Source organism: Onychomys torridus, chromosome 20 (genome assembly GCF_903995425.1).
Source record: "Onychomys torridus chromosome 20, mOncTor1.1, whole genome shotgun sequence".
Classification (NCBI taxonomy): domain Eukaryota; kingdom Metazoa; phylum Chordata; class Mammalia; order Rodentia; family Cricetidae; genus Onychomys; species Onychomys torridus.
In genome coordinates this window covers 17,939,710-18,011,798 of record NC_050462.1, presented here as the reverse complement: position 1 = coordinate 18,011,798, position 72,089 = coordinate 17,939,710, and the positions used below count along the sequence as shown (strand labels likewise).

Sequence of the window (72,089 nt, the reverse complement as noted above, 5' to 3'; positions counted from 1 at the left end):
ACACAGATGCTCTGGGAGTAATCAACACTTTTTGATTGGATACAAGACCCATTCCATGATCTGGAACCCATACCTGACTTGGTAAAGGGGCAAAGATCCTAAGATTAGATAGGTCTAAGGGCAAGCCTACTACTATTATTCTGCTAAAGCAACATAGCAATAACATGACTTCTAGTGACCTCTCACTATATTCATGGATCAGAGCATCAATCATTCTTCGTTGAAGCAACTGCTTCTTTCAGTAGCTGGTATTTAGCACAGAGCCCCACATTTGGACAATATGCAGAGAATGAGATTACAAAGCACTCAGGTCTACATGGGGTGTCTTTATCAAATCCCTCAAGCATCTACTGTGACAGCATGCATAAGACCTATACAAGTTCAAACCTGACAAAATCCCAGCAGAGAGGAGATGTGGACACAAAGCCCGATTCATAACCAAGAAGCTATTTTTCAATACATACTCTCTAGGGACAGGAAAATTTGTTTTATCCAATAGTGTCACTGGTATATCAACCACATTCCAGTTCAGGCCCTGTGCAAAGGAGTAGTTGACCAACACGGAATATATTCCGTGGTTTTTGGTGAGCTTTTGTTTTGTTTTGTTTTGCTTTTGACTTTTTTTTTAAACTTTTTTATTGATTCTTTGTGCCTTTCACATGATGCATCTAGATTCTATCCATTTCCCTGGTCTTTCATAATCGCTCTCTGCCTTTGCAAACTTTCCCTCAAAATATAGTAAAATTTAAGAAAAAAGGTTAAAAAAAATTAAGAAAAGAAAAAGAAAATCTTATTGTGGGAGTTGCAGTGTGACAGAGTATACCACTTAGGTGTTCATTGCAATGAGTCAGTAGTATGGTTCAAGGCCTCTGGTTTCTGCTACATTATCAATGCTGGACCCTCACAAGGACTCCTCTTGGATATCCTGTTGTTTCCCTGTGTCAGGGAGATTCTGCAGTTTCAGACCTGCAGGACCAGCTCCTTCACGTGTTCCAGCAGATCATAGATGAAGTGGATATTGGGGTGGGTCAACTTTTAGCCCTGGTTCTGGGTCTGAGTGGCTGTATGGTGGGTTAGCCTGACAGCTCTTGTTCATCCTCACCACTAGGGTGAGCTGTCCAGCACTGCCCTGGCAAGTTCACCCTATGAAGCAATCAGCAAGGGATGGGGCCGGTTCTCCTACTTTTAGCACCTCAGGGCCAGCTCATAAGCACCTACACCACCATGGCCAGCTCTACTGCTTTGCCAAGGTGAGGTGCAGGGCCTACATACTCATTTGCTGCAGCTAATGAGGGGAAGGGTTATCTTTCCTGCTCTCATGACCTCAGGACCAGCTCTCTCACCTACCATAGTCATCAGTCATCAAGGGGTAGGTTGGGGAGGGAATCATTTCCTTACCCACACCAACACATGGAAGACAAGGGGGATAAGACTAACTATCCCACTCTCATGCCCTCATGAACAGGATCAGCTCTATTGTGCTGCCCAGGCAAGATGCAGGACCTGCTCTCCTGAGTGTTGCAGCTGTTGAGGAGTAGGCCCAGTTCTTCTTTGTGTTGCAGACAATGAGATTGGGGGGTAACTCTGTGCAGCCCTATCCTCTTGGCCACCAGTGATAATAGGAGCCATGGACATCAACATGAACAGCAGCTACAGAAGGGCCACAGACCCAAACTTCACAGTAGCCCCTGGTGGCAAGTAGCCTGCTCCAAACTGCCATTACCTCTTTAGATCTGCCTCTCCACAGGACATGAACCATTCTGTCTGTCTGTCTGTCTCTCACACCCCACCATATATTTGCTCACCATGATAGTGCCCAAACGCCTGATGCTATAAGGCTCCTAGTTGGCCCATGTTTTTTTCTGGCTGCCCAGAGCAGGCTGCCCTGGGCAGGCATGTGGGTTTCCTTCTTCTGCTCAGTCATAATGGTCAGTTTGCTTTGATTTTCCTTTGGTGAAGGACAAGAAGAGAGTGTAGAGGAGGGAGAGTGAGCATGGCAAGGTAGGTAGGTAGATGATAGATAGATGATAGATAGATAGATAGATAGATAGATAGATAGATAGATAGATAGATGCTAGATAGATTGACAGATGATAGGTGATAGATAGATGATAATGAAATTGGATGGATAGGTTGATTGGGATCAGGGAAGAGTCTGAGGAAAAGAAAGAATCTGATCACAATGTACTGAGTAAAAACAATTTTTTAAATAAAATCATTTTTAGTGTTTAAAATTGGAAGAAAAATGTTCAAATTAAAGAATGCTGTTTTAAAAACATTGTTAAAACCCAGACTTGTCAACAAAGTGATATTTTAAGCAAAATTGTAGTAAATATTCACTGAACACTTCAAATTATAAACAGTCGCTTAACAAAACAAATAAACTATGTAACTCCATCTCTTTCCAGCCTTCTGAAATTATCATACTGAAGAATACTTGAGGTGGCATAGTTCATATTCTACTGCTCCTGAATAACCCACACCTTATTCTATGGTAGAAAGGATAAGAAAAGCATGTTTCCTCTACTGACATTCAGTCAATTTTCTTGCCTTTCAGGGCTTAAAATCTGTGTTAAAAGCTTAATAAAAATGTCTATAACTGAGTGATGATTTTGGTGAGTTTGAGTTAAAGGTACCATGATGAAGTAGTGTGAACATTTGATTTTCTTTACTCGGTGACTATTTAAATGGATTTTTAACTGCTGAATAGCTTTGAAAAAAAAATTGAGATTCTTCATTTTTGAGAACAAATTGCTCTTTCCCCACTTTAGCAGATGCTCACAGAACTGAAAAGCAAAGCCATCCAGATGAGCATTTAGCAGCAGAGGGAATTATTTTGTAATTATTGCAGACTTGCTATTTATTAAAATATGCAATTATACTTGAGAATGACTTTTTGAAAGCACTGCTGACATTATTATGGATAGGACTAACGGGGAAAGAACTCTGGGAAACTGAGAATTAAATTGTTCATCAACTTTCTTTCTCGAACGTGCTTACTTGCTGAGTAGCCTTCCTCCACTCTGTCTGCCTGCCAGGGATCGTAGCACCCATTTTACAGTGAGAAGCACTGTGGATAGAACAGGTGCAGTCACTTTTCCAAAGACATGCAGTCAGCAGAGCTGGTGCCCTCAGTGACGTTCTGACCCTGATAACCTTGTTTCACTATCATCAAACTCATCTCCAGTCTATATACACTACCCATAAAGACACACTGTTACAACACCTGCAGCACTAGAGAATCCTCTGAAGTAAAGTTTACAGATGACAGTTCCATCACCTAAGTGGTAGACATATGCAAGGCGAGTGGCACCTTTTGTGTGTTACCAAGCTGTTCTTCAGGCCTGCAAACAAGAATGTAAACACAGATGTGCACCAGAGAAAGAAAGTCTGCCCTATGTCAACCTGTCTGTTCCTTACACTTTCTGCTTGACAGTATTTACTGGAAAATGACCTTTTCCAGAAATATAACATGCCTTTCTTGGTGATAAGAAATTCAACATTTACAATGGTTGTTTCACTAATCATTTCAAGGAAAGTTACAACATTGGCATGGGACCACAGGATCTGGGTCTCCTCAGGTATTTTCAATAATTAATAATAATAGCACTAATTAGAATAAAAAAAAAACAAAAGTAAAAAGAAGCAAATGACAACTAAATCCCACACCCAATAAAATCAAAAAACAAAATGCCAGAAAACATCTGAATTGTTTTTGGATCCATTTACTTTTTTAAGTATATACTTGAAATTTACTGTATATAAAAAAGACATAAAGGTATTGAGATGACTGGGGACTTATGTCAGGTGGTGAGGTGCTTGCCTTGAATGCACAAAGCCCAAATTTGATCCTCAATGTGGCAGAGAACTGAGTGTGGTAGCACTGTCTATCTTGGGCCACAAAGCTGGTTTGAGGTCAGCCTTGGCTGCATAGAACCCTAACTCAATGAATGAATGAATGAATGGATTAGTAGGGACATAATTTTTGCTCTCAATAAAACTCCACATCTTTCATACAGGCTGTCCCCACCTAAGTGATGGAGCAGCCACCGTGGCCAATTATTTATGTTTCATCTGGTCTAGCTGGTCTCTTGGTGCCATATGATACCAAATAGGGGTCTGTTTGCTGTTATGTGTTTTTTAGTCTGCAGGACTACTAAACTTAAATGCTGAAAACAGGTAGAAGGTCTTTCTTTCCAAGTGGCCTCAGACTCAACCCCTGGGCTCGCAAGTAAGGTGTCTATAAACTTCTCATGAAAGTTCAAAGGCTTCAAGTGGAAATATTCCCAAGGTCAAATATAGAAATGTTAACCTTTGCCTCTATCCTTTGAAATATCTCTCTTACTCATAAATAAATGATTATTGGTTTATTTTCAAAATTTTAAGGTCCTTAAGAAACAGGAACATATGCCTTTTGATTCTGCTGTATTCTGGGTACTTATCAGAAGTACCTAGAACAGTGGTGATAAATATCCAGGGCACAAATGATTGAATGAAATCAATATAAAGACATTAACGATACAGTAATTTCTCTGTTGTAGTTTTTCTTTTGGTGCTTCAGTTCTATGTTTTGGAACATGGTTGGAAATAATAAATGGAAAAGTCAGCCAGGTGCAATGGAACATTCATTCAATCCCCAAACTTGGAAAGCTGATGCAGGTGAAAGTCTCTGTGATTTTGAGGATAGCCTGTTTTCATGTGGTGAGTTCGAGGAGAGACAGAGCTACAAAGTGAGACACTGTCTCAAAATATAAAATCAATCAATCAACCAATAAGAAAAAAAATTGGAAAACTCTGGAATGCTCCTCAGGGAGAAGTATTTCATAACTTCTTATGAAAAAAAAATGACTTCACACCTGGGATTTATAATCTTAGAAATAATCAGAAATGTATCCACTTTCAAATATTGGCAGCCATTGACAATAATTTTGACATGATACTTCTTCAACCTCTTAACTTGTGTAGAATCACAATGACCAGGACTTACCTTAAAAATGCAGTTCTATGTTATGATTTTGAAATCTCATAGTTGAAATGAGAAATGATTTTGGTGTTTCTAGCCCTCTGCACACTGTATTATTAATTATGGTGATGTATCACAAAGAGTCTATGCTTTTCCATTTGGAGTTCTCCTCCTCAAACACTTGAAGAGGGAAAAATTAACTTTCAACTTTTAATCTCTCAGTTCATTTCTACAGCATAAGAAAATTAAAGTTTCACACACAAACAATGGAGTCTTGTGCAGAATGCCCAAAGTAAAGTGGAGCTACAAAAGTAGTGGGAGATATAACTACTAATTGCCCTGTCACTATGGGTTGAATGAACCTCTTCTAAGTTTACCTTGGTAAACATGTAACTATTTTCAAAGCTATCTACTAAGCTTGGATTGTTTTAACAGTTCATTTTATTTATCCCTAAAGGTAAATTTGGAAGTAGGTACTAGCACCTGAATACTATGAATACTGTGACTCCAACAAGATTAACTGATTTCTCTGGAGTTAAAGATATATTTAGTGCACTGGGTCCCTCCCTGCCTTCTGATTGATACATTCAGATGTGGATTTTAACATGAAGATCCTCGGCATTTTGCTTTCTGTACCTGTACAGCCCTGAGTATCCAGTACTTGACCCATTGATTCTGGAAGCCCTCAATTATCTGGTACTCCAAAAGATAAAATACATTTCCTGGGGACAAGGCTCATATAAGTGCCTTTACAAAGTCTTGGAACAGAAGTTATATTCATCTGTATAGCATTTGTTAAAGCAGCTTTGGGTGGAAGATGAGGGTCCATAGAGAAGATGGGAAGATTAATAGTCAAATGACTTATTTTGGCATTTTAATTAGTAACAAAATACTCTGGTTTCTTGGATATCATCCTTGCCACAATTTGACAACTAAAGGTTCTTATTACTTTACAAACCTTGGATAACACTTATTTTAGTGACATTTTATGAGACTACCTTAGAAAATTCTGTACATAAAATCTGCCAAGAACTTTCAACAGACTCAATAAATACGGCAACAAATACTAGCCTTAGATAAAAGAACTAAATTTGAGCTGCTTCCCTGCAAAAAGAGATCACACCTTATATCTAATGAAGTTCACTGTCTGTTAAGATAAATGAAATACATTAGTACTCCCAGGGAAATATAACTGATCCACAAAATGATTCATGGACTGTAACTTAAACTTATCCAAACAGGAAAATCTGACTCATTCTCGGGAAAACAATACTTTCCAGGTATCAACCCTGAAAGGTCCCAGATGTTTCACTGAGTACACAAAGAGAGTTTTAAATGACGGAACAACAGTGCTCAGTCAGAGAAAGTTGGATCTCTTCACAATGAAAGGAAAAGCCAGGAATCTGTGCATCAGGCAAGACACTATAAAGGAGAACTAAATGAAAATTCCAGAACTTAATGATATTGTAGACAAACCCACGTAACAATTATTGAATGGGTAATTAGAAATCCAATAGTCACAATGATTGGTAAATAGAATAATTAAACATACCAAAGTAAAATTATTCTGAAGAAAATTGAATATTCATGGATTTGAAAAAATTATTTCCCAGAGGCTACAGAGGGCAACCACAGTGCATAAAAGACAGCCAGCTAAATGACTACTGATTTTCCAGCAGAAATTGAACTACAGGATACAAAAGAGAAAAAAAAAGTGTCAAGACTAGTTTCATGATAAGGTTTTGGATCAAGAAGCCTGTGTAGCCAATAAAATATTCTTTAGAAATTACATTAATCTTCTCAGGCTGCCATAACAATATGCCTCACATTGGATGCAATGAACAATAGACATTTATTTTTCATGGATCTGGAAGCTAGACTTTAAAGACCAATGGTTGAGCGCTGTTGGTCGGGGTGCTCAGTTGAAACTACAGGCAATTACCTCCTCATTGTGTTCTGACAAGGCCTCATATCCTGCAGGTGCTTGATGATGTCTCTTGTTATAAGGACACCAACTTTATTGGATGAAGAACCTACTCTTACAACCACATTTCACATGACTTACTTCATTTCTCAAAACACAGCCACATAAGGAGTCAAAGAGGCAAGACCTATGTTTGTGGGGGGCGTAAAGACTCAGCCATAAAATTAATGAAGACAGTGCAAAGTGTTCTTTCATAATAGTTATGTGGAAAATGTATCAGTTTGACACTATAAGAAATGCCTTCAGAGTTTGCTAAGAAGGATATCGCACATCAGAAAAGTCAATTCTATATTCTCCTGGAAGACTAAAGTGTATCAAATATAGCAAGTATCTGACAAAACACAGTTTTTTCTTTTATCTTCTTTTAAGGGAAAGTGCCAAATGCAAAAAATAAAAATGTTGTGCATAAATGAAATACACAAGGTAATTATAACATGAAGAATGTGGCCATGTAAGTGGGGTTATGTGTTTTTGTGTTCCCTATGTTTTGTTTGACTACTGAAAAAATCAGGGGCACTTTGTCGAAAAATTAGAAATATATTAACTTATGCAATGATTAGCTTTCTCTGACTAAAGTGTCCAAAATTGAACTAAACTCATTTCTGTCATTCCAGTGTATAATAAGTTCAGCATCGTCTCCCACCTGTAATATTTTATATCTTTTTCCCCCAAGAAGGTATATATCCATTCATGTGACCAGAAGTCTTTTGCCTGATTACTCTCAGATACACTTATTAGTTGTTCTAATCCTTCAAGTTGGTAGTACCTTTCTTCATCCCACCCACATCTGCTGACATCTTCCTGTGTGCCTGACTTTGCTCTACATTGTAAAACCAGCTTTATGGCCAATATGAAAATTAACATCTCTTGCCTCTTTGAACTTATAATCAAAATCTAAACCTTCCCTAAATCTTCAGACATATAATACTTTTTCTTTCATATATAGATATATTTTATTTTCATTATATCCATATCTCACTTTTCTTTCACAACTTCACAGATTTGTACACACACACACACACACACACACACACACACACACACACAACAGTCTACTTAGTGTTTCCCACATGCATATGGGTGTTATGTTATTCATTGTAGGATGGGCAATCTAACAAAGGCTCAACCACCAAGAACAGCTCACTTTCCCTTACCAATAAAGCTGTTGGTTGCCTGTAGCTTATCAGTTAGGTATGGGGTCATGTGAGCCTATGCCATTCTTGCTGAAATACAGACTAGTAGGTTGGAAACAGAGAGTACTAGGATAAACATTTCTGAAGCTGCTGGCTGACTTCATGGTAGTACTGTTGTGTCCTCTACACATTAGACAAGAACTATTTTGGTCTATTTTTTCTCCTGCACATATAGCTTTATAGCTCAAACAAAAGTAACACAGAGTTTTCTGCCTCTGGTTCACAACTAATTTTAAAACAAACTGTAAACAACCCAAGCAACAAAACTTCCATTAATGAAGAAGTTTAACAAAACAAGTTGATTTAACAGACCTGCCCCTGTACCCCTACAATGACCACATATACAGAAGGCACTGTTGTGGGCCCTGAAAATCCAACTAAAAGCAAATCTGACCTAACTTGTACCCCATGAAATATTAAAATAAATGTAGTAAACAAGAAAGTAAATACAAAGTCTTACTATGTATTATGAAGCACTTGGAGGTAATGCCACATGCTATCTTCCTAGAAAACATCGAACGGGCTCTCTACCAAGTCAGGTAGTTCCAAAAGTCATTTATATGAAACTTACTGTAGAACAGACATGGCTCTTGTTACTATACATGAATATTTGATCTAGTATGTGACTTATGTAAGGGATCCATTTAAGTCAATATTTGGGGGGGGGGAAGGATTTCCAGTTTAACAGATGGCAAGGAAGAACTGGGTGTGTTTGAGAAACTGAAGGCTCATGGCAAGGCAGGATCACACCGGACTTTGTGGGAGAGCAGTGGGAATGAGAGTTAGGGTCTCTAAGTGATGAGCACCTGATAGGGTAGGCAATACCAAGTGGTCAGTCCTGAAACACACACACGTCAACACCTCTGGAAGGACTCAGCAGGCTGCATGTGTATGTTGAATTGTTTATATGTGTATGTAACAACAGTGATTAAAGAAGAGGGCCATTGAACTTGGGAGGGAACGTGGTCAGACCTCTTGCAGATGAGAGAAGTGGGGGAAATGATGTAATAATATTGTAGTAGTAAAACATACAATTTGCCTAGACAGTCATTTTAAAACTGAGTCTGGGCACGTGGACTAAAAGAATGGACTAAAGGAAACAGGAGATAAATGGCAGTGGCTAGTGTAGGAACTACTGCTATGATCCAAAGAGTTGATAATGCTTCTTGGAACAGAGTGTGTATGGGGAAGTTTCAGACTGACAGATGCCCATTCTTCCTCTGAAGCATCACAGAAATGCTGTTTACTGCTGTCTTTGTACTATAAACCCACATTCCCATTTGAGACTCCTTGGTAGTGCACAATAAATCTCCCTCATCTCTGTTTTCCAGCTGAGTTCTCAGTGTTTCATCATTATATTTTATTTTGTATGTAGTAAGTAGCTAATGATTATTTGCAATAAATATATAAAGTTACAGTGTTCTCTGTGCACCTTCCTACTTTAATCTGTGGATATACACAATATATTTGGATATAATTTCATAAAAAATTAGTTGTGCTTCAAGATTTAGATTGTATAAGTTTTTTAAAAAGAAAAACTTGGCTTGATTTGTCTTTTCTTTTGTAGTACTGCCAAGGGTGTAGTTTATATCTCCTTTGAGCTAAACCAGTGAAAACAAAGATTAAAGCAATTTTTAACAGGGGGAATATATTTCTAACCATCTCATAACTAAAAAAAAAAAAAAAAAAAAAACAACTGATCCTATTAACTTTACTCTTTAAAGTGGGGTGGGTCCAGGGAAGAAATGATAGGGATCAAATGTAAAAACACAAATGAAATCAAAACAACTTGATTCATCCAAGATTCCAATCTTTCCATTGCAGCAAAGTTCTTGGAATATGATAAAACAAGAAGAAATGGAAGCTGCCATCAGAATCCCTTATTCTTTTGAGATAAAGCTGCTGCAGTTTGACACCAAAGTCCTAAAAGTGACATAAATCTTTTTGGGTTTTGAAAAGAAAAAAAAACATTTCAGGGAAACATTGCCTGAGGAAGACTTATGAATATGTCTACTACATCCATAGCAAGAAAACCCTACATAACATATTGAGGGAAGAGGAAGAGGAGAACAGCAGAGGTCGCAGCTAATCCTCTGTATCTTGCATGTGTTTCTTCTTTACTGATCATAACTTCCAATCACATTTTCTACCCACATGTCAGTAAGCCTATCATCAGTGCAGCAAGGTTACTTTATTCTCTATTCTATATGATAAATATTAGTTCATTGCGTGTACATACATCAATCCCAAATTACATAAACCTCATACCATTGCAGTGCATTCACATTTAATTTTATTCAAAAAGTGGAGCTTCAGCAAGCATGCAATTCACAGGAAATATTCATGAGATACCTAACCCTCTGAAGAGCACTCCAGAAAAAGACACACCATAAGGATGTGAGCTAACTCTTGGCTGAAGGGAACAGTCAGGAAGGAAATATTTATTAGATGCTGGTGTGAATGAATTTGGCCAGCAGCAGCTGAAACCAACTCCACAGAGGGAGATACATTGTTTCATCACAGTTTTGCTTCCATTGCCCATCATAATCCTTTGATCGCACCCATGAACACTGGGAAGCTTTGAGAGTAGCAACTTCTGGTAAAGTTAGTTACACCAAAATGACTTTCCTCCTTACTTTTTAGACATTGATTAGCAAACCTATTCTGGTTAGGTGGGCATCCTTTTTCATATTCAGTCTCAGAGCATGATTTCTCTCCATGTGTGGACCTGCTAAAGCTTTTGATGTTATTTGTAATATCTGTTGCACTCACATAATTGCCAAGTTTGAGTGACATTTCTCTCATCCAGATTTAGTAATGGACATTTGATATGTTTTGTTGAATAAATCAATGAGTTATGGCTTGGAACTCTTAGCAAGACAGATATATAGACTGATAATAAGTGATAGCTAGACAGATGATAGATAATAGATATAGTTTAAATAGAGATACATCTCCTCCAGAAGTTAATTTTTTACTGTAACTTTCATTATTATTTTGACTTTTGTTCTCTCTCTCTCTCTCTCTCACTCTCTCTCTCTCTTTCTCTCTCTCTTTCTGCATGTGTCTGTGTGCAAGTCTATGAGTGGGTATGTGTGTGAGTGTGATGCATTGTTGTAGGTAAGCATATGTCTTAGCACATGTATGGAGGTCAGAGGACAACTTTGTGGAGTGTCTTTGTTCCTTCCACCTTTATGTAGGTTCTGAAGATGAACTCACCTTGTCTGGCTTCCAAGAAAAGTGGCTTTGGCCTTTGAGTCATTTCAGTGGTCACCTAAAGTTTTCTTAATCATTTTTTCTATCTTATCGTTAACTATCAAGAGAACTTCTACAATAAGTTGAGGCAGAACTTACTGGGTTAGACATAGAAAACTTGGAGCTGCAAGTTAGACTGCACAAACTCCAAAACCTTTGTTCTAATGGAGCACCATGTTAAAAGTCTTTTAAACATCCATTCACTTGTTTGTTCATTTATTCATGTGGATGGGAGGGTGCAGATCCTGATGTGTATGGCTGTCAGAGGACTTGGAGATGTTATTTCTCTTTTTCTGTGAGTTGCTGGGATCAGACTGAGGTGGTCAGGGTTGGTGGCAAGTGCTGAGCTGTCTGCTGTCTTGCTGACCTTTAAGGTACAGAAAACATGATTCTCTCTCTACTTAAATGCTGTGAGGACATCCTTTGTATAGATTTGTGAAAGGATTATAGCAAATCAGAGAGGGGCAAGCTAGCAAAAACCTACAATACTCTGCTTATAAGCTTGATGGGTGATTGTGATACTCAGAAGACAGGATGATGGCAAGATAGGGAAATTAAGTTGATTTTAGACATAAAGGAAGATTCTGTGGGGAACTGGCCTATAGGACACCCTATTATATTGGGCAAAAACTGCATAAATTTTGTCCTTGTCATAAGACTTTGTAGGTAGCCCAAAGTCAAAGGTGATATTGCAGTTTGCTTGGTAAAGGAATTTCAATAATAGAAGCCTTCATGCACCAACACACATATTATGGACTACTCTTATCAGACTTAGCATGATAAACTGTAGAAAAAGAAAGCAGAGCAGAAATAAAATACTTGATTTTTGGTTAAAGAAAAGGAGTGTTTAAAGCCAAGTAGGTAACAATTGCTAAAGATAAAGGATTTGTCCTATGATCAACAAGAAATATTCTTGAAGGGTGTCTTCATAGGGATTTTATTTCTGTGAAGAGAGACAACTGACCATGGCAACATAATGGAAAACAATTAATTTAGGCTGGCTTAAAGTTCAGAAATTTAGTCCATTATCATCATGGCAAGAAGCATGGTGGCATATAGGCAGACATGGTGGTGGAGAAAGAGCTGACAGTTCTACATCTTGATCCACAGGCAGCAAAAGGAGACTGAACATAACTGGAGCGGATAAGACCTAAAGTCTGCCTCTGCATGACACAATTTCTCCAAAGATGTCACACTTACTCCAACAAGGCTACACATCTACTATTGTGCCCTTCCCTATGGACCTATAGAGGAGCATTTTCTTTCAAACCACCATAGAGGGTATTTTAATGACTGACAAGGTTACAATGAACTCAAAAAATTTAGAAATTCTGATTGGCAAATTTGTTTCAAGGACAACCCTCTCCAGTAACAGCTATAGTTTTCTAAAAAGAGAATTCTAGGTGTCTTTTTTTTTTCCCTTTAAGTTAGCATACACGACCAATGTTCTCAGGTAAACTGCAGTCATAGTGTCAAGAGACTCTGAAACATTTCAGGGTGTGGAAGATCTTGGCATTATTTAAGTGATATAGCAGGCATGCAAAATAAAAGAATTATTGGATCATGGAAACTTCTACTGAGAATTTATAGATGTTTGTACAAGGATAGGCATTGTACTTACTACAATGTTGTAGTACTAACACCAAACCCTGAAAACTGACTATGTAGAGCTATGATAGTTGTGGTGGTTTGCCTAGGTATGGCTTCTATACACTCATGTGCTTGAATGCCTGGTCCATAGGGAGTAGCATTATAGGAAGTGTAGCCTTGTTGGAATGAGTGTGGTCTTGTTGGAGGAGGTGTGTCACTGAGGTAGGGCTTTGAAGTTTCAGAAGCTCAAGCAAGGCCTAGTGTCTTAGTTTTTTTTCCTGCAGCCTATAGATTAAGATGTAGGACTCTCACCTCCTTCTTCAGCACCATTTCTACCTGCACACTGTCATACTTCCTGCTATGATAATATTGAACTAAACCTCTGAACTATAAGCCAACCCCAATTTAATGTCTTCCTTTATTAGAGTTGCCAAGGTCATGTTGACCCTTCATGGCAATAAGGCAGAAGTGAAGCTCAAGATATAGTCAACTTTCCAAGAAAACAAAGATGACAGGAAAGTAGAAGGTTTGGCTGAAGAAGCTGCAGACAGCATGCAAAGGAAAGAGTTACCTGATCCTCTGGGAGCCCACATCCCACCACTCTGATCCCCAGATGCTTAATACTGATGCAAAGACTTCATCAGTCTCTTCTTAGCCCAAACATGGTATCACTGGGAAGTTCTTCAGTCATTAATGTTCCTTAAAGAGGACAGTGGGAAATGAACTCCTAGAAGAAACACCAAGTTGAAAAAACACAGCAAGAATTTCTCCAAATTATATTGTATCATACATTATCAGGTAATATTCAAAATGCCCCAGATAATGTTTGTGAAAATATCAAGTATTTCTGTCTTAAGACGTATGTGCCAAATTAGAGCCTTTTATAAACTATATTTATATTACAATTCCAATTTTAGTGATTATTTTGTATAATGATTATTTCTTAGGTTACTTAAGAAGAAACATGCTTTTAAAGAATGTCTTGGATATCAACAAGCCCTGTGAGTTAGAAAGATGCAGCACTTATACCACAGGAAATAGAAGCACAGGGAGATTATCTAATTTGCCTAGGTTTTTAACCCTAATAGTCAGTGAAATATAAAAGAAATACCACTTGAAAGAAATAATTAGATTTATTATTATTATTATTATTATTATTATTATTATTACTATTACTATTACTATTATCAGCATCAGCTGCTGTGGATATCCCTCTGTATAAATAAAATGCTGTTTGGCCAGTGGACAGGTAGGAAGTATAGGCAGGACAAGAGAGAAGAGAATTCTGGGAGGTGGAAAGCAGGGGAGGAGAGAAGCTGCCAGCCGCTGCCATGAGAAGCAACATGTAAAGACACCGGTAAGCCACAAGCCACGTGGCAAAGTATAGATTAACAGAAATGGGTTAATTTAAGATAGAAGAAGTAGATAACAAGAAGCCTGTCACAGCCATACAGTTTGTAAACAATGTAAGTTTCTGTGTGTTTACTTGGTTGGGTCTGAGTGTCTATGGGCCTGGCTGGTGAGAGAGATTTGTCCGGACTGTGGGCCAGGCAGGAAAACTCTTAACTACCATCAGCAGTACTGGCAATTGAACCTAGGGTTTCACACACTCACATCATGCTAGGCACAGAACTATATCAGCCTAAAAAGAAAGACTTTTAAGATTAACCATATTTGATCATTCCTTCATGTGAACATACAAAAGCATCACATTATACCCCATAGGCACATCAATTATTATTATTTAATTAAAATTGCAATGTTGATATGATATTTCAGGGATATAGTGAGATAGGAGGAAAAAACTCTATAATCTCATGACACAGTAAAATGACTGTGGCTGTCAACAAGCAAAGCCTGTCTTAATATGGCTAGCCAAGAAGAATTTTTTAAATTTTTAAATGAAAATGGCAAATTTCTGTAATTACATGTTACATACATGTATTAAAATTCTGCCCTGCATGCATAAATATGTATAATTGCTATGTATAACTTAGATAAAAAAGTAAAAATTAAAAAATGAGATTGCAAGTAAGAAATTCACAAGTCTTATGGGTGCCCATAGGACAGCAATAAGATCATGCTTCAATATAGTCTAAATGCAAAGGAATCTTTTAAAATTTATTCAAGATGTCATTTACTGGAAGATTGTAATTCAGTAATAAACCGCATTAGTATATTTTTATGAAACAACACAGTATGTAAAGCAGTCCTCTGAATGTAATTGAGGATGTTCTTGGATCCCAAATGGTGTGCTTTTAATAGGTGTGTTAAATATACTGCTTTTCTACCCTTCTTTCCTAGGGTGCAAAGAAAATGCTAGAAATGTTTGTGGATATTATTTTTAAAAATTAAAAGAGAAATAAGCATCTAGAATAGATAGCCAAGCTCCTGGCTCAGCGTAAATGGTCAAGCAATGTCAGAGCATAGAGGCATGAGGATCACAGACAGGAAAGAGTTTTATCAAACAAATAAGTAAAGAGAACTGGCAACACAGTTGTGACAAGATACTTTTGACTTAGTATGACATTAACTGGAGGCTAAAGTTCTCTCAGGTTTAAAGATAAGGAATGCCCATTTTGTCTACTTTCAGTGAGGAATCGGTATGTAGAAGCTGAGGAGATCAAGTGGGTAACAACTTTTGCTATGCAAATGAAGACCTGAGTACCTCTGGGCATGTTTGCACATGCCTGCAGCTACAGCATCAGCAGATGGTGGGAGAAGGCTCTTGAGAGTTCACTGGAGAGTCCTCTGAGAGACCCTGTCTCAAGGGAAAAATCTGGAGAACAACAGAGGAGGACATCCAATGTTCTCCAGTTTATATGTATATGCATCAGTGAATACAACATACACAACACACACACACACACACACACACACACACACACACACACACACACACACACCAAGTCTATAGTACTACTGTCAAAATGTACTATTAGAAGAAGTGTAATTTTATTGTTTTGTTAAGCATCACACTGTAAGTAGAGACCTCTAGGACCTCATGGGGGAAGAGAAATCATCCTGTGGAATAATGAGATCATCTCTGGCATACTTATTACATTAAAAAGATAACCCCATTAATTCCCATAGCTATTAAAATAATTAATTGCAAAGGTTATATTAGAAGAAAAACAAAGTCAAGTATTTCTTTGCTTTCTCTGAATTTTCATTAATATAATTTAGTTCATGAAAAGATAAACACCAGCTGGGCATGGTGGTGTATTTCTTTAATCCCAGCACTTGGAGGTAGAGGCAGGTGGATCTCTGTGAGTTTGAGACCACCCTAGCCTACAAGGTGAGTTCCAGGACAGCTAGGACTACACAGAGAAATGATGTCTCAGAAAAAGAAAAGCACCATTGTCTTAAGGGTTATGGGTAGATATCTGAAATTAGAAATAGTATATAATAATATTTTTTCCTATTGGGAAGCAGTGTTCTTAGATAAGGTCTCATACCCAAATCTGGTCTGGAACTCACTTTGTAGTAGACAGTGATCTTAAATTACTAATCCTCCTGTCTCCACATTCTGAGTTCTGGGATTATAAGGCTATATCATCACACTCAGCAATTGTTGATGATGCTTGCTAGTGACCACACTATTATTTGTGTCTTTAAAATTTAACTGCTTTACCTGCTCATATTAGTAGGTGTTCTTATCTAGGAGGCTATCTAATGAGGATTTATCCATTCCAACAAGGAAAATAATGTGATTCCTTAATGGGGAGGGGCTTCCATTTGGAAATGAGAAGGGAATCCAAAAAAAAAAAAAAATGGAGAAAGAGAGGAATGAGAGACAAGGGACAAATAACACTGAGGTTATTTGATAAAGACTTGGGAAATCATATTATTTTGTATTTACCTAAAACTATGCATTGTTGTGGGATAATCTTTTTATACACTGTGAAGATATGTCTTTGCCAAGCCACCTTCTGATTGGATTAATAAAAAGCTGAATGGTCAATATCTAGGTGGGAAAGGACAGGCAGGATTTATGGGGAAAGAGAGGAGAAAATCTAGGTGCATGGATTTTTTTTTTCAGGAGCTGAGAACCAAACCCAGGGCCTTGTGTTTGCTAGGCAAGCACTCTACCACTGAGCTACATCTGCAACCCCAGGTGCATGGATTTTGCCCACAGACTCAGAGCAAGTTGGATGACCTGTACTGAGGAGAAAAAACTGAGCCACATAACAGAATATAGATTAATAGAAACAGGTTAATTTAAGCTATAAGAGCTAGTTGGAAACAAGCCTAAGCTAAAGGCCAAGCTTTCATACTTAGTAAGAGTCTCTGTGTAGTTATCTGGGTGCTGACAGTCCCAAAGAAGTTCAACAAAAGTCCAATTACAATGCACAATACATACAAGTACACACACACACACACACACACACACACACACACACACACTTCATTTGGGCTGAGACTGATCTATGCAAGAATTGCAAACTAATAAAAACCCCACTACCAAGCAGGAGAAACCTTTTCTAAAGTGGTTGCTTAGAGTAACCCAAGTAACTATCAAAACAATATACATTATTGATGAAGCCCTTCATTGCCTCTCAGGGTTGAGTGTTGGCCCCCGTTTTTAAAGACGCTGCTCACTTAGGACACAAGTCTGCTGATTTGAGATTAATCTGACCTGAAAACCACTTTCCTGGAGTGTAGCTTCCACAGTTCTAAAAAAATAGTATGCAAGTTACCAAGGGTGGGAAGAAATGCAATGGTTCTACCTAGCTACAATACCTCTGAACCACAAAAACGGCAGCATGGCAAGGTATGCATAAAGAGGCAATAAGTGGGACCGACAGCTGTATAATTGGACTTAAAGTCCTCTCAAGAGGAAGGAAATTATGCCTGGTGTTAGAAACCTAGCCATCTTCCCAGGACTACAGAGGCTATAGTGTCAATAGTACAGACCTTAGAAAAGAAGGTAGATCAGCATAACTCAATCTAATTACACAGACAGATATGTGTAGTTACAATCCTTCATCAAAGATGCCTCTCTTTACAGTAAATGGAGAATATCACAGAAAACCACAACAGGCCTGGGTGGTGGTAATCCCAGCACTTGGGAGGCAGAGGCAGGATCTCTATGTGTTTGAGGCCAGCCTAGTGTACAGAGCAAGATCCAGGTCAGACTCCAAAGCTACACAGAGAAACCCTGTATCGAAAACCATAAATAAATAAATAAGAAAACCACAACAGGATACAATTCAGAGATCAAGAGATCTTAGACATCAAGCCCCAGTGGATAGACATCTGCAACACAGCTTCTGCATCTATGGCTCAGAGAACAACACAGACAAGCTTTAGAAAGATTCTAAGAGCCAGAATTAAGAAGCTGTGAAATAGCTTCTTCTAGAAATGGCCACATAAACAAAACTGGAACAATGATAATAGCAATGGGTGTATTAACATGGAATTGGGGGTTATCTCAGTCTCAGACAAAGAAAATTAATGGCTACTAGAAGAAGAAGAATTAACTCTCCCAGGGATGAGCCCCCTTATTGCTGGACAATGCAGAATGGTCAGTCTTGAAACCATATATATGCCACTAACAAAAATGGCATCCACAAGGTGTTGTATATATATATTTGCTTATACACTTGCCGGTGTGTGTGTGTGTGTGTGTGTGTGTGTGTGTGTGTGTGTGTGTGTGTGTGAATAATAATCAAAGTAAAAGAGGCCATCAGCTTGAGAAGAGAGGAATATGGGAGTTCAAGGGCAGGTTGTCAGGAGATGCAGGAGAGGAAAAGTAGGGTAGAAGTGATGTAACTCTATCAGTGAAAACATAAATTGAAATAATAACAGTAAAGAATGTGATTCCCTTCTATACTCATTGTTACCTTGAGAATATTTTTATATTTTTTTCTTGCTCAGCTTCACAATCAAGTTCCATCATAACTAATATGATTATGAAATAATTTATATAACTATACAAGTATATAATGAAGCTTAGAATGGAATATTCTTGTAATGCACTAACTGTATATTTGTAGAAGAAGATTCTAAATTGGTCCCGATGTAGTGGCTGAAAAAAAATGAAGGGCTTTCTGACATCACAAAAAGGAAAAGGTGATACAAAATATCATCTTAAATAACAAACCAGATAATACTGATCAATGCATAGATGCAAAGCAAATCCTAATGTTTCCTCCTTTCACCTCCTGTGCCTACCATTTATCTAGATAGCTGAGCTCTCCTGGCCCCCTAGTGGTGATGGATTACATTATAGATTCCTCCACTCTGAGGGTATAAAAAGGAATCTTATTTCAGAAGCACTAAAGTGAAACATTTCCCTGTAAATGCCAAACTCCAGAAATATATTTTTAAATCTCTGTGTGGGAAGCAAGTAGAATTTTCCTCAGCCAATGTGGGGTTTCTTCTTGTACCCCTCAATAAAAGATATGTCAAGAGAAGATGACAAATTGGGATCGCACATGGTACATCATAATAACTCAGTACTTGTGCCACAGTGAATTTCGCAAAAGGTTACAGATGACTCATAGCACAAAGTTCTGCAAGCCTTGCCATGTAGCTACACCTCAATTTTTTCATGGTGCCCCTCTTCAGCAAGTCCTTCTTGCTGGAGCTCTGGCATCTTCTTCAAGGGCCTATTGAATTATCTCAATGCTATATTGAAATCAAGGTTTCACAGTGAAGAGCATGAGTAATTGCCTTTGTCATTGCCCCCCCCTTAGCAAGTTTTTCAAATTTTTTGGATAGTGAGCAAACCCTCCTAGCCCCAATGTTAAGTGAAATTTTTTTGAAAAAATACATTTCACACAGTCTACTGTTCATCATTGGTGCTTAGCCATAGCAAACAGTGCTTCCCAAGGAAGATGTCTGAAGAGAGACAACATCACAAGAGGGAAGACTGTCACCTCTCTCCTGGTGCTACTGTGAATCTTGAACTAGTTTTTGTGAGCTATGATCCAGTCATCCTCTAATGAATCATGAACATTCACAAGATTTCTCAGCTTGTTGTTTTAAACATGAAATGAAACAAAACACTTTATAAGAAAAACATTCCATGATCATATACTAACATAAAACAGTATTTAATCAATTTGTCCTCTAACTAAATGATGACTTGGAAAACCTGAATACTGTGTTGTAGGAGAGGAATTGGAAGAGAGATGGGGAGCATGCTTCTCTCTCTCTGATGTACTGTGCCCAAACCAGGGCATCTCCATGGACAGTATTGAACACATTGAACAGTGTGTACAGAGAAGGAAGTGAGGGAGAAGAGAAGCATAGAATGAGGAAGATAAGGGGGGATGGAGGGTAGAGACAGAGGAAAAGAAGAAGGCATATTTTTTTCATCTCATATTTTCAGACACAATATTATCTTAAGGCAAGTAGAAAATATTCCTTTCCATTAATTTAAAGGTGCTAAGATATATATTTTCATTTCCTCTTATTTTTATGAAGAAACATATGGGTTGATTATCAACACTAAAGAGCCACAAGGTTGTGAAACTCAAAGACACCATCATTTTACTATTTAACACATTTCCATTATTGTTTACATGCACTGAAAAGCTTTGATGATTATTTTGTATTGTTGTAAAAACCTAATATCATTTAACACCTGTAGAAAAACTATGTTCACTGTAGACCCAGAGTGTTATAGGTTTGGTGTTTAAACTTCATTTAATCTGCTTTGCAGATGTCATTTGTCTGTGCTTACTGTAATGCTTAGGGCTATGCTGAAAGAGCTGGATTTCTGCCTTCACTAAGCTTTATAATATTTATCGTCTCTTGTACTCAGAAAATTTAAAGAATATATGATGCACACATGTATGCAACAGACACAATTGCAAATGCATATCCATATTATTTGCATGCATACAGTATTGATATAGCTACATATGCATATCTAAACAGACATGTATGTTTTAAGTTCAATCTAACATTTTAACTCCTTTGGCTTGCACATTTCCAAGATTGTCTTGCAGACTGGTGGCTGTCAGTGGGGGAAAAAATGAAATGGGAGAGTCAACTTACTTCAGTGGAGTCATGGTATTGCTACATAGTATCTTGGTTCCCTTAATGCAAATACTGTGAGTCTGTGAACCCATTTACCAGACTGTAAAATACTATCTGAATTCTAACATTGCTTTTTAGGCTTGAGTGAGTGATTCACTTCTTGACCACTAGAAAAATGATTCATGATTATCCAAAATATTAAACGAGATAGAATGAGCCACATTGTGGTGGTACTGTGTTCCCAGAAATATTGTGCAAACCCTAATAAACTTATCTGGGGTCAGAGAATGGAACAGCCACAATATTAAACAGAGCATAGGCAGTGGTAGCACACGCCTTTAATCCTAGCACTCCAGAGGCAGAAATTCCTCTGGATCTCTGTGAGGTCAAGGCCACATTGGATACAGCCAAGCACGCCTTTAATCCCAGGGAGTGATGGTAGAAAACAGAAAGATATATAAGGCGTGAGGACCAGAAACTAGAAGCATTTAGTGGTTAAACATTTGGCTGGTTAAGCTTTTAGGTTTCTAGCAGCAGTTAGCTGAGATTTGTTCTGGATAAGGACTCAGAGGCTTCCAGTCTGAGGAAACAAGATCAGCTGAGGAACTGGCAAGGTGAGGAAGCTGTGGCTTGTTCTGCTTCTCTGATCTTCCAGCATTCACCTCAATACCTGGCCTCAGGTTTGATTTTGTTAATAAGACTCTTTAAGATTCATGCTACACCATGTCATTCCTTGACCAAAGGATGTACTTTATAAAAACTTGGTAAGTGCTCATAATCCCAGCACTTGGGAGGCAGAGGCAGGCAGATCTCTGTGAGTTCCAGGCCAGCCTGGGCTACAGAGTGAGTTCCAGGAAAGGCACAAAGCCTCATAGAGAAACCCTTTCCAAAAAACAAACAAACAAAAAGCAAAACAAAACAACAATAAAAAAGATTAGTTTTATTCTCAGAAGGTATCTTATCATAGGTATGAATATCAGTCAATGATTGATGGGAAACTAAAGTTGTTTACAGCTTTATACACTCATATAAAGATGTCAAATGGATGTGTGAAAAATGGATTATAATTATCAGCTTTTAGAATAAAGCAAAGTGGTTCTGCCAAAATAACATGGGCACAGAGGCTCACTTATCATCCCGCTGCTTCATCTTCTTCGCTTTTCTATCAAGCTGCTCCCTGGACCCCCTCCCCCACGTCCCGTGGAACTGATTTTGAAGTAGCTCCAGATTCCTCTATTTCAGAAATCAGAGGCACTCAAAAATCTGCCACTTTCATGCTGATCTCATGAGTCACAGGGAAGGATCGATATGGAAACCCGACAGTCTGCAGACCTGCCTTCATCCTCCCCCTCACTGTTTCTCATGATTTTGACCAACACAGGAGATTCAGAAATTCAGATGAACACTCCAGCTCAAACTGAGCAAAGTTGAATGTAATTAAAACCTTATACTAATTCTCAAGGTGAGCGAACTTTAAAAGGACTCTCAGGTTTGGAGGAAATAAATGAGTCATAAGGTTTAAGGCTGTAACCTAAAGAACAACATTGCTTTCATTAAAACAGTTATATGGAAACCAAGTGATAGCAATGTTTAAAAATAAAATTATGTCCAAATGCACTAGTTGAGACCCCAGTGGAAAGCAATGCCTATTTAAAGGCTCTCCGTGAACTAGCTGAGTCACATGGTTGATATTCCTAAGTAAATGTTGCTTTAAAGAATGTAGTGAATGACTCATTTGTGGAGATCATATGAAAATGTTATCATCAGTGTCTACTTATTACATTTTCTTCTAATAATGATTTTCATCTCTCCAATCCTTTCTTAACAATAATTAATATTTTTGCACACACATGATGAAAAGCTACATCAGAGAAAGACAAACATACACCACATTGTCCACAGACAGAACTCCTGTTATATTTCATTACCGATTTCTGAGCATGGTAAAATGTCTAAAGTTACATTAAAATAATCCCCAATTTTAAATGTTAAGTGTGTCAGAGTTTTCTTCTTGAATATGCTTGGCCGTGAAAAGATATGTTTTAAATTATTATTCTTCTCTTATATTTTAAGTTGTTTCTCTGTGTGAAGGGTTTAACATTTTGAAATAAAAGACTTTATGCAAATTCAGATTTTAGAAACGTTTACTTCAAAGTCATATTACATTTATTTGCTCTAGTCAATAGATGAATGTGTTCACTGGTGACAAGCTAAACACAGATGAGCATGAAATGCAGGTAAAAGGGGGATAGAGAGAGGGCTCAGAGGTTAAAAGCCTTGATTACCCCTTCAGAGGACCCAGGGGTGGGATGGGGTAGTGGGAGTGGGTGGGATGGGGGATCTGTTGTTTTTTTAAATTATTTTAAACAGCAGACAAAAATCAGAGAATGGTATCTGAAAGAGGCTATGGCTAAAACTGAAGGTTTTCAGTCAATAGGCAAGGTGGGGTGAGGTTCTGTCTGTACCTTTAGTTCCTGCTCCTCTTCCCTGGTCCAGTTTTCCTGTATGACTGTCAAGTTGCTTCCATAAAGCTTCCGCTCTCTTACAGAGTCTGAACATATTTGTATCATCTGGTTTGACCAGTTATATAGAACTGGCAGTAGTCTAGTTTTGTGACCCACATGACAAGATCTTGGATGTTGTCACCTTCCTTTTTGTACCTCTACCTCACGAAAGAAAGAACATGCTCATACATGGCCATAGGAGATGGATGAGAGTCACATGGAGACCTCCCGACTGTAAAACCGAACTCAACTCTGTGGGCATTGACTGCACATTACACAAAGAAGTACATGCAGACTGGGCACTCATCCACGGGGGGGAGGGGGTGGGTGGGTGATGTTTTTCTAATTATTTTAAAAAGCAGACAAAAATCAGAGAATGGTATCTGAAAGAGGCTATGGCTAAAACTGAAAGTTTTCAGCCAATAGGCAAGGTAGTGTGAGGTTCTGTAGGCATCTTTAGTTCCTGCTCCTCTTCCCAGGTCCAGACTCAACTGACTCCCAGGTGTGCTCATCCATGTCATTTACATTCTCTGACTGTTTGGTAGAGAGGAAGTGATGATGGGGTGTGGGGAGTAGGAAAATGGCTCTGTAGGTAAGAGACCTTGCTGTGCGTGCACAGCATGCACATGCATACACATGCACTTACAGATACACATAAACTCACACTCACTCAACACACTTACACAGACACTCATTCACATATACACACAGAAACATTCCTCTCACATATACTCACACACACTTATACACACACTCATTTGTACACGCACATACTCATGCATACTACTCCATCACACATAAACATATCACACACACACATCCACATATGCACTTACAGACACACATAAACACACACACTCATGCACACACGCATATACTGTTTACAATACACACACCACACTCACATATACATTCATCACACTTACACACACTCATTTGTACAATCACACACTCATACATATTACTCAATAACACATAAACATATTCACACACACACACACACACACACACACACACACACTAACACTAACACACAAAGTCAAAGACAGCTTACAGGAATTGGTTCTCTCCTTTCAACATACAGATCCCAAGAATTGAAGCCAAGTCACAAAACTTGGCAGCAAGCATCTTTACCCACTGAACACCTAACCTCGAGCAGAAATTAAAGAGTTCAAGAGTATAAGCAGTCCTCTGCTGACCAAGCTTCTTTAAAATACTTTCCAAAGCCAGGAAGAGTCCTGGATGCTTCAGAGTACCTCACCTACCTTCCACTGGCAGTATGGACTTCTAGGCTCCCATACTGAACCTTGATGCTCATAGGACTAAAAGATGTTTCCTCTTAACCACATCCATTATATTTTAACTATCCTTTGCTGTCTGTTTCATGGGTCAGTAGCATTTTATCTTTCCACTGTTTTTTCCACATAGAACATATATTCACAATGGAATGTACCAATCAGTCAATAAGAGACGAATCTGTATTAGGACAAAAAAGGATGACAGTTTGCCAGTCAGAACAGTGTGCCTGCCAGAGCACAGGACCAATGGCTAACACTAATTAAACTTGCGGTCACTATTCTCGCATTTGTGCTTTTAGGGATAAAAATGAACAGTTTTCATATACTTGTTGATTTGCAAAAGATTAATCGGTTCTCCAAGCAGAATTCTCTCCAAAAATAATCATTGCAATATGTGAAATTCACTTTATTATTTACAGATAACCCTTTAACTGTAAATGCTTCAGCATCTGGCTCATTCTAATGATTTTTTTTTGAGAAATTTAAATTTATTTATAAGCATTAAATGTTTATTACCAAAGGTAGAAAGATGAAATTATTTTTTGAATAATGTTTATAAAATATAGCACTATCTTCCATTTAATTTATATAAGAAGTTGCATATTCTTTTTTGCTTACTTTTTGTGGGTTTTACTCTTTTTTGTTGTTGTTTTGAGCTGAGGATCGAACCCAGGGCCTTATGCTTGCTAGGCTTAAAGGGTCATATGTAAACTTCTTCTTTATGTATGGATATTTAAATCTATAGATTGTTAAGATAATTAGGTTATATTTAAACTGTCTTATTGTTTTGAACAATAGTCACTTAACTTTCTCTTTTCCTTTTTTTGGGGGGGCCGCTTAGGAACTGGGCTCAGTCTGTGCCACAGATTTGCAGGCAAATGGAAGGAACTAGAAAAAATCATCCTGAGTAAAGCATAACCCAGACTCAGAAGGACAAACATGGTATGTATTCACTCATAAGTTGATACTAGATGTAAAGCAAAGGATAATCAGACTGCAACCCACTGCCTCAGGGAGGCTAGCTAGTAATTAGGACCGTAGGAAAGACACAGGGATCACCCAGCAACAGAGAAATGGTGGTACACATCTTTAATCCTAACACTGGGGAGGCAGAGATCCATCTGGATCTCCGTGCGTTCAAAGCCACCATTGATTACATGAGATTGATTCAATTTAGGAGAGAAACAGAGCCAGCCAGTTGAGGCACATACCTTTAGTCCCAGTACTTGAGAATCACATGCTCTTAATCCTAGCACTTGTGATCTTATGCCTTTGCTACCAGTATTTGGGAAGCACACACACCATTAATCCCAGCACTAAGAAGGAACTGAAATGACTGGAGAAGAAAGGCATATAAGGCATGAGGAGACAGGAACTAGAGGCCTCTCAGCTGAGGACTCAGAGGCTGTCAGTCAGAGGATTCGTGGAGACAGGAGCCTCCCTTTCGGCCTGAGGATTTGGTAGTGGTAAGAATTTTCCCTAATGGCTTGTTCCTTTGTCTCTCTGATCTTTCAGCATTTACCCCAATATCTGGCTCTGGGTTTTTATTATAAGACCATTTAGGATTTGTGCAATGAATTATACTATTTTCTTCTGTATTTTTTATTTTATGATTTCTCATAGCATTTCAAAATACCTTTATATCAATCAGTTGCTTGAAAAGTAATGCACCTCTGTGTGGCTTTCTCTTTGTTTGTTGTTTGTATATATGTCTTGTTCTTTAAATGAAATTATGAATTCTTCAAGGAAAGACTTCAATTTAGTCTCTGTTTTAGTTTGGGTTTCTATTGCTATGGAGAGACACCATGACAACAACAACACTTATAAAGGAAAAACATTTAATTGGGAAGGCTTACATTTTCAGAGTTTCAGTCCATTATCATCATGCCGGGACATGGCGGTGTGCAGGTAGACATGGTGCTGGCTACATCTTGATCAAAAGGCAGCAAGAAGTGGTCTGTCTCATTGGGTGTATCTTGAGCATTGAAGAGACCTCAAAGCCCACCCCCACAATGATGCACTTCCTCAACAAGACCACACTTCCTAATAGTGCCACTCCCATTGGGGGCCATTTTCTTTCAAACCACCATAGTCTCCAATGTCTCTAAGTTTGGGGATAAAAATAAAAAAATTAAAATATATACTTAGGTGTGGACAAGATGACAGTTGGCATCATTCCTAATAACCTGAGTCTGGTCCTTGGGACTGACATGAGGGGAAGGAGAGAACCGACTCCAGTCAGCTTTCATATGACCAAATACACCAAAAATAATACATGCAAATGAGAGAGAGAGATGAGAGGAGGGAAGGAGGGGGAGAGAAAAAGGAAGACAGAGAGAGAAAGGGAAGAGAGGGAGAGAGAGAAGGAAGAGAGAGAGAGAGAGAGAGAGAGAGAGAGAGAGAGAGAGAGAGAATGAGAATGAATATACACTTGCTGTTAATGGGTTCCTTTAATAGAGTCAATTTTCAAAATCTCAAGCCTGGGAAACAATTAGAGATGGTCTTAAAGCTATTTTGGCAAGGAAGTCCCTTCTTTACTATAGAAATAATATTTTGAGAAGGGTCTAGAACTGGACATTTCCATTGCTGACAGTATGCAGGAGCAGCTTAGTAAAGGTCAAAGATCCATTCTCCGTGCTCAGCCCATTGCTTTTCAGTCCTGGTTTCAATGGTATACCATAGAAACCCTGAGACAGAGGGCTCACCAGGAAAGATGTACTGAATTGCAAAAATCAAAATTGCTACCGGTGTCTCAGTCCAAGCCCTCAAATTCCACAAGGGGAAAAAAAAATGTTGGAACTCTTTTGGAGATCTTGAGCTGTGTGGTAATTCTTGAGGGAGAAGGAAGGAGGTAGCAGCCCACGGAGCCAGATTTACCATATGTTCCCAGTTTTGTGGATGAAACATAGCACTTTTACCAGGTATGTGATGTTAGTGTTACACACCAGGCAGGCACTGAGCTTGTGATGTGATGGTTCAGGCTCTGGTGTTGAGTTTTTGCTGTATTGCACATGCTGTATTTCCTTTGGCCTGGGGATGTGGCCAATGCTTTTCCAGTTTAGTGTGGTGCTGTGCCTCTGTTTATCAAGTTGAGCCAAGGAAGGCCACTGCTGAAAGCTAGTGAAACAGAAATTGCCAAGATTACATGGAACAGAGTGATGACCTCACATGCTTGGGGCTCCACTCTTTCATCCCTTCCCTCTTGAATGTCTATGTCCCCAGAAAAAATAAGAAAATGAGTGCCGGGCAGTGGTGGCGCATGCCTTCCTTTAATCCCAGCACTTGGGAGGCAGAGCCAGGTGGCTCTCTATGAGTTCGAGGCCAGCCTGGGCTACCAAGTAAGTCCCAGAAAAAGCGCAAAGCTACACAGAGAAACCTGTCTCACTCCCCCAATAATAATTAATAATAATAATAATAATAATAATAATAATAATAATAATAATAATAAATTTTTAAAAAGAAAATGACATTTAGCTTTTTAGTTCTCAGGTAATCTCTGCCTACCAGAAGAGGAAAGGAAAGGATCACTAGAGGAAAATGGCATTACCAAGATGTGTGTGTGTGTGTGTGTGTGTGTGTGTGTGTGTGTGTGTGTGTTATTTCAACTGATTGCCATTGATTAGTCTAGAGTTTCCTTTCTGTATCTGCTCCTATTCCAGCCTAAGTCTCTGAAAACAATTTTTAAAATGCAGTTTGAAAGTCTTCAGAGTACAGGGTTTATTTTAACATATTGGGAAGCTTGTAAAAATACAGAACTTAGCATCAGAAAAACAGAGTGAAGAAAATGTATGCAGGGATGACTCAGAGTGGTGGAACAGAAACCAGAATTCAGATCGCTCAGGAAAATTCCCTGACGTAACTGTATAAACCCAGAAGCCAAAGAATAGTAGTGTATCTGCCTTTCTTACTTGCATCCAAATTGTCTTTGAAAATTACGTTGTTGTTCTCAATTCTAGTTCAATTCACTAGTGTTATTTAAATAATTTATTTAAAATAAAAATACCTATCTAAAGAATATTTACTATTTTTCCTAATAGAAGTGTTTCCAGACATGGTAATATTCTACTAAACTGTTTCAGGAAAATGTACTCTTAACTCCATGGTTTTTCATAATGGTAACTCCAGAATGGTACAAGTGGATCATGAACTCTACGTCTATGCCTTGCTCTTGGCAGGATTTTTTTCTTTTTAAACACTCAGATTCTTCATGTGTAACCTACTGAATTTTAAACGGTGTGTGTCAAATATTTCCCATTATCTATGATGCTCTCCTACAAGGCAGTGGAGTCATTACCTTCAAACAGGATTTTCTTCTTATAGGAGTCCATAAGCAGAAACCAATTTATTCCATTTAAAGCTTAATGATGAAAAAATAAAGAAAATAATTTAGAATAACATTTCCATCTGTGGTTATTCATGAAATATCAACTTCTGGCAAGTGAGTATATACAAATTAAAAATTTGAGTGCAGTAAGAGTTACATAACATTTATCTATGACTAAAACATTTTCCCACTGATCACTCACCTTTCTATTTTTTTAATACTCAGGATCCCATAAATACAGTTACTGATAGAGTGAATTTATTTTTTATTAGTATACTTATATTGGCTTTCATGAAAAGTATTGTATAAAATTTGATTAATCAATAAATACTAACCATGGATAATGACCCTGCTTTTGCATTATTGTAACATTCCTATGGCTGGGTCCTGAATGTTATTATCACAGTGACCCTCCAGGACCCAATCTTTAACATATACTTTCTGTTTTAAGGACATATGCATTTGCTATAAGGAAACTGTCCATTCTTATGATTCATGTGTTTAGAGTTAACAATGGATGTGAAAATGTTCCATGTGCAACTATGCAAAAATTTAACTCTTCTTACTTCAGAAAAGAAATGGTATAGTCCTCCAAAATCTTGTTAATATTGGGTTTTTTAAGCTTAGGTTACAAGGTGTTTAATATTAACTATCATCTTAAGAGTTTGCCATCTTGGGGAAGCCTTCATCTTGAGGATGAATTATATATTAAATAATAAGATTGACACTAACTGGAGAGAACCAGTAAGAATATCATGACAAGAGAAATGTCCTTGGTTGAACAATTTAGAATTAAAGTACCATTGGTGAGTGGATGATTGTCTGCTGCATCTGACATCATTGTTTGCTTGCAAATGTGTAATCTCACTTTCTTGGTAACTAGAAACAAAGAAAGAAAAGGTGGTGAAATGAATGGCTGCTTTTGGAGCACATAGGATATGTTATACAACTTCCAGGGCATTCCATTTGCTTTTGGTTCTGTTTTGTTTTTTAGTCAAGTGGGAGATATGATGATAAGTTTCCATTATCTTTTGAAGCTTGTTTTTTTAACGATTTTGCAGAAAATTATAGGTGCTCTTCACATTTCATTAACTTCTGAAGTGCACACTTTTAACTTTTGTAAACCGGTCAGGCTAATTCTTCTCTCTCTTGAGGGATGTAATTATGAAAGATCGCCTCAAGTGAAGAAAGTAATTTGGAGGTGTATTTGCAGAGGAGCTGGGTTGTGGCAATGCCACCTTTATTCTTTTCAGATAGTCTCAGAATTGATCTGGGCTCTCTGCATCTTTGAGGAATTAGAGTAATCTCACTACCAGAAAGTGTTCAAGAAAGAAATATATAAGCTCTGAGAAGCAGAGAGAATCCTAGATGTTTATCTTTGGGGCCAGGTGCAGGATAATGAATTGCACTTTTTAAAACTCACTGGGAGATTTAGTTGGCTGTGAGAACATTGAGAATGGCTGTTCCCATCCCCAGAGAAATGCTTGGGAGCAATGACTAAGTTCCTATGGAAGGGTGGTACTGGTGGTCACAGAGGAAGTGTGAATGTATGAACAAATGCACACATCTTTTACTCACTGTTGAAATGAGTTAAACAGCCATTGCAATACACCAAGGAACCCTAAGTGCCTGCATATTAGTAAACAAACAATAATGTAAATGGATCATGTACAATGCAAATCAAGTTAATAGCACTTCTGATAAGCAAATTGTGGAGACAGTAAAAAGGTCCAGTGTTTCTAGGATTTAACAGGAAGCAGATGAACATGTGAAACATAGTGGTTGATGTCCTGGAACTATTTTCACATGGTTGGGGTGGATATGTTTCTCTGCACGTCTGCCAAGAGGATGTACAACACCGAGACCTTGGAGGTAATAATGATATGTTGATATTGCTTCATCCTTGTAACAGAAGCATGAGTTTGATAGAGGATATTGGTATTTAGGGGAGGCTGTGCATGTGGAGAGACAAGAAGAATATAAAAGATCTCTGTTCCCTCTGTTCAACTGTTCCAGGTACCCAAAACTGCTTTAAAATAGTTTATTTTTTTAAGTCGTGCAAGGTTAGAGGTATTACATAAAAGACATTGTATAAAATTACAGAAAGTGACTCACGCAATAGGCTTTCTAACATCAGTAGTTAGAATTCAGCCACACATACATAGAGATGCATGTTATGAATGAGGAGACTCGATGGTCTCTCGGTGAGTAGACCATGTAACAAGTACTTTGAGAAATCCTTTCCCATCTCAATCACCATTTACTTCTCATGAACCCTACAGTGATCACCATGGGTGTGTTTTGCATCACCAATGTACCTGTTCTGTGGTCTGGTTGATTAAATCCAGGGCAAAGCAAGAATCTCTAGCTCAGAACCTCTTCCATAGAGAAGGCCTTCACTTTGGGTATAGATGAAAAGAACGTAACGACCTTCTTTTAGCTGTACAAAGCAGAGAGACCAAGAGAGAACCAGAAAACAAAAACAACAAAACACAAACAGCAGAGATGTGAAAGCAAGATTCAGTAGCACTTAGCTGATCCTAGCTGTGGTGTGTGTCCCTTGTCTTCCCGTTAGTTAGACATCTTTAATCAAAACCACCTCTGCCCCTTTTTTCTCCCTAAGGAAGTTTATGTGGGTCACAGTTAGCTAAATCCCGAGGCTTAACTAAGTTACTTCTTCTGTTAGGTAATTATTAGTTCAAGTTTTTTACATTTCCTAATGCAATAAATAGAGTTTTATCAATACCTCGAGCCTGCAGAGTTATGGAATCGCTTAATTATGCTGAAAGAAAGGAATTTATCATTTAATATTAAACAAGATATGAAATACATTAACCATTTCTGTGATTGTCCCTACTGCTGCTTACTTGTTCTTTATTATTGATGTCCCAGAGTTAGTAAAAACTGCCACTTAATATCAATATTTCATAATTATTCAAACAAAAATGTATAAAATGTGATCCAAACTCAAAAGCAGGCATTTTGTCTTATAAAAAAGGAAAAATGTGAATATAAATAGATTGAGCAGTCATTCTTCAAGGAGCGTGATCCTCCATTCTGGTTTGATGTGTGCAACAAGGTTCAGAGAAGCTTGCTAAGAAAGTACAGCAAGACTAACTGCCAGACCTTTACAATGCAACTATTAAATAAATTGATAGGATGGTTAGAACCAAGTTACTCCCCAGTGAGGGAGAAATTTACATGTGGGAAGAGACTAGCATGAGTCCAGTGGGGACAGATTAGATTTGAAGATGTCAATGAAATTTCATGCTTAGCTTAGTCAGCGACACGTGGTCCAATATGAAGGTAAATGTAGCTAGTTACTTAGAAACAGGTTAACATAAATATATTCTCTTGATTAATCAGCTAAGAATACTTCAAGAGAAATATGCCAGTTGCAGCAAACACATCATAGCACAAGCTCTCTGATGCCCCGTCCTATTCGCCACTAAAGGAACAGAGAAACAACTGGATCTAATGGGGCAGGGAACATAGAAGAAGGGCCCCCTGCATTCTTGCAGAATGGGGAAGTATTAGGAAAAGTTTATTGTGTTTATAAAGAATGGCAGGGGATCATAGGCAATACCAAAAAGTGATTCCTACAGCCAAAGAGGGAATAATTTGATCAATAAAATAATTAAGATAGTATGAGGTTATAACCCACAGTATCAAGGATATACCTATTAGTCCACACTCATCTAAATTATTAATATAATAAACAGGGAAAAAGATAAATCTCATATGATAAGATTTTCAATAGGTCACACAGACACACTGCCAAAAAAGAGATTGTGCGTAACTCATCCCTTTCTAAATTAAGCTGAACAGAGCACTTCCAAGTACAGCGTAGAAAGGAGGTGAAAGGTAGACAAGGACATCATCTTTGGTCAAAATCATGTGATAGTGGCACATGAAATATAATAAAAATGTAAACTAGCATCCCCCACCACTCCTTGTGTGAGCATTATTGTTAAAATGCCATTGTAGGTTCACTATGAAGCATTTCTAACTGTCAAAATAGTCAAGACTATCAAAAACAGAAAAAAAATCTGAGGAGTAGGGATTGCCTGGTTGGTAAAAGGCTTGCTGTGGCAACATGAAGATCTGAGTTTGGTTTTCAGGACCGGTGTTAACAAGCTGCCTGAGCACCATGTGTCTGTGATCCCAATGCTGGGAAGACAGAGACAGGAAGGTCCTCAGGACTTTCTTGACATCTTCCTAATAGTCTACCTATTCTCTACACCCGAATCAAGCAGCTTTAGGTCCAGGTAGAAAACCCTGTCACAAAAAAATGTGCTGAAGAAGAATTGAGAAAGTCATTGGATATCGACTTGCATTCACAAACACATTCATGAACACATGGTTTCGTGTGTGTGTGTGTGTGTGTGTGTGTGTGTGTGTATCTTTGGAACATTTTAGTCAATAATTTTTGTGAACAGATGACCTCTTTTTAAACGTTTATTTAACAGTTCATTTTGAGCTCTGCATTCAACGGGAGCAATGCTTAGGTTCTCAATCAGCACACGAAGACACCTCTGTATTAAACTACCCTTTGGGCCCCAGCTTTCTCTCTGTAGAATCAACTCTGTTAAAAACAAAGCATAGATCATTTGACAGATATTTCAGACCCTAAAATTCTAAGAATAAACCAATTTTAGACATGGCTACGATTCTTTTTACTCAGAGACTTTTAAGATTTTGGAAGCCACCTCATTTGATGCACATGGACTTGCTCTACCTATGGAGAGGTGTAGACTGAAGAGATTCAGAGAAAGATTATTGCACTGAGTGGAGGGGCATGGAGGCCAGCTCATCTGAGAATAGTGAAAGGCGTCTGCTTGGACATCCTAGGTCAGCAGCATGCTTTGAAAGTCCTAGAAGCAGAAAAGCAGAATGACAGAGACTGTGGGTCAAGAAAATTGAAGGGACTGACCTTTCAACACCTCAGCAAACTGAATATCTGTTATTTTCCACAGAAAAACATATAAGATCCAGGTGATAAGATGATGATGTTAACACTGCTGAGTAGGTTATGGATGAAGTATCAGTAATTTCTCTATGTGTATGTAGCCACAGCACCAAGTCATAGCGTGTATAAGCACAGCATAAAGACTTCGGAGTTTCATGGTACAGACCTACTGCTTTCAGGAGGATTTGTTCCCCATAAGCACAAACTGTCCTTGAATACAGGAACAAAAAAAAGAAGAAAAAAAGCAGGAGAGATAATATTTCATTTAGTAACTATTGTTCCAGTGCTATATCATCCATCCTTGAAGCTCCCTGATGGAGAGGTGATAACCGTTACTATTTCATAGACTTGGACCAAGAGTATTTAAGAAAATGAATGTCATTTATGCATCACAGAAGCCCAGAGTTGCACTGTCTCCTATCCTCACTTCCATTTTGATCTAATCTATTGCCATATTGATCTCTACAGCCCATCTATTCATCTAGAGGCTTATTTTCTTTGTTCAGAACCCAACTCAAGCTGTTTGGTAGTTGGCTCTTCTCAAGCGGCCAGTTTCTCTATATCCTATGCTTCATAGCATACAAATTTCCTTCATCCATGAACTACTTCAGCTACCAATGTGTTATTTATTATTGTTTTCATTCTTTCCCATACATTATGTAGTTTTGCCTTTGACAATAATTTGAAAGACACAGTCTCTTTATTAAAGATAGTGCCACACTATCAGCAAAGCACATCCCCATGCTGTTAATTATGAAATGGGTTCTAAGAGTTCTTTCAGCTTGCAAAATAATGTGGCAAATCAGAATGTTCTATCTTCAAGAAACCAAAAACAACTATGATGAAGAGAAACATTTTTTTTTTTTGGTCAAGCATGACCTATGCTAAGAAGATAGATGGAAATGACCCAGAATGTTGACAGAATGCCTTTGTGCAGATCACCAGATATCAGTTCCTGGAGTAATTACAGCTATGAAACACAGTGGACCAAAGTGACCGTCCACAGTCTATATATGGAGAGGAAGGCACATTGTGCCATTTATTTTAACTTATATGGCTGTGCTTTGGCTGAAAAGCTGAATATGTTAAATTATGGTTTCTTTGCTTTGTTAGGCTGCCATCTAACAACATCAACACATGTGGCATTTTAAGGACCACCTCTTCAAAAGATCTCCTAAAACCTCTGGCTATAAATTCCTTCGAGAACATTGTTTAATCTAATGGTTTAAGGCATCATAATTATAAAAATGCTTTCCAAATCTTTATCTTAAGTTATTATTGTTTGCTAGAAACAGTACTAAATGTCCAACACAAATTAAGTACATTTCATGTTATCACCTTCACCCCACACCACATCTTCTCAGGGCTTGACTGTACTCACAAAACTGCTGTTAATGTTCTTTTAGTAACTGATCCTTAGCACCAAAAAGGACCCTCTAACTTGCCTCAAATTCTTACCACTCACATTTAGTTAATTTGCCATATCATTTAAATCTTTGCTTCATATGTTTCTATTTTCCCACACTATGACACCAAAAAAACCTGGAATTTTTGTCCTACTATGTTAAATTTAAGATTGTTTTATCAATTTCTGTGAACTATTCTGGAATTTTGATGAGGATTGCATTGAGTGTGCAGATTGGTTTTGGTAGAAAGCTCAATATTGTATAATTGATCCTACTGACTCAAGTACATGCTAGGTCCTTCTTCAACTTCTCCAATACCTTCATGTTTTCATTACACCAATCTATCACTTGCTTAGTTAGAGTTATATTAGTATATTTTTTGAGGCTACCATGCAAAGTACCATTCCTTCGATTTCTTTCTCAGTATGATTGTCACTTGTGAGTTTTGTGTGTTCATTTTGTATTCTGCTACTTTGCTTGTAGTGATTATCAGCTGTAGTTTCCTGATGGACTCTTTAGGGTCTTTTATGTATAAAATTATATTATGTGCAAATGAAGATATTTTGACTTCTTTTCCTATTTGTTTCATTTAGTTGTCTTGATGTAGCAAAGATGTCAAGTACTATTTTAATAGCAATGGGAGACTGGACATCCTTGTCTTGTTCTACTGGAAATGCTTGCGTTTCTTTCTATTAAGTGTAAAATTGGCTGTGAGCTTGCTGTATTTTCCTTTACTATGTTCAGAGAGATGTCTTCTATCCCTAGTCTTGCCAGGATTTCAATATGAAGAGGTGTTAGATTTTGTCCAAGGCCTTTCCTACCTTTAAAGATATGATTATGTGGTATTTTTTAATCTGCTATTGTGTTAGAGTACATTCACTCATTTGTATATGCTGACCATCCTTTTATCTCTGGCATGAAACCTACTTGATACTGATTTTTTGAATATGATTTTTCAAGTATTTAATCGACAATTTTGCATCTGTGTTCATAAGGAATGCTGTTCTAAAGTTTTTTTTTTTTTTTTTTGACTCTTTGTTTGGTTTTGGTATCAAGGTCATAATTGCTTCATAAAAGACACAGACAATGTTCCTCCAATTTTCACTCTGTAGAATAATGCTAGGAGTGTTTGTGTTAATTTTTCTTTGAAGGCTTCGAAGAAGTCTGTGCTGAATCCATCTGGCCCTAGGCCTCTATTGATTGGGAGATTTTTAATTGATGTTTCTTTATCAGTAAGGACTATAAGGCTGTATAAAATGTTTATTTCATCTTTATTTTAATTAAGTAGGTCATATTTATCAATAAATCTATTTTTATATTTTTCAGTTATGTAGAATATAGATTTTAAAGTACATCCTTATTATTCTTTTAATTTCCTTGATGTCTATTGTATTGTTTCACCTTTTAGTTCTTATCTTTAAAATTTGGATCCTATCAGTGCTTATTTGGCCTATTCATCAATTTTGTTGAAGTTTTTTAAAGAACCAACTCTTAATTTTATTGATTATCTTGCTTATTTATGTTTCATTCACTTAAGGTAAGCTATTGCTTCTTACCACATATTTCTTTTGGATATTATTTCTTCTTGTCTACACAGAGCTTTCAAGCATGCTGTTATCTAAAAAGGGGGTCCCTCTAATTTTCTGATTCAGGTACTTAGTGCTATGATCTTGCCTCTTATTGCTGCGGTCAGTCCCATGGATTTGAGTATGTTGTGTTTTCACTTTTGTTCTGTTCTAAGAAAAGGTTTTACTTTCCTTCTTGATTTCTGTTCTGCTACTGAGATCTGTGTGCTTTACACCGCTTCTGTTATTGTTGACACCTAGCTTTAATCCACAGTGGTAAGCGAAGATGAAAGGTCTATTCATTATTCCCACTTCTGCTGAGAATTTCTCTGTGTTTCTATTTATGGCACATCTTTTATTCCATTGGTGAGGCTTACCTCTGAGGGAATTTTATTGACATGCTGAATTTTTCATTTCCAATTTTACTTCAGTTTGGGTTTTTCTTGAATGGTTCTGTTTCTTTGTAAAATTCTCCTTTCATATCTGAGTTATTCTTACCATTTCATTCAATTGTTTGTGTTTTCACAGTCTTCATTAACTGGTCTATTCATACTCTAAGATCCTGAAATGTGTTTATAATAGATATCTTTGAAGTCCTTGTCTTTTGTTTCACCTAAGATGACTTTCTCAGAGCCTATTACAGTAGGGTTGCCAGCTTCCTGTTTGTGTTCTTGTGCTGGGATCTAGGCATCTGGAGTCACAATGTTTGATGTGTTTCTCTGTGGAAATGCCTGATACCACCTTTCTTGAGTTTCTGATCCATTATTTTGTTATTGCTCTGGGACATAGACAGGAATGGTGGCTTTGGGGTCACTAGTAGAAAACTGTTCGGTGGGGAGTTTGGAGTCACAAAGGAATGAAGATGGGCTAGAAGGGGTGACTGAAAGAAGGTTCTAGGCAGTGACTTGGGGACAGTGGTTCTACAACAAAAGGCATAGTCTCAAGAAGATCTCAGTTCCAATTTCATAATCTATTGAATATTCAGGGGGATAATGTGTCTTTTTCAGTTCTTATGGATGGCCAGGGCAATGCCTATAGGAAAAATGAAATTAATGGAAAAAAATGAATTTAATATGATACTTGTTTGTTCTTTGTAGGAAAAATAGAAGATAAAATATTTTAGGGAATATGTTTTTTCACATATTGCTATTCTTACTGTATGCATTTTTCTTTTATTTTTGAAATTATAATTACAACATCTCTCCCTTCCCTTTCTTCCCTTCAAACCCACCTGAGTATTCCTCAAATCAGTACCAATTGCCAAAATTGAGTATTCATGATAATTATACAACTCATTATTCATGCCAGTGTGGAATTGCTTTTCTGTGGTGAAGACATGATTTGATGGAACACTAAGTAATGAGGAAGGGACTGAAGTCAGCAGAATAATCCCATGTTTTACAGTTAGAAATGTTTATAATTGAAGGCAATTGAGTATCTAAATAATAACAGCTGAAGGAATACTTTCTATTGCTCTACATACTGTGGGGTTGGAAGGTCATGAAGTATGAATGATGGCATTTTGAGGTAGCAACATGACAAGGCTTAATTTTTTTAGAGTGGCATGATCTAGATTCCTCTTCACCTAGGCAACCAATCTCTGAGCAAATCTGTTAGTAAGGTTCTAGATTAGATAAATTGTGTGTGAAAACTCACCCTAACTGTGAGCAACAGCATTGTGCATGTAGCAGAACTGAGCTAAATAAAAAAGGGAACAGGTAGAAGAGCACCAGGGCTGTAGGTTCTGATTCCTGATGTACAGTGTGAGCAGTTGACCTTCTGTTGCCATGGTTTCCTCCCTGTGAGGGACAAATATGTGCCTATGAATTCTAAGCCAACATGAGCCCTGTGTCTTCAATGTGGGCTTTGCAGGTATCTTGTTGTAACAAAGTGAAGAGTAACCTAGACAAACACCTAACATGCTTATCATGTTCTTGCTATCCCCCCCACCCACCCAGTGTTCTTCATACGGTGGAACCAGCATCTCTTAATCTGCCTGAAAGAGTACAAGACAAAAGACTGCAGATGGTTCATCACAGAAGCAGAGCATGCTTGTGAAGCGCTACATCCTGTTCGCTTCCTTGGACGATCTATTGGCTAATGCTGTATCACGTGGAGAGCTCTAGGTAAGCCGCGGTAGGAGCTGCCCGGCTGTAATATCTCAAGTTATTTCTACTTCAAATTTACAAGAGAAATTTTGAGCATTAGGTGTTACTGGGGATATTAAATTATATTCTTAATAGAATCGGGGCTAAATTTGTCAGTGTTTGTTTATTTAACCACTCCGAAAGCACTTTCAGTAATGAAACATTTCTCAGTTTTTGTTACTCTATTCTATCTTGCTTAGTTCTCTTTGGAAATCGCTCTTCCCTGAGATGTTTATATGGCTGAATCTTTTCCAACATTTAGTCCTGGTATCAAGTGTTACCTCCTTACACTAATTCTCCGGTGACATTAACTAAAATGTGGTACTTCAAAACTCACCAAGTCCTGTAAGTAATTTGTTTATATATTTATTGTACGTATTTCTGAAAATAATAAAGACTGTGAAGGAACGGGATATTTTGTTATCATCATATCCCTTACATCTTGTAAAGCAGATTGCTAATTGCTTAAGCACTCAATAAATATTGACACAATTCACAAATATATGAGTGCATCATCTAAACTTATAATTATATATATTTTATATATTAATCATTTATTTAGCTTGAGGAATTTTCAGAGTCTTAAACAAAATTTGCATAATCTCATTATATTACATACTATATGATGCCAGTGTGCATCATCAAACCAGCAGAGTATATCTGGTGTTAAAACCAGTTGATAGAAAGAATAATTAACATGGGACCCTGTTAATCACATGCAGCAAACCTGAATGTGATTTTATTGCCTATCATTTGGCTTGGTGCCTGGAGTAATGCTGAACTAGAGTGGCAGTACAGGCTGCAATACAGTGCCTCAGAAGCAGTTGAGACAATGCTCCATCAAAGTGCCATAGTGCAGCTTAGGTGGCCAGAACTATATTGTGGATGTGACATTGGTGTGTCAATTCATAAGCAAGAGCAAAAAGCACATCAACAGCAAAGAAGTGAGATGTTTCAACAGGTAAGGGAATATCCCACAAACCTGGGAACCTGTGTTGGATCTCTGGGACTCACATTGTTGAAGCAGAGACCTGACTCCCACACATGGTCCTCTGACCTCCACACATACACTGTAACATATGTGCATCTGTATGCATACCAAGACACAGAAGAAATACATGTTATTTAATTTTTTAAAGAAATGAAGTGTTCTTTTGAAACACATATAACTTGTAGTTATTTTTGTGACAACTTTAGCATCAAGTTGGCAATAGAGATTTGTGAAGCTAAATTAATGTTTTAACCCTTGAAAGGTAATATATATATATATATATAATGAATAATATTTCACAGAGCAATGGTGGTAGATCATGAAAGGTCTTATATACTGGTAAGGATGCTGGATTTGTCCTAAGGATATTCAAGAGAACAAATGTTAAGAGTAGTGTGGTATCATTGGACTGCAGAGATCAAATGCCAAAGTGGAGAGGCTAAAACATAATGAAAAAAAATACCATGACTAGAGGTAGGATGACAATGGTCAAGGTCAAAGCTACAAGACTGTTCCCTTGGGGACATTACACCAAACTCCTTCTCATTTCCTTTTCATTATAACTTGTAGTTCTCAAGATTAACTGTAGAATAGGATGGGAAAGAAATATTCTAAAATAAGAGGGAACTGGTCAGAACAACCCAGACCTTTAGTGTCTGCTCAAGCAAAAGCTATTGTGTGCCATCAATTTTAGCACATGGGACAATACGTGTGCACACTGAACTGCCAATGAGTAAACCAAGCAGAGGTTTTTCTCCTACTATGGTCTATTCCTAAAAGGGCTCCCACAAAGACACACATGTAAGATGAAGGAAAGGTGTTGATGCAACATTGGTGAGTAAAATAGAGAGCCAACTTAAACTAGGAATGTATGATGACCTTTGCATTTTAAAGAGACAGGATGGTCACAGCCTCCAGGTTGTATTCATTGAAATGTACACAACAGTCTTGCCTGTAGACATTGACTTTACTTGACAAAAGAAAAAAGATACGTAGTAGTTTTCTTTAGGGAAAAATCTTTCAGGATTTAAACCTGTCCATAGTTTGCTAAAGAAAGGAATCATTGCTCTCAGATGATCCAGAGATTACAACTCTAAATATTAACTTTTGATTTGGTTTACCCTTTTCCAATTAGACACTGACTCTCAAATTTTCTATTTGGATGTGTACTTATACTTGTACTTAGGATGGCATACTCTGAAAGTTACCAGTCTTCTTCATCTTGGACCACAGACCATGCTGGAAAACCAAAAGAAACAGAAGAAGACAAATAAATGTCCAGCACGGGACTTCCTTTGTAGTGTTCAGTGAAAAAAAAACTTTCAAGCATGGTCAGGGAAGTTGCTCCTGCTAGTTGTTAGGTGGCACAGCAGGTGAATCTATTAAACCTAATACACTCAGAGCCCTTTAAAGCACACTTGAGGCATTCATCGTTTCCGTAAATAGGAAGACCTAACTCCAGCTTATGATTTCTCCAGGTTCAGGACTAACATGTCCCATCTATTTCCTTTTCTCCAACACCTTCCTCACTCTACTGGAATCCTTTCTAGAATAAGCCATTAAAATTCTATCAAAGCCCCATAGTGATCAACAGGGATACTAAGTAATTATCTTTGGGAAGTTTGAATTCTGTTGCCCTAGTGTTGCTGCTAATAATATGATAATGTGTCAATTTCCTCCAAATTGGTTAGCCAATACCAAGTGGTCAGCTCTGAAATTATATATATATATGGAACATCATATGTACCGAGAAATTTGTAGTTTAACATCTAGGAATCTATATATACAGTTACAGATAGATATAGATGATAAATAGATATATAGGTACAGCTACAGATATAGGTAGATACAGGTATTAGTTATGTGAGATGAGTTGAAGGAGGAAAAAGAAATGGGAAGTGATGTAAAATACCACAGGTGATTTTATCATTTTGTAACTATTGCTGTTTATTTGCTTGTGTAACCATCATTAGATGATGCTTCTCTCTGCTGTTCAGGCACCAGACACACAAAATACCTAATGATCCTACTGGAGTAGTGAAGCATATTGTTTTGTAGTAAACATAAATTGTAGAGTAAGAGTTCAGTTGTTTTAGAATATGAATTAGAAACAAAACGGTACCATTAAAATACTGCTTGACAGTTTCAAGTATGTACAGCTCATTTTATATTTAATATTGGTAGTATTTATTGAATGTTCATTTATGGTAACATTACCACAAATATGTGAGTTGGACATACGCTGTAGCATTATGACAGTGATACTGTTAATAAGTTACAGAGATTTTTCTACTCTGCTATAGTGTAATGGAACCACCATTGTGGACATCTTACCTTATTGATAGATACACCATTATGAAGTGCATGGAAAAACTGAGGCTCTAGTTTAGACTGGTGAGCAGGCTTGACCACAAAGAGCTGTGGTGAGGAGTTAGGGAGAACTTTCGTATGGAACAGATAACAAAGTGTGTGCACAGGAAACCCAAAGCACTCTGGGAAGGAAGGTTAAATCTCAAGAGTCAGGAAAATGAAGAACAAATATAAATGGATCTGAAGCCTAGAAAGTGCTATAAAATAAATTTGGATCCTTAGGAGCAGCATGGACACCAAGTCCTCAGTAGAATACCCCTGGCTTTCACAGGAATGGAATCTCCATAATTAGCATTTCAGACTTAGAAAAATGAGCATTTCAAGAAATTCATCTCTACACCCCCTAACAATGGATGCTTTCCTGCAGGACCCCCTCAGATCCAATTTCAATTGTAGAGCATAATTAAATACTCAAAGTTGGTTTGGTCAACTATACTGTCAACAGGGGATGAATATAAGGACTGAAGAGTGAAATGGCCATACTAACTTAGCAACAGCAGTGAAAATGGAGACTGTCTCATGCTCAGAAGATTTCTTTAATTGATGCAGCTAATTATCATTTGCCACCAGAAGAGTTGAGTTTAGTCTTACCTGGTTATAGAAACCCCACGAACATATGAAGGTTTATGCTTGTCATCCACAGCAGAACTGTGTATAATGTTGAACAGCTTATATAAATTATTAAGTTGTCCTATGATCAAGCTATATCTGTACATATTTTTTTTCTCTTTAAACTACAAAGCATATGCAAGATGAGACTTCACTCTTAACCTTAAAATAAAGCTAATCTTACCTGTATCTAAAAACCCTGTCCATCTAACATGGGGCTTTGTGGCTTATTAATTTTAAGCAGAATGTACCCTATTGACAGAAGAGTGTAAATGAATTTTTGTGAGTGTTGACCCAGCTGATTGGTACCCAAAATGACAGACTAACTCCATTTTTTGGATTTCTAGGTCAAGAGTCTAACATTTATGAATAATATACTGAAACTTTCTGCCAGAAAATAATAGTGATAATGTCTCCCATAAGGCATCGCCGAACAAGGACTAGTGGTTTACTAAAAATGACTTTCTCAATGACCTGGTTCAGTGTTTTAGGGATTTGTAATTTGAATGAGCTGTTGGGAGAGAATCTGGAAATTTCAGTCAATGAAAAATCAAACTATAAAAATATCCCAATGAGTTTACAGAGGAGCCATTGAGGCAGAGAACAACATTTCTCAAAGGGATAAACATATCATGTGGAAAACATGGATAAAATGGTATCCATGTCAAATTAGAATTTCATTAGCAGGCACAAAATATGAAAGTCAAGAATACTACTTCATCTCTGAGTTGGGAAGTCAGGGATATATTCTACGGTTGGAAATAAAACCACGTGGAGTTGATTATGCTAAATTACTTACATAAATTTCTGTCTACATACTAATTAGGAAAGATTGTGATCCATTATTTCCTTGGCTCAGTTAAGAAAGTTTTAACGTCAATGGCTCTTAAGGTCCCCAGTCATCAGCAGTGCGTCCAACACACAGAGCAGGGGCTCATTAGAACACAAATGGCTCATCCTTGTCCCTAGAGGTCTGGGTCAGTAGGCATGTGGTGGACATCTACCACTTCCACCATCTAAATTCATAGACAAATCATGCCCCCTTTAGTTCATGCTGGACTTAATCTTTTTGAATACTTTGATAACAAGGATATGATGTTGACAAATTCTAATTAGAAAGTAAAAGACATGTTGTGTACATTCCAGATTCTTATTATATTTTTCTCACTCAATATGCCAGTATTCTTTGACAAAGATAGTTCAGTAACCAGCATAGTATAGAAACAAAAGCTTAAAGCTGAAATATTTTGTGTCTTTTCTTTTTAACAGTTATTCAAAGATTAGTTTGATGTTTAGAAAGATTTAGGGAGTGCGTAACTGTTTTATATTCTTCTGCACTTTCAAAGCAATAAAAGGGGCAAATGGCTTAAACAGCAAACTAAAAGTCTTCCCTTCATTCAAAAAAAAAAAAAAATGAACACTTCACTAAGATTTTAGAGATTGGAAGTAACAAGAATTACTGAACTCAGATGTATAGAACTCGGGGAAGTTTAGTTCACTGAAATCTCAAGCATATAACTAGGTTTTTCATTAGTACTTATAATTTCGGTTTAATTAATAGTCACTAAAAACAAAGTTCAAAGATTGATTATATGGTACCAGGCTTTGTTGACTCCCCATGGGAGGTCTTACCATTTAGGAGGAATGAATAGGAGTGGTAGGGGAGGGGAGATGGGAATGAGAATTGTGATTGGTATGTAAAGTGAAAAAAATTAAAAATCCAATATATGATGATCTATTAACTTCTTGGGAGCCTCCAATCCCATTTAGCCCAATTGAGATTCTATGTCAGAGACATCTACACCTGGAACTCTGATATGCCGTAATGACACCCTACAAGTAGATTTAATAAGGATGATCACTGCTAATACATAGTCATCATGGGTTGGGAGCTACTAACTCAAACTTCCGCATTTTCCTCAGCCATAGGGTTTGGGTTGAGATGACCACATTCCCTTTAGGAGCTCTCCTGGAGGAGAGAGGAAAATCTATATTTTAACTGAGTTGCAGCCAGTCATCACCTTTGCTGCTGTCAGGAGGAGAGGCAGGATATAAGTGAAATTAAAAAAAAAAAGGAAAGTAGACCTAAGAGATGGACAGAGGTATAAAATCCTAATGTATGGTGAGATAAAGCACACTTTAAAGCAACGAGTCAATGAATAAATGAACTAGATAACAGGACTTGCATTTTCTCTATACTTTGAACAAGTTGTTAGAACTCTTGAACCTTTGGGTATCCAACATCAGTTTAGGGCCATGTCTGCCATTTAATATATAATGAATGCATGTTGTTTAGAAACAGTTGTGGTCCTTGTTCTATCCAGTAAATTAACCTCAGTATTAAAAAATATTTTTGTCTGTTTTTGTAATCCCAAATCACATACTTCTCAAACTTAAAGTTCAGTGTACACTTTACTGAGTGTATTCAAAGGCCACATATATTGAACAAAATTGTATTAGTAGAGTGGTACTACACTGTACATGCTTTCATAATTATACTGAATTTCCTAGAAAATTTTAATTCTTGCAGTGTGAATTAATTTCAGTTAGAAAATCACAAATAATTGAAGAATGAACTGTAAGACTCAGGCACATGATATCCTTAAACAATAATTATCTTTATAAAATAAAAAGGATTATCTCCTGTAATTCTCAGTTTTATAAATGTAGTTTCAAAATGTAGTTGTTAAAGAGTCATAATTTAGGATACTAGAACATAAAGAGTGAGGTCCAGCTGACTGGTGTATTCTTTAGGGCTGCTTTGATGATTGCACACACTTGGTCTAACAGCTTTAGGAGGAAAGCAGATACAGCATTTATAGAGAGCAGTATCAAATAGTATAAAAATTTTTAATTTCTGGAAGAACAAAGAGCAAAGGCGGAAAGGTGGTGACCCATGTGAGAATGCCCTACAGTTTACTTCAGGACAAAGCTGTAAAGGAAGTAGACAGATGCATGGTTTATAAACAACATGGAGTAGCTTCTATTTTTGTTAGCCACTTTGAATGTATAAGTAAAGGGTCATTAAGTATTGGATATTAAGACTTAGACAGAGAAGAAATATTAATTATTGTTATTCATTACAACTGTTGTTTGCATCCTAATATTCTCTTTCCAAGCTATTTTGGTATTCTAATCCATGTGAATAGTGTGCAGTGCTAAAAAGCAATTGAAAAACCTTGTGGAAACTCTTATGACTGCTCAGGCTAAGGGTTCTCAATGAGTCTAAACTGAGTTCTCCCTTCACTCCTGCTAAGTCAGAAGAATGACTTAATCACCCATGTTACATCATTCCTGGTTGTCTTCTTCTTTGTTATAGAAAGAGCATAAGGAGTTGCTGTCAGTGCAGGACTTAGCTATTAAGCCTGCAAAGTATGTCAAGAAGCTGTCCTTGGACATTTTGAGACCAAAGTCTCTTTCTGCAAATCACTCTTAAACTGTTGCTATTACAGACCATTTCTCTTCTGTCTGTGAGAAAAGTTGGAAGACATGGGGAGCAGAGTAAGTGTTTGTATGTGTTGTGCCAAGATGCTGCTATGTTCTGCGCTCTTGACTTCTTCATTTTCGTATCTCTCCCATTTGCTCCCATCTCAGGATTATTTCTACTCTCACTGAGGAGCTAGTTAACCTTCTGTCACCTGAAACTAGAATAGCTTTAGGTCTCTGTTCCCAAAACACTATCTGGCATCAACATTGTTCTTGTTTCTTATCTCTAGCTCAGGCTGTGTTTAATAATGCAGTTCTTTCCCTGGAATGACTTTCTGTAATAAAACTTGTTTTCCTTGGCTTACCTCCCATGGTCTTAAGTCTATTTTTCTGTTCCCCAGACTTGAGTTTCTAAGATTCTTATAAAACTGAGGATGTTTCTCAATGGTTAAGAAGTAGTCCAGCAGGTATAAATCCATAGGAAGGAAGAACAAGAGGTTATAGTCAATCTGCACTATTATAGTAAGATAAAGTGTCTCAAAATCCCCAAATTCCCTATCTGATAAAACAAAATGAAAGAATAAAATGGATTTTTTCATATTCTTACCAAGTCTATCAAGACAGACTGTGTTCATGTTCCATACTTCTATCTCTGTATTGATACCTACAGATTACTACAGACTTCCTCCCTGGTTGAAAGTTCTCAAGTTCTTTTTCTATATGGCTTGTTCTCCAGTCCTAACCTGTGCCACCTATACTGGGGTTCTGTGTTAAAAATTTTCTAGTGAGATGTTTCCCAACCTCACCTTTATTTTATACAGTGGCCCACCCAATCATTCATACTGACAGCAGCTGAAAAAGAGCAAGGAGTTGGGAGGTTTGTGGGAAGGAAAGAGAGAGGGGGAAAGATGAAATTATACTATAATCTGAGAAAAAAATCAAAAAATTTTTAAAAGAAAAGCTAAATCCTCAAAGAGAGAGTGAGAGAGTGGAGGTCTTGATCCTGTTCTCAACTTTCTCCCTCATGTTTAAACATAAAAAAGAAAGCAGCTATCTTGACACCAGGATTATGGTGCTTCCTAGAATCCAAATCTATTATTATTATTATTATTGTTATTATTATTATTATTATTATTATTATTATTATTGTTATGTGTTTTAATTTTATACATCAGCCATGGGTTCCCCTGTCCTCCCCCCTCCCGCTCCCACCCCCACCTTACTCCCACCTCCTCCCCTCCATTCCCATGCCCTCCAAGACCAAGACACCCCTGGGGATTCATTTGAACCTGGTGGATTCAGTACAGGCAGGTCCTGTTCCCTCCTTTCAGGCTGAGCATGTGTCCCTGTGTAAGCCCAAGGTTCCAAACAGCCAGCTCATGCACTAAGGACAGGTCCTGGTCCCACAGCCTGGGTGCCTCCCAAGCAGTTCAAGCTATTCAATTGTCTCACTTATCCAGAGGGCCTGATCTAGCTGGGGGCTCCAGAGCCATTGGTTCATAATTCATGTGCTTCCATTCGATTGGCTATTCATCCCTGTGCTTTTTGCAATCTTGGATTCAACAATTCACGCTCTTACAGTCCCTCCTCTTTCTCGACAGTTGGACACCTGGAACTCCACCTGGGGCCTGGCTGAGGATCTCTGCATCCACTTCCATCAGTTATTGAATGAGAATTCCAAGACTACTGTTAGGGTGTTTAGTCATCTGATCATTAGACTAAGTCAGATCAGGCTTTCTCTCGACCATTGCCAGCAGTCTACAGAGGATACATCATTGTGGATTTCTGGGGACCTCTCGAGCACTCTGCCTATTCCTGTTCTCATGTGGTCTTCATTTATCTAGAATCCAAATCTTCATCGACCTTCCCAACCATTAGATTTGAAGATGTAAGTGTTTCCTATTTAGACCACTTCATCCTGTAAGATTCTAGAGCATCCTGAAGATTATTGTGTAGATGGGAGCAGTGGTGAGCTTTTAAGGTATCTTACCTTGGAATTGGCAGATCTTAGGAGTGTTCAGGAAGCTGAGCACATTAATGTGCCAGAGCTAAAGCGGTCCAAACATTTAGAAGTGAGCGATTGCTGACGCAGTGAACAGTTACTGCACAAGTCGAAGTGTTTTAATTATATATTTTAAAGATGAGTGTGTCTAAGAGGCAGCATCGAATTGAGGGTCATCTGTGATTAATGAGACAGGTACTGAGTGCGGAACTCGGTGATCTTCACATGCCTTGAAATATTTGCTTTTAACGTTATAAGTCATGAGAAAGTATGCCTGTTGAAGTAAAGCAGGTCTATGGAAATTGGCAATTTTGGGTGTATAAAAATAATACTGTGAACAGACTAAAGCAGAAACATGTGAGATGAAATTGCCAATGGTGAGTCTCAATGATACCAAAAGGGATGTGTATATAGATGAATTTCAAGGAAGAAAAGTTTATTTAGGCTCACAGCTCAAGGGTGCAGTCCATCTTGGTGGAAGATGTGTGGTAATGGGTTCTTGTGGCAGCTGGTAACATTACATCCAGTCAGGAAACAGAGACAATGGAGTGCTCAGCTCACTTTCCCCTTTTTATGCATGCTGTCCAGGATTTCATCCCATTGAATTTGTGCTTTCCCACACTTAGTGTGGCTCTCCCACCTCAACTAATTCAATGTAGAAATTCTCACATACCTGCCAAGATGTTTGTTTCCCTGGTAATTCCGAGGCCCATCAACCTGATCAGAACATCTCTCTGTTCAGTTTTGTCGATATTATTAAGCATGATCTCAATCGTCCGTTTCCTCGTCATTGCATTTTCATCCCTTCTTTTTGTGCCTCTCATTTTAATTTCCATCATAGTAAATAATTGCCTTAGCCTCTAAAAGTCACTAGACTGCACACTTATCAACAGAGACTGTGCTCTGCATAAATGATCATAGCTCAGAGCAATGCATGCAGAAACACATCAGGGACTGTCAACTTTATTCACCTGGATTGAATTTATCCTGAAACCGTGTCCTTTCCCAGTTTACATTGCAGCTGCTTCCTTCCCGATGAGCATGCCTCATTTGCTCCTATACCTCTATGCCTTTACTTATCAGCATCATCACCACCATATTCATCAGTCATAAAATTTGATTGTCTTTTACAAATGCAAGGCAACTTCTTCACCTGAGCAGAGATGCATGTCATGCTCACATCTTTAATGCAGGTAATAAATTTACTGAAGAACTTCACTGGCTGCAGTGACCAAAATTAAGAGTTGCTTGGCAATGCCGACAACAGACTTAAAAATCTTAAGAGGATGTCTTTCTCTACCCTCATATTGATGCAATTTGCAAGTGTAGGCACTGTCATGCTTTTGTTTGGAAATGCATCTTACTTCTAGTTACCTTAGCATTTTTAATTGCTTTCTTCTTTACCAGCTGGCATATTGCATAATACACAGTTGATTCTCATTATTCATGGTAGTTATGTTCAATAAGTAACTGAAAATGCTGAATTAGTAAATGGTAAGCCACTGCTCCTAGTCATTTCTGACAACCACTTGTCACAGGATTTTTGACAATCAATGAATATGTAATGCTGTGTTTCTATTCAAACATATCTTGTTTCGTATGGATTTTTGCCTCATTAATGTTGAACTTACTGCATTGTAACCCTTGCCTGAGGAAATATACCTAGCATCAGTGTTTTCTACACAATGCATATCACTCTTTTCTTGTGCTCAGGTCACTAGACATCATTTCAGAAATATATTTCTGATCTGGCGTCTCCTAGTAATGTACAGGTTGGAGAATAAAATTTACCACTGTTCCATGGGTTATTTGAGTGATCACAAAAGTGATGGCTGGCAGTATTTTTTCTAAAGTTATGATTTAACATGAAGATGAATTAACAATCAGGATATATTATGTGAAAAAAATGTATTTACTATAAAAAAGAAAAACTAGTCTAGAATACATGTATAGTGATGAAACCCATGTTTAATGATTAGATATGCTACCAATTGCATTGGAACAAAAGAGAATATATTTTATTAGTTAATTTATGAAGTTGAATGTTGTGTATTAAGCTCCTCATTATTCTATCCACTTGCATGTTCTATTAGTGTTAAGAAAGAAACTTTTTAACACAGCTGGAGAGATGGCTCAGTGGTTAAGAGAATTTACTGTTCTTACAGAGGATCCTCTTCTGCATCCCAGTAACCACAGGGTGGCTCACAACCATCTCTCATTCTAGTGTCAGGGGACCTAACATCGTCTTTCAGTTTCTACAAGCACCAGGCCTGCACACATGTTGTGTACAGACATATATGCAGACAAAATATATGTATATAAAATAGGTTTTTAAAAAGAAACTCTTTAGTATTGCCACATATGTTTACTATTGTGTAGCCTAAGCTTCTAATTGCATGGGTTCTTATCTCTGCAAAGCAACACTCCTGTGCTCTGTATTAATTAGTTCACACTGAACCTAAATAAGCTCAACTTAGCATTATCTTCATCAGAAAGCCTACCCTCCACACCTCATTGAACATCTTCCTCCAGTTTTCGGTTCATTCTTCGACCTTGGCACTTGAAGTCTAGCACATTTTCATCAGTTCTAGAAAATTAATGCCTGTATTTACATTTTGTTAGCTTTTAAATATCTAGCACAATTTCTGGTTTGTGAAATAGAAGGCAAATTGGATAAAATACCCTGAGCCAAACCAGAAAGAGGAAAAATGATATTTAATTCAAGCAGATATGTATGCAAAGTGTTATGAAAAAACTAGTTTAATATAACTAAATGAGAAATTACAATAAGGAAAAAAGTCAGGATTTGACTGATTTAAGAAAGGAAAACTTCGGTGTGCACAAGTGTTAAGGGAGAAATGCCTTAAACTTTTTTTTGTAATAAAATTTAGATGATTCAGCATCATAGAGCAATTATTTTAAAAGCTGGCATCATCGTAGAATATATTAATAGAAGCTGGTCTAGTTTATCATGATAAACTTGCTTCCATATTTGCCAATAATCAAGCCTTTGCTGAAGTATTTATGAAAGTTGTAGAGAAATTGGATTTCATTCAAAGAAGATCAACAAAATGGAAATGCGACTATTAGAGAAGATGAAAGGGACTCTGGGACTCCATGGAGGCCAGAGGACACCAAAGAGGACCATGGATTAAAAATTGCCATCAATTTCAGACCAATAGTTGGCCCAAGACTCAATAAAAACAGTATTGGATTAATTAAAGTACTTAAATTAAGGCTTAAAGGACAGAGATCAGTAGTCATACATTAGTACACTGTCCAAAACTGCATGAAATAAATTAGAGTTCTAGAAATGCATTAGGGATGACTTAAAAGAGAGTTTCCTGAGACTTGCAAGTGGTAAAATACTGGAACACAATTCAGTGGTAGAACATCAAGTGTCCTGCATCCATATTTATTTGAGCCAGTAAGATAAGCAACTGCTTTGAGCTGCATAATCCAGCCTAGCCATGGGTGGCTCTGTTGCTTGTCTTTCTTGGCATCTTCACCAGATTTGCAATGGTTATTGGTGTATAGCACCATTAGTTTTCTTTCATCTAGACACTAACTATAATTTTGTTTAATGTGTTTAAACTGTGCACAACGCAATTATTTTCATATTTCTAAATTTTGCTCCCATATGGAAAAAAAAAACATTTCACTTGGATGCTTATTATGATTTTTTCCTGGTGAAGGATCTGAACTAAGCTACAAAGACAGAGAGAGAGAGAGAGAGAGAGAGAGAGAGAGAGAGAGAGAGAGAGAGAGATGAATTAGACAGAAGAGTTGATCCAGTAACAATAACAGTTTAATAGGATCTAATATTACCCTAAATTCCAAGTCTTAGGATGGAGATTTTAAGTGTTTTATATTTTGTACCTTGCTCATGCTTTATCTTCCCCAAATTCCTGGAAAAAATAAATAGCTGCTGTTGTCCTTTCTCTCATGGATACACACCGTTGCTACTTGCTGGAAGTCACAGGAAGGAAATAATGGGAATTTGGGAACATTTCCTTTCACTCACAGACTTTAAATTATCATTCTGTTGCATTCATGTAGCCACCTGTGTTCAAAAAAGGTATTTATTGAGATTTCTCTTGAATATCGTGGTTTTCTAAGGTGCTGGTGTCCAGACTGAGTATCACAGGGAGTAAACACGATATGAAAACATGCTTATGAGAAACCCATTGAGGAGTGCTCTCAGGGCAAAGAATTTTGGGGGGGAAGATGTAGAGTTAAGCACATGGAGGAACTGGATTGTAAGTCAGTAGCAGAAGAGAAAAGCTCATCAGCCTGTGTCTGAAACATGAACATCTGAAGTGCACCGTGGCTCCTGGGAGTTGTACCAGACTGTGGCAGCATCACCTGATTCACAGCAAAGGTAATTAACTTGGTGTGACTGTTGGCACCATAGCTTCAAAAGATTCAACTGTGGGCCACATTTCAAATACAGTAATACACACAAAAGTGTGAGTGAGTACCTACCCTCATACTTATTTCACAGTGGGGAAATAGGAGAACCTGTTTAAATTAACCCTTTTGCAGTAATACAAGAGGAGGAGAAAACTATAAGTAAAGGGGAGTTCCAACCATGATGGCTGGGTGTGAGACAATTTAGGTAAAGCTTCATTGAGGAGATGACTTTTAACCAAACATCTGCAGTTGATGAAAAGATCACACAGGTGACTTTATTTTGGAGAAAATAGATTCACACCAAACTTCTGAAGAGCATCTGTAGACTGAGGCATTGCGGAGAATCAGAGTAGGCAGCTGGACAGCGTGGCTGGATTATAGACTGCAAAGGACAAAATGCTAAGACATGGAAGCCAGAGATGGAATCGCAAATAGGAACCCAGATGCTGCATGGGCTCTATAACACGTGAAGGATTCTGACATTTATTCTGAATGAGTTAGGAATTTGAGAGTTTTGAGGAGAGGTGTGAATGAGCTGACAAATGTTCCCGGCTCCCTTTTATGAGCTAGAAACAGACTGTTGGGAGACAACAGGCAAAAATAGGATAAGAGCTGAATTACCAAAACAGTCCAGGCAATAACTGGTGGCCATGGGATGAAGTGGTTAGCCTGTGTCCACTGGGAAGTGGAATCAGCAGGACTTACTGGCCAAGCTGTGTAATTTACTTTCACATCATTTCCTATTACAATTTAAGCAAAGCATTAAATTTCCCAGGGCCTTGGTACAATTTCTTTAAGGATACTCTCCACATTCTACTGAGCAGGCTATGAAGATGAAACAGGAAGTGTGTATGTGTGATGTGTAGACATAAAGATGCCTAGCAAACACTATTTGGCTCCCATGCATTGCCTTCAACCTTTTTCAATATGCGTTTATTCTTTTTATTCTTCATGGATTCTGAAAACACATGCTTTTACTGTATGTGTAACTTGTGGCTTACAGGATGAATACATTTCAGGACAGCCACAAATGAGCCCAACCCATTGGTAGATGACAATGTCCTGTCAAAAGTTACCTCAGCAAGTCAAATGCAAGCATGACAAATAAAATTAATTTCATTTAAATGAGAAAACATGGTGTCATTGATTAATTAAAATGATTTGTGTGAAAGTGAATCAAAAGGTAATGAAGACAGTCCTTGATTTTACTCTTAATTTGATGTGTCTTTAAGAGCAAAATGAGGCTTCTTGCTTGTTGACTTTTGAATCCTTCCAGATATGTTATAAGAACTAAAACTTACCCTGGTGGATTTTGAAAATGTGATCTCTGAGTTTTAAAGGTTTCTTTCAAAGAAACATATGCTGTCCCAGCTGCCTATGTCTAATAAAGGAACCACTGACAGAAGGTAATAAAGAAATGGAATATAACATTTCAGAGTTGCCTCACACACACTGAGGACTTTGCCACATGAGTGCAGTTGATTATAGTTAACATGAAAAGTGGGAATCATGGGAAAATGGAAGTCCCTACAATGTATACAGGATTCCTGACTTTCAAATGCAATACTATTTACAACACATAAGCAGCAAGCCAGAAAAATCATAGATTATTAAACTAAAACAAACTGCGAGTTGTTTCAGTTATGGATAAAGTGTTGGTAAGATTTCTTTTGTAAGGATTTACAATGTTTGGTGTTTCTCTCACAATGTCTCTGTGTATTATTATGTAGGGTATTTGATGCGAAAGTTTTACTTGATCAAAAACAGAGATAAAAATATATCAACGCTTTATATTGTAGTTTACTTGAATATTTTTATATAAGGTCACAGTGGTCCAAAGTAGTGAAAGGGGGATAAAGCATTAAACTTACTAATAACTAATACCATGTTTTCAAATTGGGTTGATAACTTAAATAAGAGATCTTTTTCATCCAGCAGCTGGTATTTATTAATTGTATGATTTACCTTTCAAGGCCAGTGTGGTTTTGGACACAGACAATTCTAATCTTATTTTGCTCTAAATATGGCAATGTTGACAGGACTGTTGGGAACCCTAAAATGGAACATGGATGCTTCCACCCTGTCTTGTCCTTCTAGAGACTCTTCCCAGAACAGGAAATGCTACAATAAGAATGTTAAAATTCTAGAAAACTTTACTAAATGTCCCTTTCAGAACCCTCTACAGAGTTAGCTGAACATACAGTTTCCTTTGCCATATGCAAACCCTCCTACCTTCTGAGTAGGGCCAAGAAATCACACTTAGCATCTTTGAATGCTATTTTTTCACAAAGACAATTCAAAAGCCACAGACTGTACATAGGAGAGAACATAAACAAATCATTCAAATTGGTTTTCTCTCATTTTGCTCACATGTAAATTGTGTATAATTATATTTCATATTATTAGGTCACATTGCGAAGATCATATTAGAAAAACCTAGATGAAATACATATAGTATTTTGGATCACTATCTTTGACCCAGCATTTGTATTTTGCTGGAGTGTTTCAAAAGGAAGACTAGAGACAAGAAAATATTTTTAAGAAAGTTTTTCCAATGATATGTCATGAAGTTCAGACATGTTACTCATAATAGTGAAGGGAAAAAAATGACAGCATGAAAAATTATAAGTGAGTAATGGGTCTGAGACTTTCAGTAAAATCAAATAAAAAATGTCAATTTATATTACCAAATTTTCAGAATGGAAGTGTGTGTGTGTGTGTGTGTGTGTGTGTGTGTGTGTGTGTGTATGTGTGTGTGTGTGTGTGTGTGTGAGAGAGAGAGAGAGAGAGAGAGAGAGAGAGAGAGAGAATGTTTTATCTGTGTGTACATATGAATACATACATTCGTGAGTATACAAGTAAATATTTATGATTTTTGGACTCCGATATACAAACCTGTGATGTACACAACACCAGACAATTTTATGTGTGGCAATTTAATCTTCAAAAGGAAATAACTATTGCATTTTCATATCCAGTGAACCCATTTCTCTTCCCTAAAAGTTTTTCTTTGCAAGAAGAGATGGTAAAAGAAACTGAACAGCAAAGCAGGCAAAAGAGAAGCCAGCAAAGAAGTTTACATTGGCCATTTTATTTGTCTAAGGCAGTGTTTCTGAACCTGTGGGTCATGATAACTTTGGGTATCGAATGACCTTGTCACAGGGGTTACATATTAGATATTTACATTACAGTTCATAGCAGTAGCTAAATTAGTTATAAAGTAGCAATGAAAATAATTTTATGGTTGGGGGTCACCACACCATGAGGAACTGTATTAAGGGGTCGCAGCGTTAGGAAGGTTGAGAACCACTCATCTAAGGGATCCTTGTCACAATAAGGCCCAGCCTATGATCACATTATCACTGATTAAAATTAAAGTGCACTGAGGCAGAGGCCAAGGGGCCTGTGGCATCAACCCAGCTGTGGGTGGTTAGCACAGTGAAGAGGATGACAGCGTTTGGAAACAGGAAGAAAATGTCAGAGGTGGGCAGTTAACAGCAGGCTGATGGGTGGAAAGGAGAAGTGAAGAGACCCAGCATGGCATGCAGCTCATTTACATGAGAGCTGGAGGAATGCCTTAAAGGGAGGCATCCTTGTTCTCATGAGCATAACAGGATAAATCCAGCACACATTGCATTTCCAATCAAGTTTTTCTGAAGCAGAGCAAAGGCAGAGAATGCCGGGGAAGAACCTTGAAAGGAGCTAGCTTCAAACTGTTCTTGATGCTCTGAAACATGGCCTCCCTAAACACATCCTATTTTCATAAATGGAACTCAGAACTCGGGGACTTATGCTCTGTGAACATTCTCCTGAAAATCCTGACAATACTATCTTTGATTTTGTGTTGGAAGTGACATCTGGTAAAATACTGGAGAATGTACTAAGACATCAGAACTTGCCTCATATGACTTCTTGCTTCCATCCTTCTCCAGAGCCTACCACCTACTCCCTCAGCCCGTGTGTGTGTGTGTGTGTGTGTGTGTGTGTGTGTGTGTGTGTGTGTGTGTGCGCACATGCATGAATGCACACTATCTCTCTGTGTGTATATGCTTTCTTTCTTTCTTCTCACTCTCTCTCTCTCCTCAGTCTCCTCTTTCCTCTCTCTCTCTCCCTCTCTCTCTCTCTCTCTCTCTCTCTCTCTCTCTCTCTCTCTCTCTCCCTCTCTCTCTCCTCTCTCTCTCTCTCTCAGCTGGAGATGTGTTCCAGACATAGGCATTTGTGAGGTTTGCATTTGCCTGCCTGTGTTCTTTTCTGTACACAGGAAAACAAGGCATTCATCGACTTTTAAATCATGAGATAAGTTACAAAAGAAAGAAAAAGCCTTCTCCCTACTCTTGTACATAGAACATTGGCGCTTTGTGCTGTGCCTCACAGATTGTGTCTCTGGGCCTGATATGAGGTGTCCATATCTTCTCCCAGAGAAGACATTGAAGAATGGTGCTGGGGATCAGTTAGAAAGCTCATCAGTGATCACACAAAGGATGGAAGAACACATTGACACTGTGGGGGCTGAGGAACTTTACATTCTGAGCAGTTGCCAAGGAAGCATTTGTGAGAGACAGGGAGGGTGCCCTGTCAATGTTCCAAATAGAACTAGGCCAAAGTTTCCTTGAGTGCACTGAACCCCCAATGGTCATCTTTACTGGCAAAGGCCCCTGCTCAGGGTTTAAGACAGAAAAGCTGTAAGGTTCATATGAGTTGATTCAGTAAATCCTTGCCAATGGTCTATTTATAGAAATTTCACTTTGAATCTGAAGCAGTTTCTTATGCTGAATGCAGAGGGAGCCTCAAGGTACAGTTATGCACAGAGAGACCACAGCAGAGCAAGGAAAAGGTTAGGTCTCACTTTATTATTTTCCACTTTTAGTTTATTATTATTTGCTGGGTTGGTTTTTTTTGGGGGGGATATATCTCTTAATTTTTGGAATGTTGCAGAAATTTTAACTCCAGGGCACCCTAGAACTTCACTGTGTGACAGAGAATGGCCTTGAACTCAAGATTCTCCCACTTCCACCTCTCAGGTGCGGAGATTACAGACATGGGCCTGGGCTGGTTTTCATTTTATGAAGCTGCTTAGAAGAGAAACCTATTGAGTTTTAAGCAACAAAAGAAACAGCTTCGGGTGGCACAGTTTCAGTCATTGACTTGTTAACTCGGATACAAGACATTAATTTCTTTTAAGGTTTATCTAGAAAATGGAGGTTGTATTTATTGCTTCCTAGATGCTCAGTATATGATGTATGTTTAGTTTCCTTGTAAAGTACTATAATAATGCTGTTACCTAATTCATATTTCTCCCCTCCCCACTTGAAGGATTATGGGATTCATCAAAGCACTGTGTACCAGGTTTAGGAGAAGAAGTTACAGCCATGCTTCCTCTTGTCCAACTCCACATCCCTTGAAGGTGAAAGCCTTGGGTGGGACAGTGAAAAATTGAAAAACAAGGCAAAAATAAAAGGAGAAGTTACAAAGCAAAGGAGGGGACAAGGTGAGTCCTAGACCTGCCAAGTATGTGGGGTGTCTTAGGAGAGTCTGATGTTGAACTGAGGAGATGCTCAGAAGGAAAGAAATAGCTTAGTTTTCTGAATTTTATGCAGGTTTTCAATCCCACCTCTACGTCTAAGTGGTTTAACTGTTTTACATACTGTTGTTTCTTCCTTTCCATATACCATGGAAAAACCTAACATGTGAGCAGGTTCAACCTTACCAAAGTAAGGGCCTCTCCTCACTCAGCAGATAATTGAGCATGTGAAAGAAGGGTCACAAAAGAGCAACAGAGGCCTCCTGAGATGGCTCAGGAAGTATGTGTGCATACTGGCAAGGTGACAGTCCCATCCCCCAAACCCACATAGTGGGAGGAAAGAGCTGATAGATTGTGTGTGACCGCCGCACACAAACCATGTCTCTCATGCCTCTTTCTCTCTGTCTCTGTCTGTCTCATTTCTGTCTCTGTGTCTCTCATTCCCCCCCCCACACACACACAAATAAATAAATCTGATCAAATGTTTTGAAAGACTGACAGAGGCCAGCGCGAGAAACCCACTGCTAATCTAAAGTGTCAAATAAATATTGCAAGGTTTATGAAAGGATCCATGGCATTTAGCCCAGAAACTAACATTCAAGTATAATTATAATTTTTTCACAGCCTTTTCCGTAATTAACAAAAATCTCAGAATAAATGCTATTGAAATAGCTTTTCTCTTACTTGCATTTAAGGTTTAAAGTACACAACACACATCTTTATGGTTTCAGAAAATCAAGAAAAGATTTTAAAACCATATTGTTCATGTTGCGTCTCAAAATTGTACCCCCCTCCACCAAGACATAAAAACAGTAGTTAGTGTAAAGTTTTTGTGTTAACACTAGCTCCAATCAAAGGGAAAAAAAAAAAATAGTGGCTGTGTGTGACTGTATAGCTTCTTGGAAAATATCGCCATCTAGGGGAAATTGTCAGAGCCAGCACTGTATCTGCAATGCACCAACTTACTGCTTAATTCCAATGATAGACATTAAAAAAAAAAAAAAAAAAAGAAAGAAAAATAACAGGAAATGAGTACCACATTACAGTAAATGAGTTGAATCTTCTAGAAAGCACAGAATACCTATAGGGTCTATAAAGTATGTGTACATAATTTTATTTCTTTACCTATCAGCAGGCCTACATAGAGCTTCAGTTTATACATTAGGAGTTGCTTTCATATACATACATACATACATACATACATACATACATACATACATACATACATAGTTACAAGAATAAACCTTGTACCTAGGATAAATTCTGTGATTTAAATACAGCAAGGAATTTGACCAATATCCTGAAAGGTCTGAAGGTGCTAATGTGTTCAAAAATTTGCATGAATGAAACCTTAAAGTTATTTCTTCCTTAAGCTCACTATGTCTAGGAATTTTTTAGGCTTTTGATCACTGTTTCTGAGAAACCAGAATTTTCTGAACACATATTAAACACAACATATGATTCATGAACTAGTATTAACATGATTCTTACAAATAAAAGATTTTGAAAGAAAGTAACAAAAGACCAGAGAAGTTTTCATGGTGGCTTCCCAGCTAAAAATCGAATGCCCCATTTGAAAAAGGTACTAATTTCAAATATTGACTTCTTTCTACAAGATCCAAAATTCAATCTGAATTAAAATCACAGAATTTGTAGATAAGAGTTGTTGGTAGTTGACTATAGATTTTTATGTGTGTGTTGTATGCTTGTATGCCTGCTCACCTGTGTGCACATGTACATGTGAGTGTGGTGTATGTGTGTGTATATATGTTCATGTGGATACCAGGTGCTGGCATTTGGGTATCTTCTTCAATTGCTCTTCATGATAGTTTTCAAAACATAATACCTTGCTGATCCTGAGCTCACTAATTCAGCAAAGTCTAGCTGGCCAAGAAGTTCCAAGGATCACTGTGTCTGCATACAGTCAGTCAAGTCTGTCCCCAATAAAAACCCTGCCTCTTGTACCAAAATGCTCTTTTTCAATTGGCCAGCAGCATACTGGTGACAGAATTCCTGTAACAGATGTGGATATTGAGAAGCCTATTCCTTATGGATGGTCACACACCCATGCGCATCAGAGAAACACTATTGAATTCATAGTCATTAAAAACAAAGAAATGGACATGAAGTTAGGAGGGGGCCAGACTTGGAGACAACAGGGGAAGCTGGGTGGGAGTAGTAGTAGACTGATATGATAAAAATACTTTGTAGAAATGTATGGAACTTTAAAAAGAATAAGTATTTTTAAAAGAATTAGGTTGATTTTTCTAAGGCCTTTAACCTTTGTTTGTAAGAAGCTTTTATAAATACATGTATTATGTCTTCTTTCATTTTATGTTTATAAAACCCCTGCTAATAGATATCTTCTGATGGGTAGATATTAAAAGTATTAATGTTCAGTATATCATTATAGAAGAATTGTGGAGTAGACAAAGTCTAAACATAGGGAAAGCTACAAGGATTATTTGAAATAGTATGACATGTGGCTTACTCATGTGTAAAATTATCTTATAAGAAAATCTTCTTAATAAAATTCCAGAGCCAGATGTTGGGGTGAAAAACTGAGAGATCAGAGGAATAGGACAAGCCACAGCCAGCCTCACCTCACTGACACCTCAGTCTCCGAAGAGACCTGCTTCCTGTCTACCCACGCCTATATGCCTTTCTGTTCTGCCATCTCATTTCCTCTCTCCACCCAGCCACATCACTTCCTGTCTGTCTGTACAGACCTCAAGAAGTTTATGGTTAACTAGTCTAGTGTTGGAATTTAAGGCATGTGCTACCATGCCTGGCTCTGTTCCCAGTGTGACCTTGAACTCACAGAGATCTGGATGGATCTCTGCCTCCTGAATGATAGGATTAAAGGCATGTTCTACCACTGCCTGACCTCTATGTTTACTATAGTGCCTGACCTTTTCCTCTGATCCTATAATCAAGGTAAGCTTTATTGGGGTACACAAAGAAAATATCACCACACTCATTCTCATTACTGTGAGGGAACCACATCCTGCCCAAAGATCTTCCCTATTAAATAAATGGTAAGCACATGGCACAAAGTCTATACTTACTAATTCAACCATTAATGGGTGCTCTTTGGTCATTGTTCTGGACAATTGCTGTTCATATAACTACTGGTAAAATATTCTGGACATAATCCTGGCTATATCAATAAATTATAAACTAATTCCTATCATCTAGTAGAGACATGTAACATAATGTGCAGGTTAATTAACACATAGGTCCCTGAGTTAGCTGTGACCCTTGTTTCAAGTATTTACTTACAAATATGAAACCTTATAAATATATAATCTTTCTATATAATGAAAAGTATTTAAGGAGTGGACAGAGTATAGGGGACTATAATGCCAATAAGATATGAATTACTCTGAGTATCCTTCTGGTAACTATTGCTACCTTAGTAATTTCCATCACCAACCCAGACATGTTGGTAAAGCATTCATTACATTAAATGATACATACATATGTGCATTATATACACATGCTTTAAAGTGGTGTATACACACATAATTTTAGGGAATGGTGAATGATTTCTAGTTATAGACTAGAGAACATCACTGGATAAAAGAAGATGAATTTGTAGACTTGGATGGGTACTTGTTAGGTCCAGGAAACACAGATTATCTTCAGAAGATGCAACATATGTCTGAACTTTAGTGTTCCATAATTGTTAGAACAACTAGTATACCTTACATTCTAAAAAACACACAAACAATTCTGCTTTTGGAAACTTGACTTCAGGGATATTAGCATAATTCTAATTAATGCATCTTATGTATATCTTCTTAACCAGTCAGCCCCTTTCTTCCATCTTATATGAGAAGTACGTTTTTGTGTTTGGATTCATATTAAATTTTATTTTCATTCTTTATAGGGTTCTCTTTTCCTCTGTCAGCAAATTCTCTGACCTGAGCAGTCTACTCTGATGTGATATATATATTTAGCATTAACTACTAACTCTCTCCTCTCCTCTCTCTCCTCTCTCTCTCTCTCTCTCTCTCTCTCTCTCTCTCTCTCTTTCCACATGGGGTCTGTATGGGTGTGTTTGATAATAAAAAGCATATCTCTGTCTATATTACTAGTAGCAAGACTCAAGATGTTGAAGATAGAATATAGATGTGCAAATGACTAGAAGCTACTTTGAAGAATGGTTTTAAGAACTGCCAAAATTAAAGCTTTAACTCTGGTCTCATCCTTAGGTTTGGTCTCATTGGAAACCTCAGAGAACTAGGAGTAATGGAGTGTTTTTCAGTGTTATAACTAAGTTATTTTCCAAATTAAATTTGTATTTTTTATTTTAGTTCTTCCTACTCTAATTTCTGATTCTTTCTACAGACCAAACTTTCTCAGTTGATACACTTCGACTCTTCCTCATGCGGTGTCTTTTCCTGATCTACTGGTAATATGATGTTTATTTTTTATGGGTTTTATTATTTTTTTCTAGAGATGACTACATGACTCTTTTCCTCTGGTAGCCAGCAATACTTCATCTCTACCCACTTTCATTAGTGGCAGCTAATTCTTAATTTAGAGAATTAAGGACTTCTCAATCAGAATGATCGCTCTGCTTTTACCTTAGAAGAAAGGGGAAAGGGGCCAGGAAACCTCTCTTAATGATGTTCCAGGACAATTTGGCACTCTGCTCCTTTTCCTCCTCTCTTTAAAATATCTCATCCTATAAATAATTTATCATATAACCTTTGGATTTCAATTACAGAGACTCAGCACTTTGCAAAGACAGCATTACAATAAGCAGTATGACTGAAAATGCACGGCTTTAAATATTGAATGAAAATTGCCTCCTTGAATAATCTGAAGTGACTGTGACAATTTATCCACCTCCTCTCCACTTCAGAGTGGAACTAATGACATTGGCAAATAGAGCAGTGGCTTCCAATCTGTCATCTTGTAGCCATATGGCCAAGGCCGAGACATTTAGTAGTTTCTAGCTCTGGCCTTTTCATTGGTGAACTAAGAATGTATAAGTTGTATAAAGTTGCACCCAAGGTAAGAGTTTGATAAAGTAAACACAGAATAGAATAAAAGAAGTGTTGACTGTTTGAAAGTTCTATATCAGGCACTCTAACATCAACATGCTTTTTTAAGTGCATTCTGGGAAGGAATGTTGCTCTGAACATTTTCAACGAGGGCCATTTTCATTGTGACTCCATGGTCAATATTGTGGAGCCAAGAATGGCTCCTTACATTTACAAATTTTATTTTTATTTCCCGTGAAAATGTTTATTTACAAGGACCATACTATGATGAGAGGCTTTGGAATGCCAGAGATGTAGTTGGCATTCCACCTACATTTCCCTGTGCTTTTCAACCCTATCCAAGCAGATTTAGTTTACACTGGAGTAAGTCATTCATTACGTTCCTCTGTGAGAACTAGTTAATGGACACCATTTGCTTCATATATTTTTCTTAGTTTTTCTATTTCCATAAACATTGATATCATTACAGGATTCTAAACTGGAAATGGGTGATCCACTTTCTGCCCTATAGAGTTTTTGAGAGGGAATAGAATGATAGACAACTATGGCTCACAGAGTATCCATGAAGTGGATGGTGAAGATCGTGGAGAGGTAACGTCTGCTCTGCCTCAAGGGATTCGGGGCTGAGTGCATTACTAAGAATGGTGGAAACACAGAAACTCCATGTCAGGCACATATGTGCTCTTGTAACACTACCTAAACAGCCGCAAAGAGCTGGAAATAGGAAAGTAATAAAAATATCATTTATAGCCGGGTGGTGGTGACTCACACCTGCAATCCCAGCCCTCGAGAGGCAGAGCTAGGTGGATCTCTGTGTGTTGGAGGCCAGCTTGGTCTACAGAGCTAGTCCAGGACAGGCTCTAAAGCTACAGAGAAACCCTGTCTCGAAAAACCTAAATAAATAATTAAATAAATAAATAAATAAATAAGCAAGCAAATAAATAAATAAATAAACAATTATCAATAACTCTGTTTGTCCAAGCAGCAACAAACAAGAAGGTTAGTTTCTTCCCTTTGTAAGCTGTTGCTCAAATTAGTGACTGCTGGCAGCATTAATGAATTAAATGATATTCACATGCCAGGAGTGGCTAGCATACATCTCTCTCTCTCTTAAAAGTAGGTCAGAGAAGGAACTCATGCTGTTATTTTTTTATTTCTTCAGATTAATGTATTAAACCTTATTTAGCTAAGCAATTTAGATTTCATATTCAAGCATATAAATCACAAGAGTGTTAATTGTCCTCCTTACTGGCACCATTAAAAGAGAATAAATACATTGTTAGTGAGAAATGTGGTAATTAGTGGCCTACCTGTCAAAAGGGAATCAAAAGATCCACTGTGAGAATGCTTTTAGATAAAGTATAAGTAGATAGTTATTGTAACTACATAATATCTGTATAGAAATCTGAAGTGCCCATTAATCTAAAGGTTTGTTTTACAAAAAAAAAAAAAAAAAAAAAAAAAAACTTCTATTTTTCTTCTATATCTTAGTCTTCTGAATATAAAAAACACAGGGAGTTACATAGCAATATATTTAAATAAAAATATTATTACGCTGTATTTTGCCAACACAACCACATTATGTGGATTAACATACTACGTATTTCTATTTCTTCTTTTCTGAATGAGCTGTTTATTAATTGAAATTAAATAGGGAGATCCATAATTATCAGGAGCTTACATTGTGACAATTTCTTTTATTTTTATTTATTTATTTATTTATTCATTCATTCATTCATTCATTCATTTTAATCCTGGTGTGATCAGACACCAGACAGCCTGGGGATTGAACCTGGTTCCTCTGGAACATCAATCAATGCTCCTAACCACTGAGCCTTCTCTCTCCTCATTGTGACAACTTCTTATAATCCCTATATCTGTGTCAGTAGCTAATGGTGACTGCCACCTAGAGAACATGACCCACATCATCTGTGCTATGTCTCTCAAAAATGCCACTATAAATAAAACATGTCTTCCATAGATCACTTGTACCATGGCCACTAGGTGGCAGCTGTATATTGAGGTAGGGAACACAGGTTTTTCAAAACATAGAAGATATAGTAGGTGAGAAAAAGGAGCCAGTTCCATTAACGGTGTTTTCTATTTAAATATCTGTGGAGGAAGTAGTTTGGAACCCCATAACTCTTTAAAGAAGAAAAAAAAATAACATCATTTACATTTTAAAATGAGAAAGCTGATTTTGGAAAAAACTACAGGATATAAAGGGAGAGGAGCACAGAGAGCATTTGACTTTATCTCCACTTCACTTTGGCAGTCCGCTTTATGATCTTCCCGTTCAAGGAAAGTCTACCATTAATAAGAAGTTCGCAAAATACAAAACCCCTCACTGCACATGGAGCATTGACTTTCTGACTTGGGCAGTTATGTTTAGTGATAAATGTTAAACAACAAAATGTAACTGAAGCATTTTTTGAGAAATAGCAAATTATATAGGCAAATATTTTAAATTAATAAAACTAAAAATGCACATGAAAAATATAAATATATCCATAGGTGAGAATTATCAATCATAAGTATTTCAAATGCCATGTGAAAATGTCTGAGCATGTCAACATCAGTAGCACAAATAGCTTCATACATGCCAATTAAAGTCTGTCTGAAAAATGGAAAAAGAAATATAAAACTTGATTCCTTTTGTTGTTGTTTTTTCAAGTCAGGGTTTCTCTGTGTGGTTTTGGTGCCTGTCCTGGATCTCACTCTGTAGACCAGGATGGCCTCGAACTCACAGAGATCTGCCTGGCTCTGCCTCCTGAGTGCCAGGATTCAAGGCGTGTGCCACCACCACAAGGCAAAACTTAATTCTTGCATGTTACAAATGTATTCAAATTAACTATACTGGGATATTAAATATCTCTAATGGAATTTGAGCAGATAGGGAAGGTAAAAATGCATGATAATGGTCATCTGGCTTTTGTGACAGTTATTTCTACAGATTCACTTCATATAAAGCAAGTGTCCCACTATAATTTTTAAAATTTCCATGTTGAATATATACAGCAGTAACTTAGTGTGAAGTAGCAATATAAAGCAGACTCAAAATTCAGCTTTCCAACCATAAGGCATGTCTGTTGTAGCCTGGAATCAGTTTCTGAAATCTGGAACAATCTATTTTAAAAGCAATGTCAAAGAAAAAAATTCAGAATACAGAAACCGGGCAGGATGATGTATAGGGACACAGGTACAAGAAGCAGTGGTCTAGATAGTTCATGAGCTGTCTGTAAAATATATTTTAAATAACCAACATTCTTATCTTATTTAAAATATATAACTATTTTTTTTCACATTTTTCTGTAGAAAAAAATTTGGGGCAAATTGGTGTACATAGAACCACTGAATGTATTTTGTATATGTTTGTGGTGTGCGTGTGTGTGTGTGTGTGCGTGTGTGTGTGTGTGTGTGTGTGTGTGTGTGTGTGTGTGAAAGAGAGAGTTCTTCATTGTTTTTATTTGTTTCAGACCAGCTATCTCACCTCAGAATGGAGCTCATCAGTAGCTGGAGAGCTGTCAGTGACCTCAGGTATTTGCCAATCTCTACCTCTCCAGGCTTGGGGTTTCAGATGTATATATCTATCTACCCAGCTTTTTATATAGGTACCAGGCATCAAAACTCAGGTCTTCATGTTTGTGAGGCAAGTACTTTACTGACTGAGCCATGTCCACCACCCTTGAGATTTCTCACTGATGGAAATAAGACTGTGCATTTCTGCAGGTAAGACATACCTCTGCAAGTGTCCTTCACTTGGAAAATATCCAGGCATAATTTACATAAAATGAGATGAAAGAGGCTTGAATCTACAACTTTTCAACATAAACATCTGGAAACCTTTGATTTAGGGTCATTTATCTTGTAAAAATGTGCCATCACAAGTGAGTGATTGGAAAGCACACATGCAGTCATGGTCTACACAGTTGAGAGCTTCTCATCTAAAGGGAGACCCACTCATAGGGGTAATCATCTACCATGGAGAAATAGCTCTTTTCTTATTACTGAAAAATCTCTAGAAAAGAAAAAGTGCAAAATCATCAGAGCTAGTATTCACAGTTATGGAAGATTGCTGCTATGTAATAGTCTGTAGATCATATCAACCAATGGTCAGTCCATCTTCTTGGACAACCTTCTCAACACACAGTATTCCTGATGGAGGATGTCTGCTGTGTGCCTCTGTTCATGCATGGAGGTGTATATAGTGATTTTAAAAAAAATGTCTACATGCTAATTATTGAATATGTTTTGAAGTAAAAAATGAATCCCCAGAAAAAAAATGTAAGTGTAGTTTGTTTCAGCAATAATTTTGTCTCAAACCCTTCTTCCTTTCACCCAGTAATAAAGCAATTATCTCTACACTGAAATGTAATCAAGTAGAAAATTATTCTACATTTATGTCCTGTGGCCTGATGATTCCAAAAAGATCACCTTTAATTCCTTTTAACTGAATGAGAAGACTATACTCTAGCAACATTGACCTCTGTCTTGTAGCCTAGAGAGAATCAGTCTAGCACATGACATGAAACTTTCATGTATGTGAAGAGAAGGTAGGAATGTTGGTACATCTCTTAGGTGCCTATTTGTTGTGGGTCTCTGAAGAGACTATTTATTTTGCTACTCAGAATTCAGATTAGACTTAGATATATTGTTTCTAAATTGATTGATTTACCTCCTCCATCCTTTTCTACTTTCCTTCCTTTCTTCTCTTTATCTTTTCATTTCTTGATGTAGGGTCTGTGTGTATGTGTATGTGTGTGTGTGTGTGTGTGTGTGTGTGTGTGTGTGTGTGTGTGTGTTAGTTATGTGTCCTGTAGATTAATATATATTTTTCTGACCAAGTTCTAAATTGGCTAATGAGAAATATATTCAAGTAAGAAAGCATACCTACAACTCCAAATTAAAAGTAGACAACTGGGGACTGGAAACTATTTCCTCATTTGAATTTTCCTTAACATGTAACTGGTAAGTAAAACTGGTAAGTTGTGAGGATGGCTATCTGCCTAACATTGATAATGTATGCCAAAGATCTTGCATATGCCCAAATGTATTTTGGAATATGAATTGTATGTTTCCATAGTCTTATGCTGAATATTGATATTCTTTAGCATTTTCATTGTATCTTTATAATAAATTTTTAAATTTGTAGCATAAACAGAATTTTTAACTATTACAAATGATCTTGTCACATTGCAAACTTGCATAACCCATAAATTAAGGAGTATTTTTAAGGAAATGTTTGTTGTAATTATTAAAAAGATATAATCAAATTAGACTATTTTACTTGGATATTTTCTACCCAAAATATATGTGTTTATTTAATCCTTTCTATATATACAGGTATATACATACATAGATACCATCAATGTGTTCAGTTGTCTTCATACAGCTTACGTAAATTACTTAACAAGTAATAACTGAAATGCTTCCTTCAAATACCATCTAAGTTTTGGAAACTAATGCACTCTAATATTTCATGCTTATATAGAGTACAATAGATAAATCTTAGCACCTGTTATTGAAGTACTATGTCAGCCCTAAAAATAAAGGACAAATCATTCACCAGGGAAAGGGTAATTTGCACTGTAAGGAACAAGAAATGTTATCTAGGGAATGGATCCAACTATGGAGATGTGAATCGTTCTCCTAGTCTGGGCAGTAGTTTATGAAGTTCTGAGCTATGCATCTGATTGCAGTTATACTAGGAAAAATTGGACAGAGTCAAATATTCTGTTCATTGAGAAATATTAGTTGTTTTAAAAGTAGTATTGGGATAATACATATCAATAGTCTTACTGTGCATTTATTGATATTAAAACTAGCATGTATGAATGTCACCATTTTGTGTATTTGGTCACACTAGCAGTAAATTATATACTTTTTAAATGTATGAAACATGAGATTCCTTCACGCTTTCTTCAATGGATCTAACTGCAACTGTTTTGATGGTTCATGAAGTTTAATTTAAATATCAAAGCACAAGGGCTTTTCATTTTTATAATTTTTCCAAATTCTTTAACTAGATTTCAAGGTTAAGCATCACTTAAGGTTGACTACTATAATATTTAATGATAGAATAAGATTTCCTGGACTTTATTAATGAATTAGAATTATGTAATGTTCAGAATTCAAGGGTCATAACTTTGGCCATAAAATGTAGTTCAGTCTATAGTAATTTACATTGATTTATTGTCCATAATAAAACCACTAAATATTGGGTATTTGTTCTTAACAGTAAAGGTCTGTGAAAATGGAGTGTTTTCACTATGTCTGGGAAAACAGAATCAAAGACAATTGGCTACTGCCACAGATCATGTAGGCAGCAGGGTAACATACATCCAGGAGTTATTACCATGTGCCGAATTCTTTTTCATTTTCTATCAGCTAACTTTGACTTTCCCATTAATTATGAAAAATTAAGCACGTACATAACAGCTATTACTGAAACAGCTGGTTTTTGTTTTGTATACACAGACAATCCAATACAAAGTGACTCAGAAGTATTGCATGCAAATGTGCATTGCCCATTAGTATAAACCTGACTGAAAGAAACACCATAGCTCTAACACTGTGTTATGATGAAAAATTCCAAATTACATTAAGCCATCTCTGTCTCAAATACTCTCTTCCTCTACGGATGCCTATAAATTGATGCTTGTATCATTTATTTCATGCATACATATAGTTCCTGAAGCTGGCAAGACACAAGTTATGGGTCTTCCTTGTGTTTAATGAACCTCAGTGTGTTGGAAATAGTATTTTCTTTATATACAGAGGTATACCTTTTTTATGATATCATACTTGGAGATCAAAGTTGATTTGTAAATATCAAGTGTGTTTACTATTCCCAGAAAGCCAGCATTTCTACAGAAAAAGAGTCTTTTTAGCTACCATAGAGACAAGTTAAAAAATTTTATGGGAGAAGAGGAAAATGTTAGAGTATATGTAATATCATTTATAAATTCTTACGGAAATTTTCTAAATTAAAAGTTTGATTTGATTTCCTTTAACAATAATAAGTAACAAAACAATAAAACAAGACCAGTTTTACATAGTTGAGTATTTATTCCCACAACTTTTATTAGGGCCCATATACTTTGTTAATAACTGTTTCTAATTGTCTTCATATAACTTGATACCAAATATTTAACAAATATTCATGGAATTTGAATCTCAAACAGACAGCAATGTTACTTACTAAACCTATATATAAGTGTTTTCTGACATTTGGTAAAATGTCTAATGGTAGCTGCCACTGTGCCCACTTGATCCACTTTTAAATGGCCTTAAGAATAAACTTCCAGCAGTCGTGGCCTACGCTTTTTTTTTTTCAAGACAGGGTTTCTCTGTATAATTTTGTTGCCTGTCCTGGATCTTGCTCTGTACACTAGGCTGGCCTTGAACTCACAGAGATCCACCTGGCTCTGCCTCCCACGTGCTGGGATTAAAGGCATGTACTACCACTGCCTGGCCTGGTGGCCCACACTTTTAATCTCAGCAACCTCTGTGAGTTCAAAGTCAGCATGGTCTACTGAGTGCCATTCAGAACAGAGGAGAAGAGGAAGAGGAGAAAGAAGAAGAAAACAAGAAGTAGAGGAAGAAGAAAAAGGAGGAGGAGGAAGAGGAGCAGGAGGAGGAGGAGGAGGAGGAGGAGGAAGGAGGAGGAGGAAGAAGAAGAAGAAGAAAGAAAGAAGGAGGAGGAGGAAGAGGAGCAGGAGGAGGAGGAGGAGGAGGAGGAAGAAGAAGAAGAAGAAAAAAGAAGAAGAAGAAGAAGAAGAAGAAGAAGAAGAAGAAGAAGAAAAGAAGAAGAAGGAAGAAGAAGAAGAAGAAGAAGAAGAAGAAGAAGAAGAAGAAGAAGAAGAAGAAGAAGAAGAAGAAGAAGAAGAAAGAAGAAGAAAGTTCAGTACAATTTATCTCCAAACATACTTGGAGCCACACTGGTGCTCTAGTCTACCTATATGAATTAGCTGTGTGGAATTCCTGAATGGATGGCAAAAAGTAGATGCAACAATCATGTTAAGCAAACTCAACACACTTCATTGTATGACCTAGTATATGAAATGTGCAATGATGCGTATACTGTGGCATCAATCACTCTATTTTTAAACATGGCTTCATTAATTCATATTAGTCTGCAGGACCATCGCAGTGGCTGGTTATAAAACAAGTTTAGGTAGGGAGTCATCAGTGAATAGTTTTTCTTTCATTAAATTTTGCTCATGTCTTTCAAAAGATACAGATAAGCACAGGGATTAAGTAGATGAAATGATGTCTGCCCACCTCTTTTGCTTCTTATTGGCAGCTTCTTCCTCCAGACTCTATTCCTTAGGTAGGGCCTCAGTTCCTCAATGTCACAAGGCTCCTCCCAGCTGCTGGCCAGCTTAGACACGAAACTCCCCACTCCCAAATACATGGCAAATATCCCAACCTCACATGAAGGCTTCCTTAAGATTTGAGCTTTCATAATATTTCTTCAGATGAAAGATTTTTGGTTGATCATCATTGTGTTATTATATTTCACACTGTGTAGTGAACAATAATCAATAATA

The 72,089-nt window shown here is 37.4% G+C and overlaps 1 long non-coding RNA gene across 1 annotated transcript; it reads left to right on the top strand.

Moving 5' to 3' along the window:
• The first annotated feature begins 25,696 nt into the window (after positions 1-25,696).
• LOC118571135 lies at positions 25,697-67,072 on the top strand. Its single transcript, XR_004943294.1, has 7 exons — positions 25,697-25,721; positions 39,002-39,169; positions 39,391-39,535; positions 58,315-58,489; positions 62,876-62,939; positions 64,007-64,128; positions 67,014-67,072. It is a non-coding gene; the product is annotated as an uncharacterized LOC118571135 (long non-coding RNA).
• Positions 67,073-72,089: the final 5,017 nt, after the last annotated feature.